General features: G+C 43.6%; 1 protein-coding gene across 1 annotated transcript; it reads left to right on the forward strand.

Annotated features, from left to right (window-relative positions):
* The first annotated feature begins 34,772 nt into the window (after positions 1–34,772).
* On the forward strand, positions 34,773–54,885 carry prickle2b (prickle homolog 2b). Its single transcript, XM_080424278.1, is given in 8 exon segments — positions 34,773–34,951; positions 43,467–43,580; positions 44,311–44,448; positions 47,442–47,645; positions 50,305–50,491; positions 52,497–53,447; positions 53,748–54,369; positions 54,371–54,885. Coding segments are annotated over 8 exon segments (2,787 nt in total). The 5' UTR covers positions 34,773–34,819; the 3' UTR covers positions 54,810–54,885.
* Positions 54,886–72,089: the final 17,204 nt, after the last annotated feature.

The following is a 72,089-nucleotide window of genomic DNA, read 5'->3' on the forward strand; positions in this document are numbered from 1 at the left end:
AGCAAAGATTTGAGTTACAAATGTTCGCTCTAAAAAATATATATATATATGTTCACACATTTTCACGATTTTTTCAAAGATAGCAGATCTACAAGCTCATAGCCCACGCTATGTGCTTGTATATTTGCTATTTTTGAATAGCCAAAAAAAAAATGACACAGATGCGTTCCCGGTCTTAATGGGTTAACTCATATCCATTTCCCCCAACGCAGGAGACATTGTTACACAGCCCATTGTTTCTCGCCGTCGTTTGTCTTCGTTCGTACATCCGTGAACCCTATTGGCACGCAAAGAATACATTCCCCGGGAATACGATTGATCGGATGTATTGATTGAATATTGTTTGGGGGGGGGGGGGAATTGAAAACCTAGGGTCACTCCAGATGAAATGCTCCGATTCTTGATTGTCTTTGCCTGTCTGTAATCAATACAGGTCACTGCTCAATGAAGCAGTATTGTGATCTGCTGAGCTACGTGGTCTTTAGGGGGAAACCGGGTTCAAGTCACTCACAGTAACACAATGCTAAATAGCCTCTCTGTGATGGATTGACATGCCAGGCCTGGGATCCTCGGTTTCTCCGTTGAAGGCTCAACTTAAAGCCCACAGGAGGCCGTATTGACATGAGGGTGGGTGATTTGATGACGGCTATGCAGTGGTGGAAAGTAACCAAGTACATGTTCTCAAGTACTGTACTTAAGTAAACGATTTGAGTACTTCTTCCACTACTGCGGCTACGCGCACCCAAAACAGGTCCCCAGGCGGTGATAGGCACCGCGGCTGCATCCACAAGCTCGAGCTTGTGGATGCAGCCAAATAAACGAAAAAAGGCAAATAGTTAGAATGTGGAGATAAGAGGTTTCTGCCCTGACAGCGACGACATAAGATGGATCGGACCAACGGGGAATTTCCAGGAACCTCCTAATTCCGTCGATATCGACTGGTAACCTTGTACGTATGTCCAAAACCTGTGTTCTCCAAATGGATCCAATTAAGTTTATGTTTAGTTTATCCAATGATGTCGTAACAAGCTCTTGTTAATACTTTTAATGCACAATCTATGCAAAGCGCTTTGGATAAAAGCGCTATATAAATGCACCATTTACCATTTACTTTTCGTTGGTTAAATGTTTACACGCAATATCGTTGCTGTAGGGCAGAAACCTCTTATCTCCATATATTATTTTTTTGTGTATTTTTCGTAAATCAACGCCCTACTTGATCATACCACAGCGTCACACAAAAGCATCAAAAGTAGCAGAACTGCAAGCTCGAAAGCGACGCGCTTTCGAATTAGAATCCTAATTTTTGAATTAGAATCCTGAAAAGTTACAGTTTTGGCCATATGAGGTTTCCACCGGCCAGAGACGATGTGGTATTGGCTGGCCAGCTTCCAAAGGGTTGAGGCAGCAATGGTATAAATCCATAAGGTCAGTCAGGTGATCGGCAGGGATGCATGAGAGCATATTGGGCATGTAGCGTGGCTGCAGACGGAATGAGGTGTGCTGATGCTGATGCTGCGATGTGCGCTTTTCTCTCGTCTGTCGTTTTGTCCATTCCTGCCTTTTGCCGTCTCTCGTCTCCCATGATTCCAATCGGCTCTCTCAGCTTTCTCACTCTCTTTTTTATCTTTTACTCCCCTCCCTCGTTCCTTGTATTTATGATCTAGTTTGACGATCTCTTTCTACAGTTAGTGGAATGTAACTATGTACATTTACTCAAGCACTGTACTTAAGTACAATTTTTCTACTTTAGCGGAGTGTTTCCGATTTTCTTTTCCACTACATCCCAGAGACAAATATTGTACTTTTACTCCACTACAATTATTTGAAAACTTTAGTTGCTTTGTAGATTTTGATTATTATTACAAAAGCCGATCTACAAGCTCACAACGCGTCGCATCGAGCTTGTAGATTGGCTATTTTCAAAAGATTTGTTTACCTATTGAACTTGTGAAATGGGACATTCTGCGCAAGTACTTATACTTTTGGTACTTTAAGTATATTTTTGATGTCAATACTTTAGTTCTTTTGTACATTTTAAATACCAAACTTTTACTTGTAACTGAGTGTTTCTAGATACTTTTACTTAAGTAAGAAATATCAGTACTTTTTCCACCACCGATGATCTCTGTCTATGATCCCCCCTCCCCCCATCTCTCTCTCTCTCTCTCTCTCTCTCTCTCTCTCTCTCTCTCTCTCTCTCTCTCTCTCTCTCTGTCTGTGTCCACTAATCCGCCTGTGCGCCACAGATGACCTCTCGGTGTACCACAGGGCCCACATGGCAGAGTGAGAGTGATTCATCCCGACACCCGCGCCAGTCTGGCACCGGTCCTCCTCCTGACGCACACACACACAACACACACACACACACACACACACACGCTCTGCCTACTCTCTGCCCTGCTGGTACACTGCCCTAGATAGCAGAGAGACACCGAAAACACGTTTCAGCTGCGCCTCAGTGCTGCTATGATGTGATTAGACACGGAGGGTATGGACTGAGCCTGTTCAGATTACAATGTCATTCTTAGTCGTGCTAGACGTGACCTGTGGTGGTGGTGGTGGTCCGTGTCGCCAGATTCTGTGAGAGAAACAAGCAACCAGGTCTAGGAAAACCAGCCCAAAAGAAGCGACTATATGGGCCCCGTGTGCACTTTAACATATATGTCAGCTATTTGAAATCTACAAGCTATTTGAAATCTACCGATCTACAAGCTCACAACGCGTCGCATCGCGACGCGTTGTGAGCTTGTAGATCGGCTATTTTCAAATAAAATCGTGCGGGGAAATTATAATAAGCAGATCTGGCAACACAGGTGGTGGTGGTGGTGGTGGTGATGGTGGTAGGCCGTGGTGGAAGAAGTACTCGGATATTTTACTTGAGTAAAAGTAGCAATACCGCAATATAAAAATGCTCTGTTACAGGTAAAAGGCCTGTGTTCAAAATGTTACTTGAGTAAAAGTACAAAAGCATTGGCATCAACAAATGCTAGCTCTACAAATACTAGCTCTACAAGCTCACAACGCGCCGCGATGCGACGCATTGTGAACTTGTAGATCGGCTATTTTCAAATAGCCTATAGGTATAAAATAGGGCTAAAGTGGTTAATAATGAATGTTTTCAAATAATTGTAGTGGAGTAAAAAGTACAATGTGTGCCTCTGAGATGTAGTGGAGAGTAGAAGTAAAAGTATTGCAAATTGGAAATACTCCAGTAAAGTAAAAAGTAACTCAAAATTGTACTTAAGTGCAGTTACTTTCCACCACTGGTGTCAGGGCAGAGCGGTAGAGGTTTTTGCTCATGTTGCATCACACAATGTGCCCATGGATGCGACTCTGTGAGCTTGTAGATCTGCGATGGAGCGTAAATTAATACAATAATAATTGGGGTGGTTGTATTTAGTCTCCCTGCTCTTCAATAGACCATATTCACACGGCGGCCATTTTGGAATTTAACATTGAACGTGCCACCCCGTTGCCGTGGCAACCGGGGTGGCACTTCATTGACTTAATAGCAACATGGCCGCCGTGTGAATATGGTCAATTGAGACATTTAGATTGTGTCAAAGGTCATGTCTTGTCTAGACACGGGATCTGACACGAATTTTGTCCCTGATGGTCAAGATTCTATTTATCCCCTGAGCAAGCAGGCATGGGCTCTATATTAACTCAATGGTAAAAATGTCAAGCACTTGAGCAAGAAACCGGGTTCAAATCCGGGGTAGAAGAGGAGACATAGTGCTGCTTTTAGTGTGTTTGTAGAGGATTGTGTTTAAGCACGCGTGCACAGCACATGACTTGCATGTGTCTATATTCTCTCCCCCCCTCCATTTATTTATTTCCCCTCTGTGTGTTCATATGCATGTGTGAAGTAGCTGTTACCACTGGTCTGGACACATGTCGAGCATCGTGGCAACAGAAGCGAGAACAACCATTTTCAGCTTCCACTTTACTGTCTGATCACAAGGTTCTCCCGGGTCTAAAGGAGAGCAGTGGTGGGAGAAGTATACTCACATGTTTTACTTAAGTAAAAGTATCAATACTGCAAAATAAAAAATACTCTGTTACAAGTAAAACGTCCGGAATTCAAAAGGTACTTGAGGAAAAGTACCAAAGTATTGGCATCAAAATGTACCAAAAGTAAAAGTACTCATTACGTAGAATGTCCCGTTTCACAAGTTTTCAAAATGTATAATATTTTTTTTGAAAATAGACAATCTACAAGCTCACAACGCGTTGCTTTCAAACAGCCAAAGTATAAAATAGTGAAGGTGAAGTGAAATAGTGAAAAATCCGTGGATAATAATCTAACTCTATAAAGTAGGCTAAGTAACTAAAGTACAATATTTACCTCTGAGATGTAGTGGAAATACGCAAGTAAAGTAACTCAAAATTGTACTCAAGTACACTACTTGAGTACATGTACTTAGTTACAGTACTACACCTCTGACCGTCCATTTCCTAAAGTGGCCACTCTACCTACTGAGCCACTCTTCCATGCACTTACAGTATATACACTGGCCTGTCCCTTATGTATATCTGACTGTAGATACATTCCCATACATTTGATGTATATTTGGTATCCGTTATTTTGGTAAGAGACTACAGAACACTGTCACACACTTCTATGTCACACTTATTTTACTCTTTCCCTCTCATTTTTCACTCTTTTAATACTTTATACTTTCACTTGTAACAGAGTATTTCTACATTGCGGTATTGATACTTGTACTTTGAGTACTTTTTTACACCACTGCGGACGGCTCCCGGTTCCCCTCTGAGTTAAGTGTCGAAGTGTCCTTGAGCAAGACACAGGCTCTTTCAAGGTGTTAAAGTCTTGAGCAGGGTATTTCAGAAGGGCTTTCGCTGACGTCGCCTTAATTTGTTTCATTGTTTGTCATCATTTCAGACAGACTTTTTACTGCTGTTTCCTATATCTGTTTCCTGTTAAGCGTCCTCCTCGCTGGCTGTCACACTGGATCCTAACAGGGGACGAGACGTCATGCGATGGCGTTTATTGTGGCCCGCTCTTTCGATCGTACGGGCGAATGGCATGTTTATGGCCGCTGACGCCTGTGTTGCTATTTCCGAGCCCCTTCCCACACACGCACGTGTGCACACACACACACACACGCACACGCACACGCACACGCACACGCACACATGGAGGGAGAGAAGGCGCTGAAATAGCAACAGTTAGCACGTCAATATCGAGCCCACCACCAGTCCTTCAGAAATGCCAGGCTGGGTAAATGGACGCTATCCCAGTACATTCACCATTAGATAACACCAGCTCTCTGAGCGTGTGCATGATGCATGTTTGTGTATATGAGTGTCGCGTGTCTCTGCATGAATGTGTGCATGTGTGCGTGCACCAGTGGTGGAAAAAGTGCTCAAATGTTTAGTAAAAGTATCAATATTGCATGGTAGAAATACTCTGTTACAAGTAAAAGTCCGGAATTCAAAATGTACTCGAGTAAAAGTATAAAAGTATTGGCATCAAAATGTACTTAAAGTACCAAAAGTAAAAGTACTCATTATGCAGAATGTCCCATTTCAAGTTTTCAAATGTATAAAAATCTTTTGAAAATAGCCGATCTACAAGCTGACAATGCGTCGCATCGCGACGCATTGTCAGCTTGTAGATCGGCTATTTTCAAATGGCCGAAATGTTTTTAGGGCTGAAGTGGTTAATGTATGTTTTGTAATAATAGTCCAAAATCTACAAAGTAACTAGTAACTAAAGTTTTCAAATAATTGTAAAAGTACAATATTTGCCTCTGAGATGTAGTGGAGTAGAAGTAAAAGTATTGAAAATTGGAAATACTCCACCAAAGTAAAAGTACCTCAACATTGTACTTAAGTACATTACTTGAGTAAATGTACTTAGTTACTTTCCACCACTGGCGTGCACGTGCGTGCGTGTGCGTGCTGGTGTCTCCACTGTGTGTGACCTTGTTCTGCAGTCTGAATACTTGGCGTTCTTTCACTCTCCTGGCCGTTTTTTCCAGCCCGCCCCCCCCACACCCCCGTCTGAGCCTTTTTTTTAAACAGTAGCTTCATTGATGCTCGGGCCCTTCTTGTCCTTTTCTTTAACGTTCCCTCCGGGCGTACATCTATCTCAACATAGACGCTGCTTTGAATAACCACCATACACACACACACAACCTCATGCAGCTCATATACACAGTCAGCATTATAATTGTTTACTGCGTGTGTGTGTGTGTGTGTGTGTGTGTGTGTGTGTGTGTGTGTGTGTGTGTGTGTGTGTGTGTGTGTGTGTGTGTGTGTGTGTGTGTGTGTGTGTGTGTGTGTGTGTGTGTGTGTGTGTGTGTGTGTGTGTGTGTGTGTGTGTGTGTGTGTGTGTGTGTGTGTGTGTGTGTGTGTGTGCGTGTGTGAGAGAGAGAGAGAGACAGTTCAGCTGCTGATGCTAATGTCTTTTAGCCACTTGAACCCTATTTCTGCGCGTGTCATGGTAGGCCGAACGTTCGGCCGCTGATTATGAACATATATCTTTTCAATGTTTGATAATCTGCTATTATCAAACATGTAAGTACTTTTACTTTTGGTACTTTCAGTATATTTTGATGCCAATACTTTTACTCGAGTAACATTTTGAACACAGGCCTTTCACTTTTTTCTACATTGCAGTATTGATATACTGAAGTAAAACACGCAAGTACTTTTTCCATCACTGCATCTTTTAGCCTACATAATGGCTAAAAAAGAAAATGTGGTTGAGTGTGGGTGTGGGTGTGTGCGTGTGCGTGTGTGTTTGTGTGTGTGTGTGTGTGTGTGTGTGGGGGAACCCAGACTCTGATGTCATGTGTGGGTCAGAGGGCCAACATGGTGTCTGGAGAGCCCCTAGCAGCAGGCATGGTAAAGGCTCGGGGTCTGGCTTTGGCCTCCCGGTTGCCCCAGACATCCACGCGTATAGCAGCTCCGGCAGAGGCTAAGACAGAGGCCCGTCTGTGCTATAGCACAGAACCAGAGGAGCGCCAGGAGCCCGCGGAGCAGATAAACGTGCTGTGAAAAAAAGGGCGTTTAAGAGGGGTGTGAAAGGGGGCCGGGAGGGCGACACACTGGGTTTTGTGTGCAGGGGGAACCGGCCCTCTCCTCCACCCCCCCCCCACCCCCCCCAGTTACACATGGTCTCACACACACACACACACACACACACACACACACACACACACACACACACACACACACACACACACACACACACACACACACACACACACACACACACACCCTTTCCCTTTGTCGCACACAGACACACGCCTCACACGGAGCCGTTCACAGTTCAAATAAACACAGGGCGGCCGGCTAGCTAGTGGCAGGCTAGTCCTGCTGTAAACAGCAGTGGGGGCCTGGGTCATTTGGTTTCTCTGGTGGTTTGTGTTTGCTGCCTTTCTCTCACTGCCTCTCCTAATGGGCCATGCTCTGAAGACGCTGAAAAGGACTCAGGAACTTGCCGGCTTGTGAGGCTGCAGCATGCGCATGTACGACCTGTGAAGGGGTCTGGGATTCCATTAAATCGAAAAGGAAGAGGACTATAGGCTACAGAGAAGTGGCAACAAGTACTGTTAAGACATTAAGACCGGTATCGTATCTCTGTCGTTTTTTAGATTTCTTTGGCTATTCAAAAATAAGCAGATATACAAGCTGCTATGAGCTTGTAGATCTGCTGTTTTTTGGGGTGGAAATCGTGAAAATGTGTGCAAATCTTAGAAGCAAAGATTTGAGTTAAATGTTTATATCAAAAATAGCAGATCTACGAAGAAATCTAAAATGACACAGATGCATTCCCGGTCTTAATGGGTTAAAGACATTGTGGAGAGTAAACTCTGTAAGTCTTCAGTGTGTGTGTGTGTGTGTGTGTGTGTGTGTGTGTGTGTGTGTGTGTGTGTGTGTGTGTGTGTGTGTGTGTGTGTGTGCGTGTGCGTGCGCGTGCGCTGTTCATCATCGATCTTCCGTTGTTTTCCACAACATAGCACGATTAAATGAAGAGAAGAAACATAAAATCCAGTCTAAACCCGCCGTGGGAGAGAGTATTTTTTTTAATACAAGTGCAGCATTGTGAAACTGTGGGCCCACCGACATTGTGATGGAACGTTTCCGGTAACGTTACTTTGCAAAGAAGTGCCATTTGATCAAGTGCGATCGACACTATAACGCACAGCACATGTGAAGCGACCTTTGACCATCACTGCTGTAGAACCTGTCTCATTCAAATCATCCATCATTTTTGGAAAGCAAAGTACATTTACTTAAGTACAATGTTGAGGTCTTTGTGCTTTACTTGAGTATTTCCTATTTCCAATGCTTTTACTTCTACTCCACTACATCTCAGAGGCAAATATTGTACTTTTACTCCTCTACAATTATTTGAAATTTTTAGTTACTTTGTTACTTATGAAACATACATTAACCACTTTAGCCCTATTTTATACCTAGGCTATTTGAAAATAGCCGATCTACAAGCTCACAACGCGTCGCATCGCGACGCATTGTGAGCTTCTAGATCTGCTATTTTCAAATAGCCTTACTTTTGGTACTTTAAGTACATTTTGATGCCAATACTTTTGTACTTTTACTCAAGTAAATTTTTAATTCTGGACTTTTACTTGTAACAGAGTACTTCTACATTGCAGTATCGATGCTTTTACTTAAGTAAAACATTTGAGTACTTTTTCCACGACTGACGTCCGTCCGTGGTGCGACCGCGGTGCGCGCCAATCATCCCGCGTGAGTGAAGCTGCCTGGAGTCTCAGCCCTCTTGTCGATGATGTGATCAATACAGCCTGCGGCTCACCATCCTCATGATCAAACACGCCGTGAGCTGGTCACGTCCTGGAAATGCCATCGTCTCCTATCCATTCCATTACCTCTGCAAGTCCCTCAAAGACCCTATATGGAGAGAGTGCTCCGGTGGTGTTGTGTGTGTGTGTGTGTGTGTGTGTGTGTGTGTGTGTGTGTGTGTGTGTGTGTGTGTGTGTGTGTGTGTGTGTGTGTGTGTGTGTGTGTGTGTGTGTGTGTGTGTGTGTGTGTGTGTGTGTGTGTGTGTGTGTGTGTGTGTGTGTGTGTGTGTGTGTGTGTGTTTGCATCATCTACCTTCCACAGTGGTGGATAAAGTACTACTTAAGTAAAAGTATCAATACTGCAATGTAGAAACATCTCTGTTAGTAAGAGTAAATGTCCGGTAATCAAAATGTACTTGAGTAAAAGTACAAAGGTATTGGCATCAAAATATACTTAAAGTACCAAAAGTAAAAGTGCTCATTATGAAGAATGTCCCGTTTCACAAGTTGGCATACGTCTAAAATGTTTACAAATCTTTTGGAAAATAGCCAAAGTTTGTCTATGGCTGAAGTTGTTTATGTATGTTTTGTAATAATAATAAAAATCTACAAAGTAACTAGTAACTAAAGTTTTCAAATAATTGTAGTGGAGTAAAAGTACAATTTTTGTCTCTGAGATATAGTGGAGAGTAGAAGTATAACGTATTGGAAATAAGGAACCTAAAAGTACCTAAGTACCTGAAATTTGTACTTAAGTACAGTACTTGAGTACATCTACTTTCCACCACTGATCTTCCGTTGTTTTCCCCAACTGTAACGAGATTAAATGAAGAGAAGAAAACAAAATCCAGTCTAAACCCACCGTGAGTATTTTTTGGAGTCCGTGAATTTGGAGAGCAGCCTCATCGAGTTATTCGTCTTAGGTTATTGGTTGACATGAAACAAAGCCAACGGGATTAACCTCTTAGTTGTGTTTACACTGAATAATCACGTTTCCTTCACAAACTCTGTTCCCCTTCACAAACTAAAGCGATTATCCTTATCTTTTCTTCTTTTCTGCACAACTCTATAGTGCTGAATCAACTGCCCACCCACCTTGGCCTCCGCTCAACAGTAGCCTGTACAAAAACACAATTACCCCGGGAGATACACATCGTAATGCACTGCTCTGTCGGGGGAATATTGGGGTGAGTGTGTGGGGGGGCCGTTTCCAATGAAAGTGCAGTTCCCATTGCTGCATTTTCACTTGTGATAGCTTTGAAATTGAGTTGCCTTTAGGTGTTCCCCTCTGCACATGAAAATGAAGCAGCTCTACAGGTAACTTACGGGTCAGTTTCACCACTCGGGTATTTCCCGCGCAGCTTGTTGTAATTCGGTACTGTAGTCAAATTGAATTGAATTAAGTGGTTAAATGAAATCAAGTTGTGGAATTCAATGTGAAATTTCATTTTTCCCCCTTAATGGACTGCAGAACATTATAAGCCAAAGGGTTATGTTTCTCCTTCAAAACATCTGTGTGAATTTCTTCCTGTTTCTCTCTCTCTCTCTCTCTCTCTCTCTCTCTCTCTCTCTCTCTCTCTCTCTCTCTCTCTCTCTCTCTCTCTCCCCTGCTTTGCCCTCTCCTTTCTCTCACACTCTGTCATATCGATGCTGTCAGGCAGAAACCTCATATCTCCATATTTCAACTTTGAATGTTTCTTTTCGTTAGTTAATGCCCTACAGTACTTCATCATACAGGAGTGTCACACACTAGTCGTTAAAATAGCAGATCTACAAGCTCACAGTGCGTTCCGATGCGACGCGTTGTGAGCTAGTAGAGCTGTTTTCAGTATTTCAAATCTGTTTTTAAATAATAATTTAAAAAAATGAAACAGTTATGGACTTACAAGGTTTTCACCTGACGGCAACAATATGTAACAGGAAACTACAGTAGTTCATCTTGGCCCCGCAGGTCCACACCCTCCCAGATCCCTTGTGCAGATTCTTTTTACAGACTCTGTGTGTGTGTGTGTGTGTGTGTGTGTGTGTGTGTGTGTGTGTGTGTGTGTGTGTGTGTGTGTGTGTGTGTGTGTGTGTGTGTGTGTGTGTGTGTGTGTGTGTGTGTGTGTGTGTGTGTGTGTGTGTGAGTGAGTGAGTGAGTGAGTGAATTTTTATTTCCGTGTCTTGTCAAAAAAGACCCATCCCTTACGGGATTATTAGACACCAAAACATAAATAAACAATATCAAATTGTCTTCATAGAAGACTGCACAAAGGAAAACGTTTGGAAAACACCCAAAACAAAACAAAAATAAATAAAATAAATTACACTTCACATGTATGTTCTTTTTGCCCGTCTGTCCCAGGCCCCTTCCAGATACTCCGCAAGTGCAAATATCCTATGCTCAAAAATCCATGTAAGTCTCTGTGCGTCATCCAACCAAATCAAATCCGGGTTTCTACACCTCTTAAATAATTTTTGACGCAGGTCATGATACAAAGGGCAATAAAAAACAAAATGGAACTCACTCTCAATATCCGCAATATCACAATAAATACAAACCCTCTCCTCTTTCACTACTCCTCTATACCTACCAGTCTCAAGGTGCAGGGGCAGGATTCCAGGATGTGTGTGGGGGCAGGATGTGTGTGTGTGTGTGTGTGTGTGCGCGGCTGCGCGCGCGTGTGTGCACTTGCGCGCGTGTGTGCACTTGCGCGCGTGGGTGCACCATTATGGACAAACAAAAAGGTTACTGATTATATTGTAGCCCAGATACAGCCTATATTGGAGATACCGTATCATTGTTGTCGGGCAGAAGCCTCTAATCTCCATATATATATTCTAACTTTCTGTGTTTTTTTGTAAATTAACGCCCATCATACTACAGCGTCGCATAAAATTATCAAAAGTAGTAGATCTACAAGCTCGAAACGCGGCGCGAAGCGTCGCGTTTCGAGCTTGTAGATCTACTACTTTTGCTACTTTTGAATTTTAATCCTGACTAGTAACAGTTTTGGATATATGAGGTTTCCACCCGACAGAGACGGTATGTAAGATTAATGATCAGTTCTATATATTGCAAAGTTTATAGGTTCTGTGGAAATGGCTCAAATGAAAACACGACAGCCTGTAGAAGGCACATTAGACTAGTGTCTAAATATTTTGGTCTCATTCATATTTCTTGGTTGAACGCCACACACACACACACACACACACACACACACACACACACACACACACACACACACACACACACACACACACACACACACACACACACACACACACACAAGCGCACACACCCAAACATTTAGCCAGCTGTATAGGTCATGTGAGGGAGAAGTCAAACGTCGAACATTCACGCGCCGAAAGAAGAAATGTTCTGCCACTGGACTCAATTGTGTTGTTAACAAATTGCAAAGCTAAACCCGAGGGCTGGAGGTTGACATGGAGGTTGACATAAGCGGAGCGCTGTGTTCTCGACCCGAGATTCTACGCCATTCCAGAATGGATGGCTGGCCCTCAGGCCAGGCTCTGTCTGGCAGACCCATTCTCTCTCGCTCGCTCTCGCTCTCGCTTTCGCTCTCTCTCCAAGTGGTGTAAAGTAACTGTAAAGTACATGGACTCAAGCACTTTACTTAAGTACAATGATGAGGTATTTTTATACTTTTACTATATATACTTTTACTTCTACTCCACTACACCTCAGAGGCAAATATTGTACTTTTACTCCACTACAATTGTATGAAAACTTTAGTTGCTAGTTTCTTTGTAGATTTTGAAGTATTATTACAAAACATACATTAACCACCTCATCCCTATCTAAACTTTGGCTATTTGTTAATAGCCGATCTACAATCTCAGAGCGTGGCGGTGCGACGCATTGTGAGCTTGTGGATCTGCTATTTTCAAAAGATTGTATTAGATTAGATTTTATACATGATACATTCTGCATAATGAGTAGTTTTACTTTTGGTACTTTAAGTATATTTTGATGCCGATACTTATGTACTTTTACTCAAGCAAATTTTTATTACCAGACTTTTACTTGTAACACAGTGTTATGCATTGCAGTATTGATATGTTTACTTAAGAAAAGCATTTGAGTACTTTTTCCATCACTGCTGTTTGGCAGACCGATTCTCTCTCTCTCTCTCTCTCTCTCTCTCTCTCTCTCTCTCTCTCTCTCTCTCTCTCTCTCTCTCTCTCTCCCCCTCTCCCTCTCCCTCCACCACCGGCCCTCTCAAACTAAATATTTAAACATGGCAGAGTCGAGTGTTGAGGGTTTATTTAAGTCAAAGTTTGGGCTTAAAACCATTATAGGAGAACACTCTGGAGAAACTGCAGCCCAAAACCACCGCCTTGGCATCTAGGGCTTAATGCTATAAAACCCTGACTGTTTAGATCGTCAGTTGTCTTTATTTTTCATCTCATCTCGTGTCTGAAGTTATAGTACCTGACTTCAAACTGTGTCGTATACGACTGTGTCGCTGTATGGTAGAGTACTTAACAGATTTTCCACTTTATTGCTCATTCCCTGGTGCTGCTATCTTGTTTTTTATAATTTGTTATCTTATTGCATACAGTGCTGTACCAATCTTAGTATTCTTACCGTGTGTATTGTATTGATAATGTTGCACAAAATGTTTCACCCACGATTTTATAACCCATTTTTTTCACCCAGTGCCAATTGCCTATGTAATCCTGGGCGCTACCCTCCCTCTGCCAGCCTGGGAAGAGCCCAGAACTGAGCTCATGCTTCCTTCGATGCATGAGGAGTGAGCAGGCCGCTTCTTATCACCTGGGGAGTTTCCCCGGTAGGACGTAGCGTGTGGAAGGAACACGTTATTCCAACCAGTTCCTTTTCCCCTCCATCAGGCGCCCCGGCTGACCAAAGGGAGGCAGTAGAGACCAGGATTACTGCATGTTTTTTTGTGAGGGTACCTACCCTAGGGGACACGGGGAGAACATGCAAACTCCACACAGAAAGGTCCTTTCGCCAACCCCACCTAGGGTATGAGTCCCCGGCGGGAATCGAACCCAGGACCCTCTAGCTGTGAATGTTGCACATTCTTGCGGACCAACATTTTACAGCTTTTTCCTGGACGCATGACCTCTTGATTCTTTACCCTTTCCATCCTCCTCACTTTTGTCTCTTAAATTATTTGTCTTTGTCTTACTTTGAAATGTCCAGTATTCCGGATCTTTGCTTTAACACTAAATTCACTCTTATCACTCTATCGAGCAAGCCTCTTCGGACGCTTAATCGACAACGTTTTTCCACATTCAACACGCGCTGCTCAAATAGCATTTTCTCACCTCACGTCCTCATAGATATGTTTGACTCACCTTTGCTTCTGCCATTGTACTTTTAATGTGCCGAGGAAAAAGGCTATCAATGGCTATTGTGTTGGCTTAGCTTCATGTGGCCCCTCCCTCGCACAAAACAACAAGACTGGGGTAAGCTCACGTTTCAACACGCCGTGGCGGCTGCCACCGCATTGCGACCGTGGTCCGACTTAATGAGGATGCTAATATCCATTATTAATGGAACATCTGGTCACTCCGCATGGCGAGTAGCAGCCGCTCGGACGAGGGCAGCATGGTGATTTGTTACCGAGGGCTAGAAATAGAATTCAGCCAAGCCTTGTGGTTAATGACAGAAGAGCAGCGGTGGAAAAAGTAGGCTACTAAATGTTTTACTTAAGTAAAAGTATCAATACTGCAATGTAGAAAGGCTCTGTTACAAGTAAAAGTCCGGAATTCTAAATATATGTAAAAGTACAAAAGTATTGGTATAAAGATTTACTTAAAGTACCAAAAGTAGAAAGTACTCATTATGCAGAAGGTCCCATTTCACACAGTTTTCTAATGTATAAAATGCATAAAAGTCTTTTGCAAATAGTCGATCTACACGCTCACAATGTGAGCTTGTCCGATCGGCTATTTTCAAATGGACGAAATGTAGCCTATATATAGGGCTGAAAATCTATAAAGTAATTGTAATAATTAATTACTATTACTTTGTAGTGGAGTAAAAGTACAATATTTGCCTCAGAGATGTAGTGGAGTAGAAGTGAAAGTACTGAAAATTGGAAATACCTCAAAATATTACTTAAGTACAGTACTTGAGTACATGTGCTTAGTTACTTTACACCACTGCAGAAGAGCCAGCACTGTGGTTAGAGGGACACTTCGCCGAGTTTCAACCGTATCTTCATATAACTGGTCCTCATTATAGGATTGCCCAACTTCAACTCTGTGTGTCATCGGTGGGGCTGGGGACAGTTCAGAAACATGCCAATGACATTATCGACAGGGATTCCAAGCTAATGGAAACTTCGGCCTTTCTCTTCCTGGAAAGTTAGTATGCTGAAATAAAAGCCATTGATCTTGCATTAATAATGATGATGTCACTGGCAGCTATCAACTGTCCACAGCCCTCCCCTGAGACGCAGAGTGAGTAGACACTATAATTGGTTGACATCTTATAATGAGCATTAGTGACGTCCAAATGGGTGAAGTGGTCCTTTAACCCAGTGGTTCTCAACCAGTGGTCCGGGGACCATCAGTGGTCCTTGAAGGGATTCCAGGTGGTCCCCAGCTAAATGATAGATAGATCCTTATGGGTCTGTAACTCTGAGAGTGTACAAATGGAACCAAATGGACCCTGTTCCATTTGTACACTCTCAGAGTTAAATTAACATTGATTTTACAATACAAATTGGGGGCCCAGCGATAGAAATGTTATTAAATGGGGGTCCGTAGCCCTAATGCATGTCAAACTGGGGGTCCTTGAAATCAAAATGGTTGAGAATCACTGCTAGAGCCGTACAAATCTTCTCTTATGAGGGGGTCCTTGGCATATCTTTTCAAATGGGGGTCCGCGGGCTACTAAGTGTCAATTTGGGGGTCCTTGACATGAAAAGGGTTGAAACCCACTGCTTTAGCCCATTAAAAAAAGCATCTGTGCCAATTTAGATTTGAGCTATATATATATATATATAGCAACATAGGTTTTTCAGAAAACTCTTGGGATTTAGAACAATAATAGCAGGTATACAAGCTCACAGAGGGAGAGAGAGAGAGAAGCGTTGGGAGAGAGAGACTGAAGCGTTGGCTATAACTCCCACGACTCTCATCTGGGCCTCATAATCACTAGGTGAGGGAGATGAACAACATCAGTGGAGGCTGAATGAGCGCTGAGTCAGAGACGTGGCTGTAGGCCGGTGGGCGCGAGATGTGGGAGGACGTTATATGAGCATCAGTTTGACTCTGGCTGTGTAAAAATGGAGCCGCAAGGGTTCATTACGGGTCACTTTTCACACTCCCATATACCCTTATGGGGCTCCATTTTTAGACACCCATTTTCTGCTGTGCAGTAAGTAGGCGGTTTCATTCAGATATTTCTGTGTCATGGGAAAGGGAAATGAGATTCTATATTATGCTTATATGAGAGGTTTCTTTTCTTGCGCAAAACGGGAGAGCTGCAATTATCTGTTCTTTACAGAGGTCTCTTACATTCTTTAGATAGATCTTTTCCATGTCAAGGACCCCCCAAGTTCATATGTATTTGGCTGCGGACCCCCCCATCAGAAAATAGTCTGTGCCAAGGACCCGCATGCAAGATTTGTGTTGTTAAAATGTTTCAAAACATATATAAAGATTTTTCGAGATTTCTTTGAAAACGGCCGATCCACAACCCAAAAAAGAAAGCGATCTGTCTCATTTTAGATTTTAGCGTTGGCTATTCAAAAATAGCAGATATACTAGCTATATTATCATACTTGGCTGGGGGGATCCCCTGGAACCTACTCAAGGACCTCTGGGGGGGGGGGTGCCCGGACCCCACTTTGACAACCACTGCCTAAAGATGTGAACATGGGGGAGCAATATAAATGTCAAACTCATTTTTCATTGTCTCTCGCTCGGCCATTCCTCGTGTCCCCGTGCCTCCTCTACATAAAGTCCTCACACACCCTATGACCCTATGGTGGAAAGTAACTAAGTAACATTTACTTAAGTACAATTTTGAGGTATTTGTACTTTACTTGAGTATTTCCAATTTCCAATAGTTTTACTTCGACTCCACTACATCTCAGAGGCAAATATTTTACTTTTACTCCACTACAATTATTTGAAAACTTTAGTTACTAGTTACTTTGCAGATACAAATCATTACATTATAAAACATACACTAACCACTTTAGCCCTATTTTATACCTAGGCTATTTTCAACGATTTTTGTACTTTTACTTTTGGTACTTTAAGTACATTTTGTTACCAATACTTTTGTACTTTTACTCAAGTCAATTTTGAATTCCGGACTTTTACTTGTAACGGAGTACTTCTATATTGCAGTATTGATACTTTTACTTAAAGGTAGGGTAAGTGATATTTTTGGGTTAAAACAAAAAGTATTTTTTTTAAAGGTTTAAGCACTATATTCTGATAGTAATCATTGCTAGCGAGTGTTTGTTCAGTAACAAGAGTCTCCCCGTCTCTCCAGCTCTTTAATAAACAGAAAATACATTTTCTGGTAGGTGTCAAAATCTCAGCCAATCAGGAGAAAGTACCAATTTTTAAGCTTTATTTTTATAGTGTTCCAGTTCTAATTTTGCCTGCTCATTTCTTAGTGTCATCACTTCCAATTTCACTTGTTTAATCTATATCCTGATTGAGTTCTCTATCCTGATTGGATAAAATTGGAAATGAAACTGAAACTGAAACGAAAATGCATTTTCTGTTTTATAAAGAGCTGGAGAGACATGGAGACTCCTTATATGGACAGGACACTCTATAGTAACGAGCACTATCAGAACATAGACCCATTTTGCAATTATTTGAATGATTGCAAATCACTTACCCTACCTTTAAGTAAAACGATTGAGTACTTTTTCCCACCACCGCCTGTTCCTCACTACTCTTCAAAGAACATGCAACGTTGACCCAGTTGTGCTTCACAAATCAGAATCCACACCCCAGGGGAAACACTGTGTATGTGCGGCAGAAACCTGGAAAACGGAACCTTGTACTGTAGGCCCACGGAGGCCCGCTGTTAGCTGCATGTCTACCGGTGGAGATGGATAGCCTGATGGACAGACGGATGGATGGAGGGAATGGGAGTGCGTTTCTCCCCTCTGTGCTGTGGTGGAGAGAGAGCCCTATGGTGGAAGTGGGCCAGGAGGAGCCAAAATAGCCCCGGTCCCCCTTGAGGAGTCACTCCACAAGGTCACCCGCGTGCCCTCGGCCAGCCCCTCCAATGTCCAAGCACTCGCTCTTTATTTTCCTCTGCCTCTCTCTCTCTCCCCTCCTTCTCTCTGTAGCTTAATGGCATACCCAGACCTGTGTGTGTGTGTGCGTGTGTGTGTGTGTGTGTGTGTGTGTGTGTGTGTGTGTGTGTGTGTGTGTGTGTGTGTGTGTGTGTGTGTGTGTGTGTGTGTGTGTGTGTGTGTGTGTGTGTGTGTGTGTGTGTGTGTGTGTGTGTGTGTGTGTGTGCACTCTGCAAGGCCACGTAGAAGGACAGGGGGGGAAGTCGCACAGAGGGGGAAAACAGAGTTTGTGTGCTAACGAACGAACCCCCCCGAGCTAATTAGAATTTCAGCCAAGCTGGCTACTCTGCTCATTTCCCCGGTTTCCTCCCTTCGGACAAATACAATTTCACCCTTCAGCCGGAGTAGAATTAATCCAGTTAATGTTCAACACGAAGTGAATAATGGCCACTTATCTGCCGGGACGGCTGTGACAGAGGGGCTCTTGAGTTAAGAAACCATGACCCCCCCCCCCCTAAGGTTGTGTCACGCTAAATCCGCTTTATGGAGAGGTTAGTCGGGCTATACTGACGCTATACAGCCCGGTGTAGAGGCCGGTAGAACTGTGATGGCAAAAAAAGAGTTCTGGAATGACACCAACAAGCCCAAACGATGCCTTGCTCAAGTGGAATACCAGAACATACTTGCTTCCCGCATAACTGGTCCTGCTGAACGATTGATCTTCAAACCTTGCCCCTGTCACGTTCTCACTCCAACATAAAAATGTGGTTGGTTCTCTAATTCCACAGAGGCAGCTACACCAGAAAGAGTGTAGTCGCTCTCTCTCGCTTTCTCTCTCTTTCTATCTCTCTCTCTCTCTCTCTCTCTCTCTCTCTCTCTCTCTCTCTCTCTCTCTCTCTCTCTCTCTCCTTCCCTCCCTCTCCCTCCCACCATGTCTTGGCTATCAGCTGTTGGGTAGAAGTCCCAGCTGCCTTGGTGTTGACTCTAGAATGATAGCTATCAGCATTTGCTACATGAAAGGGGAGAAGAGGTTTGGGTTCTCAAAAAAGTTGATTTAGGGGGGGAAAAGCGTAGGGAGGGTCATTTTGGGCCGGCGCTGGACACATTTGATATCTCGATTATGGAATTCGTTTTAGCAGGAGTGTTTTTGTTTTATTTCACATCCTATGGGGGGGGGGGGGGGGAGTACATAAATCAGTTCCTTCTCCTGGTATGACTTGAATAATGTTCTGGCATGATAAGATCCTTGTGAGACCCTGCGACTTTTCCAAATTATTAAGATTGGTTCGCGGCCTCAGGGGCAGCAAGTATACACAATATCGCTCATCCTGTGCTTTGATATAGCCACAAAAGCCCTGATATGCTTATGCATGCTTCGGAAGGGAGTAAACCTGTTTGGCTCGCCGTCTAAAATTACCAAGCAGAGGCTCTCTGCGCATGCCAAGAGCCAAGTCAATGCTATCTGTGGCATGTCCCCCAAAGCTGGCCTCGATTGCGTTTTTATTCGGGCCCTCGGCATGACATTTTCAACGACTCGCCGCAGCCCTGAGACCGGTTTATTGGGGGAAAGGGCACCGCTTATTGGAGAGAACGGCAGGCCCCAAACCAGTTGACCCGTTCCGTGGTTGTAGGACGCTGTCACTTAGGGATCCTCATAAAAACCTGTGGAGAGAGGCCCTAAGTACAGGCCAGACTGTAATTGATACTCTTGTGTTTGTAAGGGGGCCAGGATTCTATGTTCCTCTGTGTGAGACTTAAGAAGTATAGCAAGAGCCGTCCCGCCACGTGTGTGAGGGGGGAATCCGGGCCAGAGAGAGAGAGACGGCTTTCACTATAAAGCAAAGCGAGCCTTCAGGCTAACTCTAGGGAAGTCACTCAGAAGAGACCGCGCTGGTGTCCTCACAATGTCCTCATTTGGAGCTGTAAGAGTTACTTTAACTCTGCGAGTGTACACATGTAACCAAATGGCTCACTCTCAGGGTTACAAATGGATATCAGGTTTACAAATGGATTTTTTCCCGTGCATCGGCTATTTTCAGCAGTCTTAGAATATTCTTCCTCGCGTATAGTTTGTCCCCCGGCAGATTCTTTCAAAGACGGCTTTTCCCCCTTATTTTTCTTTACTTCCTCCTTTTCTCCTGTATTTTTTCCACGCATTCACCAGAGGGGGATTCTAAGATGAGAAAAAAAAACTGAAAAACTAGCACAAATCTTGATTTAATTAGTCCCTAACCCACTTCCATTCCATCCATCCTCCAACTTGCCTTTTTGAAATCGTCCATAAATCTGTTCGGTGTTGCTTGCCAGCAAGCTCTTATTTGGGGGGGATTTTAGACTTTTCCCACCCTTCTCTTGACACATTTCTGCAAAAGACAAATAAGCAAATAATCAACAGCAGCAGGATATTGTTAAACGCTCTCCTATTGTGAGAACAAGCTCAGATAGCGTTGCGTGGCATTACAGGCATTTGAGTGTGCGGGAGATTAAGTGGGCGACCAAAATAGACCAAGATGGTGGTAATCTGTCAGAGAACAATTGGGGTGTTCACGCCAGTAGTCGGGTTTTCCTCACTGCACACATGCATATCGATATCGACTGTTAATTTGGAAAAAAAAGCTCACCCCTGGGTGGCATTTTAATGTAGCCTAATAATTGCACCAGTATGTGATTAGATGTTCTCTGTCATAAATTATTATGAGCGTCCATAAACTTTATAAAGTTTATGGACACACTCATAATAATTCCCACAGAACACATGTTGCCTGTTTGACATTAAAATGCCAACCAGTGATCCAAATGGGTAGCCTCACCACCACCAAATATGACAGCGCAGCAGTGGAAACATGCTTGTATTCTGTGTGATTGAGTGGCAGTGGTTCAGGAGGTACAAAAGGGCCGTCTGGGAGCCTGAAGGTTCCTGGTTCGATTCCCAGGCTCCTCCTGACCTGGCGAGTCCTTGAGAAAGACACTGAACAACTAAAGTGTTCCGTGGTGAGGAGGGTTGCCAGTGCCTTGCATGGTTTCTTCTGCTGTTGGCATGTGGATATGTAGGCCTACCGCGTGTAACACAATGTGTAACAGTGTTCCGTCGTCGTGGTGTGTGTGTGAACTGACAGTACATTGTAAAGCACATTTGAGCGGTCAGATCACTACAAATAGCGCTAGAATAGATGAATGCAGTCCGTTTACCATTTCTCAGCTCTTGATAGAAGAACTACCACACAACAGACAGTATACATTATGTTTTACCCATTAAGACCTGAGGCCGAAATGCCTTGTAAATCAGTAGTTCTCTTCACTTTCAAGATTTTTCAAAAATGTTCAAAAATAGCAGATGTACAAGCTCGCTGTGAGCTTGTACATCTGCTATTTTTGAATAGCCAACGCGAAAATCTAAAATGATACAGATGCTTTCCCGGTTTTAATGGGTTCAACTGAATTTGCTTTATTTTGGTATCATAATAATGTCTATGTTGGGCAGCCAGAAACCATACTGTATCTGCATATTTCAACATTTGTGGTTAATTAATACCCTACTTTATCGTACAAGACTGTCACGCAAGAGTAGCAAATATAGCCAATTTTGCGATGTGCGTGTTGTGAGCTTGTGATGTTTTAAACAAATACAGAAAGATAGCATATAGTCACAATAAGATGTTATCATCACGATATCAATATCGAGGTAGGCTATTTGTTCAAAACTATTGTTATATATAATAGGCCCATTTGATTTTGTCCATAAGTGCCTGTTTAATGTTGGATATCTGTGCCAGGCTTATAGGCGCATACAGAACTCATAATGTTAGACAAAGTTAAAGCAGTCAGTGAATAGACTCACTACTTTTGTTAGATGCTATTTAGCTCTTTAAAATGCTCTTTGATACTGTGAGTGACCTTTTCAATGCACTACAACACAGTCTTTAGGAACTTTAACTGGTTCTGTTTGTAAGTCATGGTGTCCTTTCTCCTGCTAATGTCCATGTGTTATGTTAAACACCGCCGTTTTGTTTACAGCAGCTCATTCATGGCTCCTTTTCCTTTCAAAACGCAGCGTCCTGCGGGGGGCTCTCTTTTTTTTGCCATTCGGGCCGATATAGCTCCGGGGCAAAGCAAAAACTCACTGGTTTTTGGGGGCGGGGGGGTGTGGGTTTACTTTAACATGTAAATGACGCCGAAAAAACACCAGTCATTCACAACGCTAATTATAGCAATGTTAGGACGGTGACTTGGTGACGTCACACTAGTTATTAGCATACAGGGAGGGGGAGGGGGAGCCAGAGAGGAGGAACCTTCTCCTCCGCTCGTCCAGTCAGCGTTGCCAGGTCTGCTTATTATAAGCGACTTTGAACTTGTTTTTCTGTAGCTTGTAAATATTGTTTAGTTGCGGGTTGCGTTTTTTCGGGGGCTTGTTTCCTAATGTTGTTTAAACCAGTGGTTCTCAAACATGTTCATATTAAGGTTAATACCAGATTAATTATGCAATTGTCCGCATATCCCATATAGGCCTATCCCCATCTGAAAATATGTTTTGCCATGGGGACAAGTTTTGTGTTGTTAAAATGTTCACAGTTTCTTCAAGATTCTTTTAAAAATATCAGATCCACAGGGTACCAACAAGCACACAGACCTACAAGCACACTCGACCCTGTACATAGTGTTTTATATTTGTGATGATATTTGTTTTTTAGGTGTTATTTTCATGCTATGTTGATGAACACAGGACCTCAATGCAAACAAGTCCGCAGGACTTCTTTTCTGTGTAAATCCTTTTAGGCCAAGTGCATGGCTGTACTCTTGCTGTTTGCATTTCTGTCTGATAAAAATATTCAATCAATCAGATCGGCTATTTTCAAATAGTCGATGTTGGTTTAAAGGTCTCATGTAGGCAGCCTAGTCGCTTCTTTTGGGCTTGTTTTCCTGGTCACCAGAGATTTCGACCCAGGACAACTCGCCCAACCGCGAATTCGAGTCAGTTCGACCCAAATTTACCGGGTCGAATTATCTTTATTATTATCGAATTATTAACCCCTAGAGGGTAGTAGAGTACAAGGTGACGGTGGTGAGGTCCTGGAGGTACAAGGTGCGTGCATTCAGACCCAGTTCTTCATCTCATAAGCTAGCTGTCCTGACTTAAATCTTACTCTGCATGTACGTACTTCATCACTTTAACTGACACAACAAACTTTATATACAGGGGGCTGGCGGGCTATGTTAGTGCAGTGAGTGGCAGTTGGGGCAAACCATAGCGGGGCAAACGCAGTCCCCACAACATCATTTACGATTCTGTGCCTATCGGTACATAACTCGGACGGCACTTAGTCGACTAGGAGACCATCGGCCGGTCGTCGCGGGCACTCGCGCCTGGAGGCGCTCGGGCGCGACTCCTCGGCCTCAAGGTCTCCTGAGTCGGCGTGCCTCCGTCATGGTCCAAAACTATACTTTATCGGCGAAAAGAATTGTTGTTTGAAAAAGTAATGTCCCGAGCGGGAGTCAAACCCAGACTCCCAGCAATGTACATATTATTATTATTATGTCTCTGTCTCTCTCTCTCTCTGTCTCTCTCTGTCTCTCTCTCTCTCTCGTGGTCCGGGTCGAAATGTCAGGTCCAAGCGGGTCGAGAGCGGGTCGAATGGTCCGGGTCGAATCGTCCTGGGTCGAAATCTCTGGTGACCGTTTTCCTAGACCCGGGCTGCTTACTTCTCTCACACAATCTGGCAACACTGTCTTCACTCCAGTCCCCTCTCCGTGCAGCCAGCCAGCCAGTCAGTCACTGCGCTCCCTGCGCACTGGAACAAACTATACATCTACTATCTACCCAAATGGATCTGATCTGCACTACTTACTAGTGTTTAGCCTACACCACAAGAAGAAGATATTTCCACGTTTCTTTCGGCTTGGATTGCATTATATGAACTGGATTTGGTCGTTTTTGGGACCTAGGACTTCTTCTTTTGCAGCTATTAGTGGGGGATTTGTGCGTAAAAACACGTATTTGGGCTTTTTCTTTCGAGACCACCGCGATCGCACATCAGATCACCACCTCCTCACTTCCAAGGAGAAGAATCCCGGCGCTTTGGTGGATGTGTTTGCGGAGAGAGGGGGGCTAACACTAACAAACGGGGCGTTTTGGAGGGGGGGGGGGTCGTGGTGGGACAGACAGATCAGCTTTGCGTCGTATTAGGCACAGATCTACCAGGCAGAGAGAGACACGATCAGATCGGGGATTTAACTGCTGTGGCCAAAGGAATGGTGTGATCAGATCCTGCAATGAGCAAGACACGGGTTCAAACTATATACCGATGATGGGGACATGATGATGATGATGAAGGGCTCCGATCGCTTCTAGTTTGTAAAGAAGGTAAGAAGAATCGGTCCGTTAGTGCGTGTTGTTGCTGAAGAGCTGACTGACCTGGTGCCTGGTTTGTCCCAAGACCCCCCGACCCCCGCACACAACCATCTAGTCCGGGGCTTTAAACTAGAGTCACAGTGAAGAGCGGCTGCTACGCTTAAAATAACGGTCACATGTCATGAATTGCTAATGTTTTATTCCGTATCACATGCCTAATTGTGAGTGAAAATAATAAACAGAGGTAACTTTTGGGCTGTTTCACACTTTATGTTTGACATACTAGCCGTGGATCATAGATAGTATTTGATCGAGTCTGACTTTTACTGTCATATATATCTAGATTATGCAAATGTCAGAATCGATTGAATACATCTATGATAGTCTTCTTGATCCAAGGCTATGTGTGATCAGTGACATTTCTACTGCCTACTGTTTTCCTCTCCATTTGAAGAGAGCTGTGTGTGTGTGTGTGTGTGTGTGTGTGTGTGTGTGGCTAGACCTCAAACCATTACAAACTTACCCTACTTTTTTCCTTTTAAAAAATGAGAGGTGGGCACAGCAGTTAAAACGGTCGCACCCGAATCTCCCCTCACCCTGTTTACACCCCCCCCCCCCCACACACACACACACACACACACACACATACACATATTTTGTCTGCGGACCCCCATCTGAAAACATTTTATGCCAGGAGGAGGACCCCCCATACAAGATTTGTGTTGTCAAAATGTTACAAAAATATTCCACATTTTTCTTCTAGATTTTCTTTTTTTGTTGTTGGAAATAGCAGATCGTGTGAGCTTGTAGATCGGCTATTTTTAAATAGGTTTAAAGGGCTCGTGTAGCTTATTTTTTTGGGCTTGTTTTCATAGACCTGTGGTTGCTTGTTTCTCTCTGGCACACACACACACACACACACACACACACACACACACACACACACACACACACACACACACACACACACACACACACACACACACAGTCGCACCTCTCCCTCCACACCCATCCATCTATTGCTGTGTGGAGCATTGGTCAAGCTGACTGACCACTGACCAGTGCTTTCCGTCCGGACTAGTTGCCTTCTCTCTAGCTGCAGGTCTTTGTTGCTGGGCAGCTCTCCTGTGGTCATTATGGATTGATTGGGTTAGTGGGCCTACGGGTGACGGGTCACTATGGATTAGCATAAGAACAGGGGCCAAGCAAGGCGGGATAATGAATAATGTCTGCATGGGCTTCATGCAGCTGACTGACTGCAGAGTCAGCGGTGGAAAAAGTACTCAAATTCTTTACTTAAGTAAAAGTACCAATACTGCAATATAAAAAATACTCTGTTACAAGCAAAAGTCCAGAATTCCAAATTTACTTGAGTAAAAGTACAAAAGTATTGGCATCAAAATGTACTTAAAGTACCAAAAGTAAAAGTACTAAAATCTTTGAAATTAGCAGATCTACAAGCTCGCAATGCGTCGCGATGCTGACACGTTGTGCAGCTTGTAGATCTGCTATTTTCAAATAGCCTAGTTATAAAGTAGGGCTGAAGTGGTTGATGTATGTTTCATAATGTAATAATTTATATCTGAAAAGTAACTAGTAACTAAAGTTTTCAAATAATTGTAGTGGAGTAAAAGCACAATATTTGCCTCTGAGATGTAGTGGAGTAGAAGTAAAAGTATTGGAAATTGGAAATACTCAAGTAAAGTACAAATACCTAAAAATTTTACTTAAGTACAGTACTTAAGTAAATGTACTTAGTTACTTTCCACCACTGCTGCAGAGTGAGTGGGCAACGGCCATGGCAGCTCTAAAAAGGATAGCAAAGTATAGCCCAAATATCAAACAATGACAGGACTTTACATAGGCTACTGCTCATAATTGTTTGCCTTGGGAAATGGTATAAGTACATGGTAACAGTACTGCAGCCTATATAGGCAGTGATGGAAGAAGTACTCACATGTTTTACTTAAGTAAAAGTATCATACTGAAATGTAGATTTACTCTGTAAGTAAACGTCCTGTATTAAAAGCATACATGAGTCAAAGTACAAAAGTGTTGGTATCAAAATGTACTTAAAGTACCAAAGTAAAAGTACTCATTACGCAGAAATGTCCCATTTCAAGTTTTCAAAATGTACAAATGTTTTTAAAAATAGCAGATTTACAAGCTCACAATGTGTCACATCGCAATGCATTGTGAGATTGTAGATTGCTATTTTGAAATGGCCAGAGTATATATAGGCTGAAGTGGTTAAGGTCTATGTTTTGAAATAATAATCAAAAGCTACAAAGTAACTAGTACTAAAGTTTTCATATCATTGTAGTGGAGTAAAAGTACAATATTTGCCTCTGAGGTGTAGTGGAGTAGTAGAAGTATTATATATATTAATATATAACATTGTAACTACTCAAGTAAAAATACCTTTAACATTTTACTTAAGTGCAGTACTTGAGTAAAATGTACTTAGTTACTTTACACCGCAGTAAAGGTAATAGACTTTACTGGCCATCTTGGAAAACCTTTCCCTTCAGTGACTCCACTTCACTTCCAGTGTCACTTTATGAAGCAAGTCACTTAATGAATAAATAATGTGTTCTGCGTCTCAGACATAGAGGTCATTGCTGGAAAGCAGTTTGATGTTACAAAAAGATTTACCTCTCTCTCTTCCACATCCACCCACTTCCACCCACGTCCCACAAATGACCTGTACGTTTGATTTCAAAGAGAGAGAGAGAGAGAAAGGGAACATTTTCTATTTGACTGCAGCAGCGAGAAAGAAGACACTGTTTTTTCCAACTTGTGCTAATTTAACAAATTCTTGCATGTAGAATTGCATGCTGAGGTTGTGTACTTGTATAGTGTGTAGGCTACCATAGCATAGATTGTGTTGCATGTCCTTGTCTGCTTGTAAAAGGATAAAAGTGCATGTTTGGGTGGGTATATGAGTAAGTGTGTGTGTGTGTGTGTGTGTGTGTGTGTGTGTGTGTGTGTGTGTGTGTGTGTGTGTGTGTGTGTGCTCTCACAAATACACACTTATTAGTGGTACCACATTCATTAGCCACTACTTGATTATAATTTATTCCGGCAGTTGGACACCGTAATCTGTATCAGTGGGAAGATGGAGCCACACTAATTGGCTGCTAATGGCAAGCACCTTTTGTCAAGTTTGATTCTTGTCCAAAAGCACCTCCAGACGGTGATTAAATCCAACCGTACCTGCTTGAATCTGTGAACGCGTTAACACCTGGAAGTCTGGTCTATGGTACGTGTAGCGTTACACGGACCGCAAAAAGCGTGCAAATTTCAGCGTCGGCTTCAACAAGTCTTTTCGAAACAGTGAACGGAAATGTCTTGTTCTCGCCGAACAAAAGGCTGTTAAAAAGGAAAGTGTCCTCCTCTTTTTTTTTTCTCCCCGTCCTTCCAGGGAAAACAAAAGCAGGGGTGAGAGGGAGAGAGAGAGGGAGAGGGAGAAAAAAAGAGAGAAGACTTGGCTGCTGCCTGCTCCCAGCTGTTCAGCCGACCTCTCCTCCTCTCTCTCCATCCCGCCCTCCTCTTTTCTTGCAGAGCTGCCATTTAACCCATTAAGGCCTGAGGTTCCGATTCTACGAAATGTCTTGTAATCCTACGTTTTTTGAAAAAACGTATATGTTTCTATATCAGTGGTTCTCAAACTTTTTCATGTCAAGGACCCCCAAAATGATATGTAGTTGGCCGCCGACCCCATCTCAAAATATTTTGTTCCAGGGACCCCCAGAAGCAAAGATTTGAGTTAAAAAATGTTGCTTTAAAATAATATAAATATATTAATTTGCACACATTTTCTCAATTTTTCAAAAATAGCAGATCTACAAGCTCGTATATCTGCTATTTCTGAATAGCCAAAGTGTAAAATAATGCTTTTTTTTAGCTCAAATCTTAAAATGACACAGATGCGTTCCCGGTCTTAATGGGTTAATGATGGGATTTTAATCCCACTGTCCGGAGTGATGCCATGGAAAAGTTGCAGTTGCGGTTCTGGGAGTCACTTAGGAATGGGCGCGCGGAACGGGGCTTTTCTGGTGGATTCCGCTCCCAAAACCCACCAAGGCTGCGCTTCTGCAGCGCGGCTGTTTTTTGCATAGAGGGGTTGAATCAAGTCAGGGTTCTTTTTTGTTTTTGTTAGAGCGAGCTTGAGCGGAGTCTCGGGGCACATATTTGGCTTTCTCTGCCAACATCATTCGTGTGCAGTGGGGCCTGTGAAAGCTCAACTTTGTTTCAGAGTTCCCGCATTTTTTTTAAAGTGTCAAACTGTGCAAACTCACATCATATGCGTCAGGTGCACATTAACCCATTAAAACCGGGAAAGCCTCTGCGTCATTTTAGCTTTTTATGCGTCAAAAACAGTAGATATACAACCTCATCTACATCTACAATTTTTGGGGGACAACCACTGGTTTAGAGGGCATTTGTAGAACCGGCCTCAGGTCTTATAATGGGTTAAAACACTTTTGTGATGGATGTTTCCTGGGTTGTTGATCTAAAAGCCACTGAACCAATAGCCCAGCGTTGGTTCAGTGTGGTGTGTGGCTGTTAGAGTCCCTATCACACTCTGGTTATCTATTAAAACAGCCATCGCCTGGGTTACAGGGCTAATCCCGAGCAACAGTGCGACGATAATTAACCCGACCGTAGTGAATGATTGTCCGGCTGAAATCGCGGTTCGCAGAGATTACTGTCCGAACCACATAGCCCCATAGCCCTCGTTTGAAACGAACCTCATGTTCCATCGTGAACAGAGTGATAGAGCTGAATTTATGTCTCCCCGGAGAGGAAAGGCCAATCTTTAGAGAGGAAACAGTCCACTTTCTCTTCTCTCTTCCCTCACTTTAACTTGGGAGTCATTTATGAGGCGCGTGTGATGTACTTGACTTGGACTACCAACAAGCTTAATTGAAATCATGTAGATGACATGGAAAAACACAGGTTTCTATTTCACCGGGGGGGGGGGGGGGGGTCCCTCGACATGTGTGTGTGTGTGTGTGTGTGTGTGTGTGTGTGTGTGTGTGTGTGTTGGTGGGGGGGGGGGGGGGTTCCTCGGCATGTGCATGAAGTGTGCTGTAAATCACAAGGGATGGAGAGAGGGAATATACAACGAACGACAGGCCCCTGGAGGCAAATCTTTAACCAATCCTCATGTGGGGGAGATCAGATGCTTGTGAGGCGAAACACTCACACACAGTTGTGGAAAGTAACTAAATACATTTATTTAAGTACCAGTACTTGTACCAGCCATTTGAAAATAGCATCGCGATGCGACGCATTGTGAGCTTGTAGATCAGCTATTTTCAAAAGATTTATATACATTTGAAAACTTGATATGGGACATTCTGCATAATGAATACTTTTACTTTTCGTACTTAAAGTACATTTTGATGCCAATGCTTTTGTACTTTTAATCAAGTACATTTTGAATTCCAGACTTTTACCTGTAATGGAGTATTTCTGTATTGCAGTATTTATGAAGCAAGTCACTTAATGAATAAATAATGTGTTGTGCGTCCACTGCTCACACATGAAGGATGTTCATCATCAGAGAGAGAGAGAGAGAGAGAGAGAGAGAGAGAGAGAGAGAGAGAGAGAGAGAGAGAGAGAGAGAGAGAGAGAGAGAGAGAGAGAGAGAGAGAGAGAGAGAGAGAGGCTCTTGAGGGCCAAGCCGGCGCTCCTGAACCTCCATGGCCGTAGCACAGAGAAATGTGTGTTTGGACAGTCCGGTTGTGGTGTTGAGCAGGAATGCGGTGTGAAATGCTTTCCTTCAGGTCCACCTCTCCTCGTGCTCCTCCGGGCTATTTATATACCCCCTATCTCCAAGCGTGCCCCACCATTCTGAGGCAGAATCGACTGCAAGCCATCTGGCAGCGTGTCAAAAGAGTGGGAGATGTGCGCCCGCGTGCTTCATGTTTCACATTTTTTTCTTCTCTTTCCTTTCTTTTCCGTCCTCGTGTTTATCGGTGCCGTTTGCCATGTTGGCATGGCCAACCGTCAGCCGCGTTCCAGCACAGTTGGTGGTGGTGATGCACGTATGTGCGAGCGTGTGTGTGTGTGAGGGGGAGAGTCTCTAAGGAAACGGGAAAGCAATAGTTTATCCGTTCTGTTGAACGTGTGTACTTGAAGCTGTGAGTGGCCTCTTGAGTGTCATCCCAGCTAATCACCCATAAATAAATGATGATGCTGAAGGTGCAGCGTTGTAATGAGATGGGCCTCGAGATGCTTGCCCCCGGGCTACAGCGCTTGATGCCACTGGGACAGGGTTTTCGGCTGATCGCCCTTCCCCTGTCAGCCAGGACAGCTGCTTGATGACTTCAGTCCGCTTTAGCTGCTGCGCCGTATACCGCTAACCGGCCCACATCAATATTCATGGGAGTGATATCTGGGCATGTCACGTAGCTTGGCGTTAATATTAATGCCGGACGGTTTGCTGAAGCCTGTGGCTCCATCATGGTGATTGCCCTTCTACAAGGGCACGAGGGGAAGTTGCAGAGGCCTCTTAGCTTGACGCAGCGTGTAGAAAGCTGAAGATGGGCGGGTAATTGGCCGCGTGGCTTACGGCCCGATGGCGAGGAATCCCTCAGGTGACGATGGAGAATCCATCCAAGTTAAATCCCAAAATGCGTGTATGTTTATTCAAAGGATCGCTTCTCATACCACCAGTCCCGGCATGTCAGCGTAATGCTGTAATCACTGCACTGAGTTACATGGGGATGTTTAAAAAGGTGTTTCCCGTGTAGATTCCATCATCAGCATCCATTAAAAGCTAAGCCAAGTAGCCCTCGTTGTTATATACACTTATGGGTCTCGTAAGGGTAACCCTCAGAGTTAAATGAACAGATTTGACTGTGTATGTACATTTTTAACCAAGCTAATATTCAGACCCTGTCCACATACGTATTTCTTGTCTGTGTGTTTGGGCCTGTCATCCACAGGCAAACACGTTTTTGACCCCTGAAAACTATAACTTTTTGGAAAACTCCATGGTGAAGGCATTTAAAAATGCCATACTTGCATTGCCGTGTGGACCAGAGTTTGTTGTTGCTTGTGACATCATCTCCTTGCGCCGTTATGTCCTTCCTTTGTTTACATCACATTCACACACATTTTACATTTACACATAAACGTACCGTTACTATCCCATCATATTGAGGAACGGGTGTCTACTATACGATCCAGCCGTCGCTGGTTTTATTCTGGTACGATAGGTAGTGACTGTAACAAGGCTATGTAAAGGGGGAGAGGTCGGATATACGTTACGTTCTAGGCACCGATGGAATGCACCGACGTTAATGAGACAAGGGTATGAATAAATACTCTCTTTGAATGATCGCAACCGTTGTCAAGCAATCGTTTCGGGGAAGTAAAAGAGGACCTAACACACTGTTCTCTGATCTCTTGTTTTTCCATGTGCACGCTGTATTATTTTATAGAGGTATCCAAAGAGCACTGAGTAAGCTTCTGATTGGGCTGTATCATGGGCTGTCTTTGTGAGACTACAGGTGATGACAGGCAGTCAGAGGACAGTCTCGTGATGACGGCCACGTTTTTGCATAATGGATGGAGATATTTTTTCTATACGTATATGCGGTGGTGGAAAAAGTACTCAAATTCTTTACTTAAGTAAAAGTACCAATACTGCAATAAAGAAATACTCTGTTCAGAAGTCCAGAATTCAAATTGTACTTGAGTAAAAGTACAAAAGTATTGTCCTTAAAATGTGCTTTAAGTACCAAAAGTAAAAGTACTAAAATGTTTGAAAATAGCAGATCTACAAGCTCACGTTGCGGTGCGACGCGTTGTGAGCTTGTAGATCGTCTATTTTCAAATAGCCGATCTACATAAAATAGGGCTAAAGCGGTTAATGTATGTTTCATAATATCAAGTTTTCAAATAATTGTAGTGGAGTAAAAGTATTATTATTTGCCTCTGAGATGTAGTGGAGTAGAAGTAAAAGTACAGAAAATGGGAAATACTCCATTAAAGTAAAAATCCCTCAAAAGTGTACTTAAGTACAGTACTTGAGTAAATGTACTTAGATACTTTACACCACTGCGTATATGTAAAAAAAGAAAGAAAAAAGATTGGAGGAGGAAATACTCATATAAAAAAAAAATCACCACTTAGACAAGAAGAACCAAGGTGACATTTGACCAAATCTCTCTCTGTGCCTTAAGTGCTTTATGTACGCTAACAGAATCTCAGACAGACCTGTCAATCTGTCAGGCCGGAGCAGAGCACGCAGGCGGACAGGCGTCTGTCTGGGTGGGTAATGGGATTGCCTCCCGGGGTTGGCCCGCCTGAGGGCCAGGAGAGGTTAGTGGGGAAGTGACCTAGTGGCCACCCAGAGTTTTCCCCGTGTGTACTAGAGCTCGGTCGAGCTTGTCAAGGACACAGACAGGATTTGTATGCGTACAGTGTCTCCTGCCTTGACGTTATTGGAATACAAAACCAGAGCTGTGTGTGTAGGCCTGTATTTATCTATTTTGTAAGCAGAGCTGCAGTGTTACAATGTACCCGGACACATTTTGTCTTCATTGTGAAGACGAAAGCATATCGTTGCTGTCGGGCAGAAACCTCTTTATCTCCATATTCCAAGTTTTGTGTTTTTTGTAAATTAACTCCCTACTTCAGGGGTCTTCAACAGGGGGTCCGGGACCCCTAGGGGGTCCTCAGAGTTACTACAGGGGGTCCGCCAAATCTTGTGATTCATGTGCGATATGATTTTTTTTTTTACCGTAACCACTTGAACCCTTACATCCCTTTTCTGAGGAGAACTTCAGCCAAAAATAGCCGATCTACAAGCTCACAACGCCTCGGCGTTGTGAGCTTGTAGATCGGCTATTTTTGGCAAAGAGGTGTAGGTGTAGAGGGAAAAAAAAGAGCAGACCAAGTAAACAAAAAAAGTGTAATCTGAAACACAATTTTATACAATATAGAGGGGGGTCCCTGCTTCATCTCTCTCTCAGCTAGGGGGTCCTTGGCCTGAAAACGTTGAAGACCCCTGCCCTACTTGATCATACTACAGCGTCACACGAAAGCATCAAAAGTAGCAGATCTACAAGCTCGAAACGCGGCGCGAAGCGACACGTTTCGAGATTGTTGAACTGCTACTTTTGACGCTTTTGAGTTTTAATCCTGAAATTCTTTTTTTTCTTTTTACTTTTCCAAGATTCTCATTTACACCTGGGTTATATAGTTTTATCACCATGTTTACAGCAGTACTGTACTATAGGTGTGGCAGTCTAATGTAAATATGACGTGTGTCAGTTTATTGCTTTCTTAACATGTCTGCGAGATAAAAGAGCAGCTGGGTATAGATAAGTGTCAAATTGAAACACACCCAGCCTGCCTTTAACCTCCGAACACGGGATAGTTTCCATTTTATGGCTGGGTGGGTCTCCTGCTCAACTTGACGGATGAGAACGAGGAGCGCTATCCTGGCTAAGCGTCTGCTAGCATTTGAAGCAAAACCTTGCACAGCCAGCGTGTGCGTGTGTGCGTGTGTGTGTGTGTGTGCATTTATGTGTATTTACAGTACTGCTTTCCATCACTGTCAGTGGAAGTGTGCTGGTTATTTCCCTAGCCTGTTTGTCATTACATCGTTGCTCTTGGTGCCCCGGAGGATTGTGGGGGATATAGTATCTGTGGGGGGACCCGTTGGGTTTCACAGTGAAAAGGCGCCGCAGCAGGAAGCCTTGACTCGTGAACTCCGACCTTCGATCTGTGTGCAGTTTACGTTTCACGTCCTGCACGGATGAAGGCTCTGCAGATGAAGCCAGTGGCTGGTTATCTTTAGCCTCATCTCTAGGTTTCATTACACTTAACCAAGCCGGTTCGGCACAAATCTGGTGGTTGTTATTTTTCCCTCTCTTGGAAAAAACGTCATATCAATTTGATCAGGGGGTGACTAATTAAAGGCTTCAGAGACTCCCGTCAGTAACGGACCCTGTCGAAACTCTATCACCCCATTATTACTTGGTTTGCATTACGCCCTTTTCAACCAAAAACATTCCAGGAACCTGGGAACATAATTTATAATCCGAAAGATATTCTTGTTTAGATTTGTAAACTGTGTTTTTTTCTCCAGTATAAATAAACAATAAACAACATACCGGTACTTAAACTAGCCTTTTAGAGTTGGGTTAAGAAAATTCCAAAAAGCTTACTTTCCATCTACAGGCTGTTACTGTTCAAGTCTGGTCAAGTACATCATTTCCAGGTCATATCTCTAATAATCAACCGTATACCATTATTATTAATAGGTATAAAAGATGAACTTTCCCACATAACAACTCCCGCTGTATCTCTGAAACTGTTCCTGTTTGCTTGCTGTTTGTAGGAAGATCTGTGTTCACTGTAAGTGTCGTCGCGAGGAGCATGCAGTGACGGTCATGCCTGTGGAGATGGAGAAGACCGTGACCAAGCTCATGTACGACTTCCAGAGGAACTCCACCTCAGACGACGACTCGGGGTGTGCCCTGGAGGAGTACGCCTGGGTCCCGCCCGGGCTCAAACCCGAACAGGTAACACCGCACACAGCGCATTACCCATTCTCACACAAACACCCACACACATCACACTCACTCTAGAGGAGTGGTTCTCAAACCTTCTTGGCACCAGGTCACCTTCAAATAACCTTTTTCATCCACGGCACCCTTGAATTACATTGCTACTTACTTACTTATAGGACCCTCCATTTATGTCATATTACGGTACTTAAAAATGTATATATATCCGCCTAAGATACAGTATGTCACGAGAAAACTTGACAGAGTATCAATTTCCATTGGGGCAGGTTGAAAATAATTCTATACTTGACGTTTAACCACTCTGGGTGGAACATTCGTAAGAGATTTGGTGTAGGTCCAAAAGTGATATGGATCAATTCCAAATATTATCAAAACATTCTGAGGCACCCCTGGACTGGTGTCACGGCACCCTAGGGTGCCACGGCACCCACTTTGAGAAACCCTGCTCTAGAGGAGTGCTAGATTTTTCTTTTGATGACCATATGTAACACTCTGCACGAATGTAATCTCCCGCAGTTTTCCAATATTGTCTGGTAAGATTGGAGCATGTGGCTCTGCGGTGCTATATTTAGACTACTGTCTCTCCATCATGTCTAGGTGTAAATGTCTCCTATCTACCATATGTGCTGTCTGCTGTGTACAGCATACGGTTTGCTCCTTCTTATCAGGATTGCACATATATGGGGATATCATTCAATCCCTTGTTTGTGCTCTTAGGGGGGACTGCTAACCTAAGAAGTATGAAGGGTGTCAAAGTACTTTGTATTGTTGAGAAACACACAGCTGAGGTATTTCTGCTCGCAGGCTAGCTTCCTTAGTTATTGGTTAGATATTTCCACTTGTGTCTCGCTGTACATGAGATGTTGACACAGACCTCACCCAAACATGGATTATTCATCTCCATATTTAATCAACCCATTAAGACCGGGAACGCATCTGTGTGTAATTTTTAGATGTCTTTGGCTATTAAAAAAATAGCAGATCTACATGTTCATAGCGCCCCAGATGCAAAGATTTGAGTTACAAATATTTGCTTTAAAAAATATATATATATTCAAAGATTTGACAAATGTTCATGATTCCCCCCCCCCCCCCCCAAAATAGCCAAAAGAAATCTTAAAAAAGGACACACAGATGCGTTCCCACAGATGTCTTAAAAGGTTAATTAAGTAGGACAAACTAATATTGCCATGTCACTGTAATGCTCTGCTGGCCAGTTATTCTGAAATAAACAGCAAGGGGATAACAAGGATTATGTGGCTCCAGTGGTCATATGAATCTCCGATTTGTTCCGCTGGCAAAATGTTTACTGTGGTCTTCATTTCGACGGGCCTCAAGTCGACTCGGCTAAGCCTGCGTAATACGCAAACATATTATATGGCCCCATGCGCATACTAACCAAATCCCCGGGTTTACAAGGCTCAGTTGGACCATAGGTGTACACGTGTGGGGAGGGTCTCCTGCTTTTTATAGGACAATGAAAGCTTTTTATGGATGGCGGTTTCATTTCCTTGGATGCGCTGAGAGCAAGCCTTATTGCCTGAGCAATGGGGCTGGTCAATATGCTGTTAGTTCGGCCCCTGCTTTCGCCCTCGCAGCGCTGAGCGCAGCTATTTCTCATCCCTCCCCGCTGGGGTCATTCTTGTCTGACCCCTCCAAGTCAATTAGGTTCTCGTCTAGCAGGGGGACGTGGCCACTGGAACGGCCTCGCTGAAACGGTACCTCTGCTATACCGGGGTTTATAGCGCCAGAAGAAAGGAATGCCGCGGGGTACTAAAGAATAATGATGTTTGATTCATTAATTGCATTGGTTAGATACTCAAATAATTGTAGTAAAAGTACAATATTTGCCTCTGAAATGTAGTGGAGTATAAGTAAGAGTATTGGAAATGGGAAATACTCAAGTGAAGTACAAATACTTCAACATTGTACTTAAGTACAGTACTTGAGTAAATGTACTTAGTTACTTTACACCACTGCAATCAGTAGGAGCATAAAAAAAAGGACTGGCCCAGAAGCAACGTCTTTTATCGCCTCATGCTTTGTAAAGCTACAATCTGTACGTTTTTATGTCACTCCTGCAGATGACAGTATGGCGGGATCTAGTGTCCAATCTGCTGAAATCACCTCCTTCAACTAACTTTACTGACATTGTCAACCAGTCTGTGTCCTACCTGACACCACAGTCTAAATATCGCAATGGAAGAGTAGCAGTTATGTTGTATGAAGAACACACTCTGCCATACAGATTGGTTAAAATAAAGTTGTTTCCATTATTCACAGTCCCGGACTGTAGCTTTAACGCAACGGAGATAGGCCACCAACAATAGGCAGAGTGTTCCATAAATGGCACACATGACAATAGCGTCTATTGTGTTCCAAGTGGCATCCATAGCCAGAGCCGTTCCTAGTTCTCCAACACCAAGTACAAGTCATTCAAGCTGTGGAAACATGTTGTTGACCTCTCTCGCTTTGGAGCGGAAGAGCGTCTGCTGAGGGGCTTTTCAACGCCCTCCTGTAGCTGCAAGAAACAAGGACACGGAGAGAGCGAGAGAGGAGAAACTGTGAATATGAGCTAATCTCCAGGATCTGAATGCTAGGTTTAGGTTACCCCCACTGGGAGCAAAGCCTCCGCGCTCCGTGTAGAGTAGTCTGCTTTTCAGTCTCTGCTGGTATCAAATCGTGCCTCTGTAACAGGAGATTTAAGACCCCGAACTGCGGCATTCAATCAAATCCTGTCCGCTGGATTATGACGGATAACTCAAACATTGCTGCTTGGAGGCCAGGGAGTAATATTCATGTGCCCTCCAACTGTGTGCGCACGCGTTCCGATTCGCATCAAACAAAACAGCCGTTACTGAAAAGAAGGTATTGTTTTCCATTTAACCCATTAAGACCGTGAAAGAATCTGTGTCTTTTTTAGATTTCTTTGGCTATTCAAAAATAGCTGATCTACAAGCTCATAGTGCGAGTGCCGCGCTATGAGCTTGTAGATCTGCAATTTTTTTTAAAATCTTGGATCTTGAGCAAATCTTTGAATATATATATATTTTTAAAGATTTTTAACTCAAATATTTGTTTCTGGGGGATTCTACAAATGTCTTCTAAATTCTAACAGTTTTTTGAAAAAACATAATGCTGCTGTAATATCAGTGGTTCTGAAACTTTTTCATGTCAAGGACCACCCAAAATCATATGAATTTTGGCCGCGGCCCCCCATCTCAAAATATTTTGTTCCAAGGACCCCCAGAAGTTGTAACAGAGTAAAAAGTGTTCGCTATGGAAAAATAGATATTCAAAGATTTGCACACATTTTCACGATAAACATTTTTTTTTGAAGATCTACAAGCTCATAGCGCGGCAAGAGCTTGTAGATCTGCTATTTTTGAATAGCCAAAGAAATCTTAAAATGACAGATGCGTTCCCGGTCTTAAAGGGTTAATAAATCTTCACCTCCGATTGCGTTTCATAAGCCTATCCCTGTAACACAGAACTCAATGAAATAATTCCCCCCTGTGTGCATCCAGCACCGCATTCCACCCGTATCTCCTTAAAGATGGCCTTTATTGAGTCCGGTGGCGGAGTTATTGGGCCGCAGCCCGAGCCCCGAGCCTGTGCCAATAACGCCGTATTCTCTTTCCTCATCTGTCCTTTCCCCCCCTCCATCGCTGTCTAATAAAAAAACGCAGGAAGTTGCCAGGATACGGCTAGCGGAGGGCCAAGAATGTCACCGACGAGTGGGCCCTGTCGCTGATAGTCTATCTCTCTCTCTGCTGGGAGATAATACGAAGCTGTGGTTTGCTGTAGAGTCCATATATCGACTCGTTTCGAGATGTAGCATTAGAAAAGGAACATTGTGTTTGCGGGCACACAATCATGTAGAGACCAGGCCTTATCAGGTTGGTGGAGAAGAAGGAGAACTGATTGAACATTCTTATTGTTGATTTCACAATGGTAACATGGCTATTGAAAGTTATAGACTGGCGGAATTGAAAGGTTATTATATATCTCTGCTGTCAGGCAGGAACCAGCTATAACTCCAAAATGTTCATTTTTCAGGAAATGAAAAAAAAGTGGAGTTAGGAGGTTTTGTTCATCATTGATAAGAACAGCTGAATGGACCTCCAAGCTCACAATGAGGTCGGAGGTCAAAAGGGGGTGGAGCCTGGAGTCTGCTAAACCAGGTTTAGAAGAAAGTTTGAGGATCCAATGGAGTTAGCTGGTTTTGTCAGAAGCGCTTTTTAATGCTTTTCATTGGTTCAATTTTCTTTTTTTACCAACACACAGACGTAAAGGGTCCGCAAGCTCGTCCGCAAGATCCGCAAGCTCGAAACGTGTCGCTTCGCGCCGCGTTTTGAGCTTGCGGATCTGCTACTTTTGATGCTTTTCAATCCTGAAAAGTAGACATATGAGGTTTATGATCAAGTAGAGCGTTAATGTGCGAAAAAACACAAACAGTTAGAATATGAAGATAAGAGGTTTCTGCCCGACGGCAACGACATGAAGTTTTACATGGAAAAACATGACTAAAGTATTTGTTGACTTAGACCAAACCGACCAATTAAAATCGATTAATGGTCTATGAGTGGACATAGCTGCATAGAATAGAGCCTTACCTGCTGGGTCACTTGAGCTTACCCCTGACCTCACGCACCACGTCATCTCCTCTCGGTATTCCTCGAAATTGCTCGCTGCTCCACATGTTTTGCTGTTACTACTGGCTGGTTACTACTGGCTGGTTTCCCTCTCATAATATTACATCTAGTGTGACCAATATAAACGCTCCGAAGTGGCTCGTTGAGAGCGTCAGGACCGCTTGTGTCATCTCTCCTGTCTGTCTGCCTCTCTGCCTGTCTGCCTGTCTGTCTGTCTGTCTGTCTGTCTGGCCGGTGGAAGGCAATAGAAACCAGCTGTACGCGGAGCCTTCACCCCTGTCAGTCACCCTCGGCCCGCTCCGTGCTGTGAAGCCCTGCCATTTGCTTTAGCTTTTAAAAACACGCCTTTCTGTACAGTGGAGAGTTTTCGCTTCGTCTTCAGTTTCGTCTGCTTTCGATTACAGTTATTATCACAAGCTGCTTCTCCTGGCTCTCTCGCCAAGGCTGTGTGTGTGTGTGTGTGTGTGTGTGTGTGTGTGTGTGTGTGTGTGTGTGTGTGTGTGTGTGTGTGTGTGTGTGTGTGTGTGTGTGTGTGTGTGTGTGTGTGTGTGTGTGTGTGTGTGTGTGTGTGTGTGTGTGTGTGTGTGTGTGTGTATTTTCCTTTAGAACTTTGCTCAGGGCAGTGTGTCTTTCACCCCTAGAGTGTAAGCCTGTTATTGTTGGAAGTATGTTGCCTGATTTATCTTTGTGTGTGTGTGTGTATACAAGTCTTTTAACACTACATCTGTATGTGGTTGTACATGGCTGCAAGTGTGTGTGCGTGCGTGTGCGACTGCACGTGCGCACTTGTGAGAGAGAGACTGTTTCTTCACGTGCATAATATCAGAGCTCTGTGATTTATCGGTTCTTGACCATTGAGTTGTTTTTCGGGGGCTATCCAGAGACCCCCCCCCCCCGCTCCCCGGCCCCCACCCAGTGCCCCAAGCTATGCTGCTGGACACAGATCCGTCACCCCCCCGCCAACACCAGTGGAAGCCAACAAAAGCAGAGCATGAGGAATTGGGTTACACTGAGAACAAGAGGCCCCCGCAACCTGGACCGGCTATAAATTCACTCCCAACAACAAACATGTTGACATCGCGCAATTTTCATGAAAATGTAGACGGCCCGTTCATTGCCCCCGACGCCAAGCGTGATGCAAAAGCCCCGGGCGAGAGCACGGCTTTGAAATGTGAGGATTTGGGAAAAACGCAGCAATGGTTGTGAATGCGGTCCATCGCACAGTTGTTTTTCTGCTGTGTGTTCTTCCCTGTGTGCGTGTGTGTAGTTTTTTGCTATGTTCTGAACCGTATCGATTATTTGAGTAGTGTGTTTTTGCCTGTAGTGTGTGTGTGTAATGTGTATATATATAAATGTATATATGACTTTGAATGGTAGAGACGGCTTTGCCAAGGACAGATGTGATGAGTTTCCGTCAGTAGATCCATTCATTAGAAAGATAGGCCATTAAGATTGGCTTGGCTCTAACCCTAGTCGGCACCTATTGATCGTTTCTCTCTCTCCTTAACCGCTGCAAAGAATACGCTGTTTGAAAATGTTCGCCTTTAACTCCCTGCCCACAACAACAGCGTTGCATCCAATCTTTCCAAATTCCTCACCTTCGAACCCCCTGTCCACTCTATACCTCTCGTTCTTTGTTTCGCGTTACCTGTCACCTTCAATACATTTTGACGCTCTATTTTTATCCCTGTGTTCACCTTTCTCCTCATTCTCTCGCTCTCCCCTTCCCTCGACCTTTGTCTTCTTGCTCGGCGTGTAAATCCCATGACTGTCCCCCGACCTCAGTCTTTCTTATGTGACCCGCCGGCCCCCAATTATGCTGTAGCCCTCTGTTACAGTGTAATACAAGCGCTGCATTAAATAACAGGGAGAGGACATTAGTTGTCGGTCCCGTTGTAATGTAAAGAATGTCCAAAGTAATTGGGAACGCTGAGATTAGCATGAATCCCTCCTTGTCACACGTGCACGCCCCATATACATGTATGTTCGCCTGTGCATACATTTTAAATTGTGCGCGTGTGTGTGTGATGGGTCAATAGTGCATTCCTACGTCAATGTGCTGGGTGTGAGGCTAGATTCCATTAAGTCTCCGCAGGCTGACCATAAATCAAAGTGATTGTACGTGTGTGTGTGTGTGTGTGTGTGTGTGTGTGTGTGTGTGTGTGTGTGTGTGTGTGTGTGTGTGTGTGTGTGTGTGTGTGTGTGTGTGTGTGTGTGTGTCTGCCTTTTTACACGTGTGGCTCCACTCGAGCAGTGGTGGAAAAAGTACTCAAATGTTTTACTTAAGTAAAAGTATCAATACTGCCATGTAGAAATACGCCGTTACAAGTAAAAGTCCGGATTTCAAAATGTACTTGAGGAAAAGTGCAAACGTATTGGTATCAAAATGTACTTAAAGTTACAACGGTAGAAAGTACTCATTATGCAGAATGTCCCATTTCACAAAGTTTTCAAATGTTTAAAATGCATAAACACTTTTGAAAATAGTTTTCAAATAATTGTAGAGGAGTAAAAGTACAATATTTGCCTCTGAGATGTAGTGGAGTAGAAGTAAAAGTATTGGAAATTGTAGTCAAGTCAAGTACAAATACCTCAAAATTGTACTTAAGTACTTGAGTACTTAGTTACTTTCCACCACTGCACTCAAGGACTGCAGCTTCAGACCTTTTTTGTCTTGAGTCGTTACATTTGAAAACATGTTGCCAATGTGCATCCTAACTTGCTCTGTTCAGCTCTCATGATAAAGTGCAAGATCGGACTAAACGGCATTAATCCTACAGTCAACAAACTGGGTAAATGGTCAGGCAAATAGAGGGCTAAACAAAAACAAATGAGATGCTACAAAGTAACCAGGATACCAGGTAAACATGAAACCTAGCATCTGTCCAAACAACATAAAGGACATTCCTAGCATTTGTGGACAAGCAAGTAGTATACAGAATGTCTATCTCTTAACCGCCCGAGGCCTATTTTGTACTTTGAAACATGTTCAGAAATTCCCAAACTAGCCGATCTACAAGCTCTCAAAGAATCGCGTTGTGACGTGACGTGTTGTGGGCCGGTAGACATTCCTGTAACATTCCTAGCATTTGTGGACAAGCAAACAGTATTGTCTATCCCTTAAACCACTTATGACCTGTGTGTCTACCTCTTAACTACTTATACCCTATGTCTATCTCTTAACCACTTAAGCTCACAGCGCATCATGTCGTGACGCGTTGGGGAGCCTAGATCTGCCACTTTCTCTATTGTTTTAAGCCTTTTGAGATTTTTTTTTGCCTATAATCAGTGGTGGAAAAAGTACTCACATTGGTTACTAAAGTAAAAGTATCAATACTGCAGTGTAGAAATGCTCTGTTACAAGTAAAAGTCCAGAATTCAAAATGTACTTGAGTAAAAGTACAAAAGTTTTGGCATCAAAATACACCTAAAGTACTAAAAGTAAAAGTACCCAAATGTCCCCATTTCACAGGTTTCAAATGTATACAAATAGCATAACGTAGCGATGCGACACGTTGTGAGCTTGTAGATCGGCTATTTTCAAATGGCCGAAATGTATATAGAGCTGAAGTGGTCAATGTATGTTTTGTATTAATAATCAAAATCTACAAAGTAACTAGTAACTAAAGTGTTCTAATAATTGTAGTGGAGTAAAAGTAAAAGTACTGGAAATTGCAAATACTCCAGTAAAGCAAAAAAAGAAAAAAAACTCAATTGTATTTAAGTACAGTACTTGAGTAAATGTACTTAGTTACTCTCCACCACTGCCTATAAATGACATGCCCAAATTAGGGTCACCGGGTTGAAAGTGGTGAACTGACCGGCGTCTCCTTGTGTCTCTAACCCTCACCCAGGTTCATCAGTACTACAGCTCCCTGCCCGAGGACAAGGTGCCCTACGTCAACAGTCCAGGAGAGAAGCATCGCATCAAGCAGCTGCTCCACCAGCTTCCCCCCCACGACAATGAGGTGAGACACCATCAAAGACCCTCCTACTAGCCCTGACCCCCGACCAGCCACCACCACCGCCGCCAACTCCCTGCCCTCAGGCAAACTTTCTACTGGTGGTGCAACTTAGTGGTATTTTCACCCGATTCATCCATGGATTGTTTTTCTGGTTATTTTGGGCCATAAAAGTGCGTTAGCCCATTAAGACCGGATGTGTGTCATTTTAAGTTGTCTTTGGCTATTCACAAAATAGCAGATCTACAAGCTCATAGCGCGGCACCCTGCATTCTTTTCTTTTTTTAATCATGAATCTTATTATATATTTTTATACATTATGTACTTTATACATTTTCTGTTGATCAGTTATTCGATTAATCGCGTCACCCATTCTATAAAATCATGTGTACCTCTTCCCTCTCAGCCCGTAGCACTTGTCCTAGCCTTGACGACCTTGCAGGCTTATGCAAAGGCTAAAATGTCATTTAGATAGCATGTTATGTAGACAGATGCCAGGTTCATTTGTAGACCTGGCATCCTATAGTATGTATAGTTTCAAGTTACAGATTATAGATTTTTTAATATTATATTGTTTAGACAGATGATAGGTTCTTGGTTTACCTATGATCCTAGATTACTATTCCTAAGCATTTTAATGTATTGCCTCGTGTTTATCTTGCTTACTGTAAATCGCTCTGGATTACGAGCGTCTGCTAAATGCCTAAATTGTCAATTGTACGCGCACGTTGTCCAGGTGCGCTACTGCAACAGCCTCGACGACGAGGAGAAGCGAGAGCTCAAGCTCTTCAGCAACCAACGGAAGCGGGAGAACCTGGGCCGCGGCAACGTCCGCCCTTTCCCCGTGACGATGACGGGAGCCATCTGTGAACAGGTAACGATGACACAACGATGTGTTCAAGAGATTTCATTTTACACATCATCTCTCACCGTGAAAGGACGGGAATTAAATGACAAAAGCTCCGAAAAAGCGTCGCTTGGTTTCGAAATACCATTTCCGTGCGGCGTCCCGGTGAATCGAGCGTGACGGGATCAAAGCCGCGTCGTTCCGGCCGTGGCGGTGTGACAGGCATTCTGAATAGCGTTCTGCTGCCATTTCTGGCCTTTGTTGTGATATATTAGATGCGGGGGCTCTCTGGTCTCTGGTGACTTATAAAGGGCAACGATATGAACGCTCTCGGCCTCTACAATAGAGCAGTGTGACCTGGTCACTGTCCGCTGCTTCTGACTACCGTTTTGAGAGTCTTGGAAAAAATATATATGTTTGAGCATGCACATTGCTGCTAATATCAGCTGACTGCATTTGTGCTAAAACTTCACCATATATATTTGGTTAAAGCCCAACGTTTTTCGAAACATAGCAAAAATAGCAAATCTACAAGCTCAGCGCATTGCGATGCAGTGAGTTGTGAGCAATATCATAATTTATGATTGAGGGCAGGTAAAAAAAAACACAATTCCAGAAAGTTAGAAGAAAAAATTATTTTAAATCACAAGTTTATCGTGGAAATATCGCCGTATCATGGAAATATATATTATCGACAACGCATTGAGGTCAGCATTCTCTGGCCATTTGTTACAGAAAAGCATCCAGAACAGGCTTGAAGCAGAGTTACTGTAGAGTTCTAGATCAGTGGTTCTCAAAGTGGGATCTGGGGACCCCCAGGGGTCCTTGAGGCGGTTCCAGGAGGTCCCCAGCAAAATCGATCGATATAGGAACCAATTTGGACCTTTGCAGTTCTGTAACTCTGAGAGTGTACAAATGTAACCAAACGGACCCACGGGTCCATTTGGTTCCATTTGTACAGTCGCAGTATAAACCTTTTTACAACTTCAGCCCCATTCAGGTACACACACACACACACACACACACACACACACACACACACACACACACACACACACACACACACACACACACACACACACACACACACACACACACACACACACACACACACACACACACACACACACACACACCCCAGGGGCGAGGGAGCAGATTGTTGTGTATTGATTGCATTCCCCTCCCCCCATGACCTCCCCGCAGACGTATGCCGTGCACCAGTTAGGTAACCTGACTGTAACACTCTCTCTACCTCCCTCCCTCCATCCATTTCCCCACCTCTAAATCTCCCTCCTGACCTTTCTGTCTCTCTTTTTGCTCTTCCTTTCATTTATACCCCCCCTGTCTTTTCCTCTTGCCACCATCTTTCTTCCTTCTTGCCCTCTCATGCACGTCCCCATCTTCATGTTGGACCCCTTCTCCCCCATCATCATCGCCAGTGGTGTAAAGTAACTAAGTACATTTACTCAAGCTGTACTTAACTCATTGACTGCCAGAGTTAAAACCTCGTTCATAGCAGCCCTTGCCAGCGATTTTCGTGTTTTTTTGTTTCGTTATTTAATTCACATATAGAAAGTCTAGCTGGACAGTTGAATCGTTTTGATCGTTCCACCACTAGAGAGCAGCACATACCAGCTTGATCGCCTCTCGATCACACTCGCCCCCCCCCCACACCCACTCACACAGTCAAACACATGAACCGGAAGTGAAATGTCTCAGATTCTGTCATCGGCGAAAATTACGATGTGATACACAACGGGGATGACTGTTCGTCACCCAGACCATAGATTATAGGAGGGGAGGTCTCCGATCGTTTTATATAGCGTGTGAAAAAACGTTTGTTTCCCTATTATGGTCGAAAATGACTGGGGGGAAAAATGTAAAACCGGAAACGGAACCCAAGTCATGAAACCGGATGCAGTGGTGGTTGAAGTAAGTGGAACCTGAAACTTAGCCTGATTCATAACAGAATAGCGTGATCAGAGCATAAAGATCAATAAAGACCATAGATCGCATTAATGCGATCCTGGCGGCCAGGCGGCCAATGAGTTAAGTACACTTTTGAGCATTTTTTTTTTTTCTTTTAGTATTTCCCATTTTTGAATACTTTTACTTCTACTCCACTACATCTCAGAGACGAATATTGTACTTTTACTCCACTACAATTAATTGACAGCTTTAGTTACTAGTTACTTTGCAGATTTAGATTATTATCACGAAACATACATTAACCACTTCAGCCCTATATATATTTCGGCCATTTGAAAATAGCCGATCTAGAAGCTCACAATGCGTCGTGATGCGACGCATTGTGAGCTTGTAGATCTGCTATTTTCAAAAGATGTGTCTACATTACATTACAGTGAAATGGGACATTCTGCACAATTAGTACTTTTGCTTTTGGTACTTTAAGTATATTTTGATGCCAATACTTTTGTACTTTTACTCAAGTACATTTTGATTACCGGACTTTTACTTGTAACAAAGTATTTCTACACTGCAGTATTGATACTTTTTGCTTCAGTAAAAAATGCGAGTACTTTTTCTACTACTGATCATCGCCCCTGTCCATCTTCATATGAACAATTCTCTCCATCACTCTCTCACCCAATTCTCTCCATCCGTCCTCGATATCTCTCCTCGTTGCTCTCCTGACCTTCAGGTCTGTTGGTCAGGCAATGTGTGCAAATCTTTGAATATATATATTTTAAAGCAAACAAAACTGAAATCTTTGCTTCTGGGGGGGGTCCCTGAGACGAAACATTTTGAGATGGGGGTCCGCGGCCAAATACATATAATTTTGGGGGTCCTTGACATGAAAAGGTTTGAGCACCACTGATATAGCAACATACGTTTTTTTTTCAGAAAACCGTTTTAGATTTAGAAGACATTTGTAGAATCGGCCTCGGGTCTTAATTGGTTAACACATGATGATCGCATTAACGCTCTCTCTCTCTCTCTCTCTCTCTCTCTCTCTCTCTCTCTCTCTCTCTCTCTCTCTCTCTCTCTCACCCTTTCAGTGCGGAGGCCAGATAAACGGCGGGGACATCGCGGTGTTTGCGTCGCGGGCGGGCCACGGCGTGTGCTGGCACCCCGGCTGCTTCGTGTGCGGCATCTGCGACGAGCTGCTGGTGGACCTCATCTACTTCTACCAGGAGGGCAAGATCTACTGCGGCCGGCACCACGCCGAGAGGCTCAAACCACGCTGCACGGCCTGCGACGAGGTAACTCGTCTGTCTGCACACGTATAACACACTGCACCGTGGTGCATATCGCCGCTGTCGGGTTGAAACCTTGTACGTCCAAATCCCGTCAAATCCATTATTATAGCGTTGCTGTCGGGCAGAAAAATCTTATCTCCATATTCTAACTTTAGTTTTTTTCCGTAAATCAACGCCCTACTTGATCATACTACAGTGTCACTCAAAAGTAGCAGATCTACAAGCTCGAAACGCGTCGCTTCGCGCCGCGTTTCGAGCTTGTAGATCTGCTACTTAAGCTGTTTTTGAACCCTGAAAAGTAACAGTTTTGGACATATGAGGTTTCCACCCGCCAGAGACCTTAAGTAAAATAGTGAACATAGCCGATCTATAAGCTCACGACGCATCGCATCGCGACACGCTGTGAGGGTATAGATCTGCTATTTTCACTACTTTTGCGTGACGCCCTTGAATGATGAAGTTGGGAATTGATTTATGAAGAAAAACGTAAACGTTTGAAACATGGAGATCGGGAGATAAGGTTTCCTCCCGACCGCAACGACACACACACACACACGCACACGCACACGCACACGCACACGCACACGCACACGCACACACACACACACACACACACACACACACACATACTGTACATGCTGTACATAACATGCATACATACATACATACTGTACATACATACAGTATGCATGTAAGTATGCATGCATACACATAGTGTACATGCATAGATGCATATACATGTAACATACACACTATACATACATGCATGTATATATACATACTGTAAATAACTCTGAGAGTGTACAAATGGATAAATTAACTCTCAGGATTGTACTGTGTATGTATGTACCGTTTGTGTATAATATACATATACACTTTAGGGCTTTCACCAACTAGTCGACTAGTATTAACCACTAGTCGACCTTGTTGGTACTAGTCGAATAGTTGGTAGTTTTTTTCATTGTTTTAATGTCATAGTAATGTCCCATTACTATTATTATTATCCTCCTGCCTTTATTTTTTATCAAAAGGGGGTCAAAAGTATGGCCAATAATAGCCTATTATTGGTCAATAACCCCCTTTTGAGGATCCTTGGAGACGCTGCTGTGGTGCTGTGGTGCTGTGCTGCTGTGCCAGAAGCGCTTCCCTTAAAACGGCATAAAAATAAAGGCAGGAGGATAATAATAATAGTAATGGCATTAAAACAATGGAGAAAAAAATAAAAACATATTTTTACTTTATTTTAGACTAGTCGACTACCACTGCGTCAAATTAGTCGACCAGTAAAAATCTCTAGTAGTGAAAGCCCTAATACACATACTGTAACTATCCGTATTGTAAAAGTGGGGAAATGTGTTACTCTCTCTCACTCACACTGACACACATAGCCTACTTTGAGCCTAGCTTTAATGTGGGACAGTGGCACTGTCACAGCTATTTATAACAGGTGGACACACACACACACACACACACACACACACACACACACACACACACACACACACACACACACACACACACACACACACACACACACACACACACACTCTGTATGTCTGTGTGTCTCTCTCTCTCTCTCTTACTCCTTCATGGGGTCAGCTCTCAGTATCCTGATCTGGCCAGTATGACCCTCTTAAGAGGGTGACAGGGACATGGTGCTTCAGTGGACATGGCACTAAAAGACAAATCAGAGTTTTAATAGCGCCATCATTAAAAGTAAAGGCACCATTAGGGATTCTCCAGATCCCCCACTCCCCATTAGCCACCCCACTGCAGCCAATCGTTGCTGTCGTCGGGCAGAGACCTTGTATCTCCACTTTTCACACTTGTGTTGTTTCTTCGCGAATGAATGCCCTACTTCGCCCTTCAATAGTGTCGTACAGAAGTCGTGGAAATAGCCGATGTACAAGCTGATCGGCTTGAGTTTGATCTGCTTTTTTCACTATTTACATTTAATTATTAACCAATTAAGACCTGGAACGCATCTGTGTCACTTTTTGATTTGAGCTAAAAAAAGCATTATTTTACACTTTGGCTATTCAAAAATAGCAGATCTACAACGAGCTTGTAGATCTACTATTTTTGTAAATTTGTGAAAACTTGTGGAAACCTTTGAATATATACTTTTTAAAGCGAACATTTGTAACTCAAATCTTTGCTTCTGGGGGGTCCCTGGAACAACATATTTTGAGATGGGGGTCCGCGGCCAAATACATATCATTTTAGGGGCCCTTGACATTAAAAAGTTTGAAAACCACTGACATAGCAACATACGTTTTTTCAAAAAACTGTTAGGATTTAGAAGACATTTTGTAGAAACGGAACCTCAGGCCTTAATGGGTTAAAATAAAGACGGAAAAAGGAACGGTTTCATACGAGGTTTCCACCAAACAGCGACGCAGTGACAAAGGATGAGCTAATAACAGCATTGCAGAGCTGAGAAAGTGGGATGGGGGGCGGGTTGGGTGGGTGGATGGATGGATGGGGAAAACCCAAGAATCACCAGCACCCAGCAAAAGCCTTTGTCCTGTTATTCACTGGAATAAGCAGGAAGTGTTTCCCTCTGGGGATTTGTGATAAATGACAAACCCCCCCCACCCCCCCCCTCTCTCTTCTTCTGCTTCTTACCCCCCCGTCTCATCCTCCATGTTTCCTCTTCCAGATCATCTTTGCGGACGAGTGCACCGAGGCGGAGGGCCGCCACTGGCACATGAAGCACTTCTGCTGCTTCGAGTGTGAGACGGTGCTGGGCGGCCAGCGCTACATCATGAAGGAAGGCCGGCCGTACTGCTGCACCTGCTTCGAGTCCCTGTACGCCGAGTACTGCGACTCCTGCGGGGAACACATAGGTACAGCCTTTTACATTTAACCTACTTGAACCCAAGCATCACTATTCTGGGGGGAACATTGGCCTGAAAATGGCAAGCTTGTAGATTGGCTGTTTTCGGGGCGAAGAGGTTTGGTGTAGAGGGGGAAATAGAGCAGATCAAAGTACAGATTAAAAGGTCAAGTGTTATAAGTACAGATGGTTTAAGTGGTTAAATGTCTGAAACATAAACATGAATCCAACATATTAGTAGAAAATATGATTATGTGTAAACAAAAAAATAAGACGAGTGACCCAGTTTTTGGGGGGGAATTAAACAAGTTGGAGGAGACGGCATGTGGCCTATAGCTGATTTGTGGCTTTTTCTTTCCATTTGTTGTACTAATGAGTGATATGTCATCAAATGGCGGCCACCTGTGGTGGCCCACCCCACAGGCAAGGTCACACAGCTCTGGATGATTAGCTTACAGGTGTAGCACAGAAATGTAACATATCACTTAACACATTAAGACCGGGAACGCGTCTGCGTAGCCACTTTAGCCATTATTTTATGCTGTGGCTATTTTTGAAAACTCTTGAAAATGTGTGCAAATCTTTGAATATGTATATTTTTAAAGCAATTCTTTTACTCAAATTTTTGATTCTGGGGGTCCCCGGAACAAAATGTTTTCATATGAGGGTCCGCGGCCAAATACATTTAATTTCGGGGGTCCTTTGACATGAGAACGTTTGAGAACCACTGATATTATGTTAACTGTTAGGATTTAGAAGACATTTGTAGAATTGGTATCTCAGGTCTTAATGGGTTAAAATCTACATGATGTCAGATATCCTATTATTTATAATCTACATTGTAGATCATAGATAACCTCAGGGAAATAATTTACTAACCTAATATTTTCACGAGACAAATACTGTAGTATTGAGCAAACGACTTACAAAGTAGAACAGCCCTAGATATTTTGTTGGGGGGCGTGCTTGTACAGTATGTGTGTGTGTGCTGTGCACCGTGCACCTATAGCCCTCTTCAGGATGCCCAGCTGTGACTTGGCACGTCCCACTCGACAAATTTGCTCTGTAATTATTCGTCAGACAGGATACAGGAAAGTATTTGGCTCGAAAAAAATCCAACTGATTATAAATTGGAACCATCGGAAAACATACTGGAACCAGATGGCAGCCATTAGCAAATAGCTGCTTTTTCTCTCCCCTCCGACAACTCCAAACATACTTAAAATGCAATGTGTTTATACAGCGCTGGGCAAGCTTTGTAATGAGTTTGCCCCTAAACCCAGATAAGTGTTACTGCTGCAGGCTCCGCTTTCTCACCCCTCCCTCTCAGTCAAACACCGACTTGTAATATTGTACTCCGTTCCCATAAAAGTGCCTTTTTAATTAGGACATTTCTAACTCTAGCTCCAGTGTTTTATATGAAGCTCTTGGATAATGATATGGGCTCAGTCAGTATTCCATTCCCTGTGGACAAACGCGCACGCCTCTCTGCAGTGGTGTAAAGTAACTAAGTAGATTTACTCAACTTAAGTTTAATTTTGAGGTATTTGCACTTTACTTGAGTATTTCCAATTTCCAATACTTTTACTTATACTCCACCACATCTCAGAGGCAAATATTGTACTTTTACTCCACTACAATTATTTGAAAACTTTAGTTACTAGTTACTTTGCAGATAAAAAATATTATATTATAAAACATACATTAACCACTTTAGTCCTATTTTATACATAGGCTATTTGAAAATAGCCGATCTACAAGCTCACAACGTGTCGCATCGCAACGCGTTGTGAGCTTGTAGATCTGCTATTTTCAAACATTTTAGTACTTTTACTTTCGGTACTTTAAGTATATTTTGATGCCAATACTTTTGTACTTTTACTCAATTAACATTTTTAACACAGGCCTTTTACCTGAAATAGCGTATTTTTATAATGTGGTATTGCTAGTAATAAATAGTAAAAAATTTGAGAACTTACTTTTTCCACCACCGCCTCTCTTGTCTTTCCCGACAGGCATTGACCAAGGTCAGATGACATACGACGGCCAACACTGGCACGCCACGGAGGGCTGCTTCTGCTGCGCGCGGTGCAAGCGCTCTCTGCTGGGCCGCCCCTTCCTGCCCAAACAGGGCCAGATCTTCTGCTCGCGCTCCTGCAGCCTGGGGGAGGAGCCCAACGGCTCGGACTCCTCGGACTCCGCCTTCCAGAGCGCCCGCTCCACCAGAGAGTCGAGGCGCAGCAGCTCCAAGGCGGGAAAGAGCGGGGGTGGGGGAGGAACGGGCGGGCAGGCCGTGAGGTTCTCCGGCGAGGTGGACCCGCTGTCCTTGCAGATGGATCTCCTCAGCCTCTCCAGTCAGACGCCCAGCTTGAGCCGCGAGCCGCCCGCCTGGCAGAGCCAGGACCAAGGCGCCGCCGACTGCTACCCCTACGAGGTCCGTCGCTCCCAGTCCGATCCCGCCGCCGCGGGCGCCAACCCCACCCCTCTCCAGCTCCTCAGCCAGTGCAACGTCAGGACTGCCTATAATAATAATAATAACCCCGCCTCGTGCGGGCAGAACGGCCAACAGCAGCAGGACCCCAGGATCAAGGAGAACGGAGGCATGATAAAGAGGCCGCCCATCTCGGCCCTGAAGGGCCACTCGCTGAACGAGACCTGGTTCCACCACCAGCCGGGCGGACCGGAGGACTACTATCCGCCCAAGCTGAGGGGCCAGCAGAGCTTCGGCGACATGCCCGTACACCACGGCTCCCAGCATCACAACGGCTTCTCTCCCGACAGGCGCTCGGTCAGCCTGCACGGGTTCCAGAGGGACAGAGACGCGGGGGCTCTGCCGCTGCCGCCGGCGGCCCAGCAGGGGAGAAGCAGGAACCCCATCAACGCACTTAACTTCGCCGAGCAGCTCACGCCTCTGGAGCAGACCCCGAGAGGATCCGTGGAGTCTCTGGCCCTCTCCAACGCTACAGGTTGGTTACAGGAATCTGTCTGTCTGCATGGTCATGGGTTTAGATTTGTCAAGGAGAGATATGGGGAAGATGTTTGAGAATAGGTGTACCGTAGCTCTGGTCCATAGCGTTACAAGGAGTTCTCCCTAGGTGTACCGTGTGTTATGTATTGCTATTGTGATGAGGAAGTTCTGCTGGATTTCATGGTCTTCTCATACCAGCTTACTGTCATGTTGAATTTTGATTTCACTTTTATCCTTCCACTTGAGCAAAACATTAAAAAAATATATATACGATTAACGAAAACTCTTAATTTTCCAGGGAACTCGGCAGACAGGGGGGGCGGCAAGCGGCAGGAGCACCTCTCTCGTTTCTCCATGCCCGACCTGAGCAAAGACTCCGGGATGAACGTGTCGGAGAAGAGCAACATGGGCACCCTCAACTCCTCGGTGCAGTTCCGCAGCTCCGAGTCCCTCCGCAGCCTCACCGCCGGACAGCCCTACATGGAGATGGAGCCCCCCAACAACCCCTCCTCCCGCCAGCAGTACCCCGTGCAGTACTGCGACCCGCCCGGCATGGGCGGCGTGGCACACCTGCCCCCTGGCTTCACCTACCAGGAGGAGGACCGGGTCAGCTTGGTGAGCAGCGCCAACGCGGCCCGCCTGCCGCCCATCGCCGAACGCCGAGACGGCGTCGGAGTCGGAGTCGGAGGAGGCAGGGGAGGAGCAGGGATCCGCATCGAAGACCCCGGGGAGACCCCGCAGAGGCGCCGGCACCACCACCACCACCGCCCCCGGAGGTCCCGCCGCTCCCGCTCCGAGAACGCCCTGCACTTGGCGGCGGAGCGGCGCGAACGCCCCCCGGAGCGGCCGCAGCTGCGCGTCCGCGAGGACTACGACCGCTTCCCGCCGCCGAGAGGCGCCAACAAGGACCAGTTCGGGGGGGGGGTCGTCGGGGGGGGGGGTCGTCCGCGGGGACGGGCGCTACCAGCCGCAGCCCTTCAGGCAGTGCCCCCGGACCACCTCGGACCTGACCCTGCAGAACGCCGGCGCTCACCAACGCCGCGCGCACGGCCTGAGTCAGTACTCGTCCTGGGACGACTACGACGACGAGGACGACGACTGGTGCTCCACCTGCTCCTCGTCCTCCGAGTCGGAGGACGAGGGCTACTTCCTGGGCGAGCCCATCCCCAGGCCCGTCCAGCTGCGCTACCTCAGCAACCAGGAGCTCATGCACAAATACAACGCCAACGGTGGCGGCAATGGTGGCGGCAATGGTGGCGGCAATGGTGGCGGCAGCGGCGTGGGGGGCGGGCCCAGCAGCCGCGGCGGGCAGCTGCACACCCGCAAGCGGCGGAAAAGCAAGAACTGCATTATCTCCTAACATTCTCTCTCCGAACACACACACACACACACACACACACACACACACACACACACACACACACACACACACACACACACACACCGACGTCTGGGCTAAAGGAAATGTCCAGCCTGTGTGTGTGTGTGCGTGTGTGTGTGTGTGTGTGTGTGTGTGTGTGTGTGTGTGTGTGTGTGTGTGTGTGTGTGTGTGTGTGTGTGTGTGTGTACACTAGTATATTTCATCTGAAACTAAAAATGTTTAAAAAAAACAACTTCACTTCTTTTCAGTGTTGATGAGTGTTGAGTGTCGTGTGGTCGACAGTGGTATACTTACTGAAGTCGGGTAAACAGTGTAAAAGCACCAATGTTTGCATGTTTATCCATCTAATGCAGGGGTCTTCAACGGTGGGGTTCCGGGACCCCTAGGGGTTGCTCAGAGTTACTACAGGGGGGGACACCAAATCATTTTAACATTAACCACTTCAACTCCAGCATCCCTTTTCTGAGGAGAACATTAGCAAAGAAAAATAGCAGATCCGCAAGCTCACAACGCCTCGCGCTGCGAGGCGTTGTGAGCTTGTAGAACGGCTATTTTTGGCAAAGCGGTTTGGTGTGGAGGGAAAAAGGAGCAGACTAAGTACAGAGGGAAAGGTCAGGTTTACTAGGTATTGAGGGTTTAAGTGGTTAAATGCCTGAAAATACACATCAAACATGAATCCAACACTGATGACAGTGCTGTCAAAAAAGTCTATGAAGCTATCTATGAAGAAGTTTAATCTGCAACATTTTTATACAATATGTAGTGGGGGGGGAGGGGGGTCGCTGCTTAATCTCTCTCTCTCTCTGCTAAGGGGGTCCTTGGCCTGAAAAACGTTGAAGACCCCTGATCTAACGTGTCAGAAATACTCCTGAGTGTTTTGCGGCTAACAGTTCACGCGCAAATCCTATAGTCAAGGCAAAAATGCTTCTGAAAGCCAATGCAGTGCAGTTAATATACAATAACGTCCTTTCCATGCAGAAAGCCGTGTTTATAAGGTACAAGGCACATTAGTACAGTCCCGCTTTTTTTCATGCGTATAGTGTGGTTTTAGATGATAGGATATACTGTGCTATTGTATTCGGTTCATAGTGATGTACATAGGTAAATGAATGAATAAATTCACTTAAGTTAAGGAAGTCAATGTAAATATGATTGTACAGTAAAATGAGGCCCCACATATTTTTATATTTTGTATGGATAGAATCATTTATGTATTGAATATCTATAATGTAGAGGTAGAAGACCATGACAAACACAACGCATGCATTGCTTCATTTGGCTGACCTGATCCTGCAGTTGGAATAAAAAGAGTATTTCAGAGAGATCTTGAGAGTGACGTGTCGTGTTTGAGAGAGAGTGTGTGTGTGTGTGTGTGTGTGTGTGTGTGTGTGCGTGTGTGTGTGTGTGTGTGTGTGTGTGTGTGTGTGTGTGTGTGTGTGTGTGTGTGTGTGAGAGCACGAATAATGCATGTGGTGTGCACGAGAGTGTGTAAGAGACTGGTCTCCCTGCTATCTGTCATCTTCGCCATCTGTCTAATGCATAATGAATGAGAATGTCAACAGAGGTTGAAGGAGTCACTCTTCAATGGCCTACTAACCAGAATAGATACAATAGATAGATAGATAGATAGATAGATAGATAGATAGATAGATGATGGTGCGTTCAGTGACTTCAGAATTATCATCCTTAGGCGCTCGGGTGGTGCAGTGGTAAAGTCCCTGCCCTCCACCGAAGAGGTTGTGGGTTCGAAATCCACCGTGATGCATCCGGCTTTGTTCGGGCGTCTATGCGAACACAATTGGCCCGTGTTATGGGGAGGGAAGCCGGGCGGGGGGAGGGTGATATCGGTCATTGCTCGTATACTCCTACGGGCTGGGGGGGGCGGTACCTGTCAGCGGGGAGTGTTGGGCGGGAGGAGTGGGTCGAAAGCTCTACGACGTCCTCCCGGTGGGGGCTCCTCACTGGCAGGTGAGTCAGTAGGATATGCGACAGGTGGGACGACGCAGAAATGTGTGTGGGTCAACCGGCACGACGACTAAATTGGGGAGAAAAAAGGGGGTAAAAAAAAGCTACTCAAGGAAAAAGAATGATCGTCCTTGAAACTTCTCAAAGTCCACACGTTAACCCTTATCTATTGTATTAGTAGGCATGGCAGGTTGAGGTGGCGATTGTAAGGGGTTAAGGCGCTCGGCGCACCGCAAATTGGATTCCCTCTGACGTCCATGTGGTCGGGGGGGATTACTGTCGCCAATGTCTCCCACCCCAATAATCCACACGCACGCTTGGAGCCCAGGTATTCTAACCTCAGCCTCTTGATTAGAGGCGATGGGGCACTAATGCTGTTGACATGAACTGGCACATTAGTGGGTTTACTTCGCCCCTATAGCCTCGACTCCGCGCCATGTGTTCCAGTTTTCGTGTTTACTTTGGGATAATCAAATAACTCCCCGAAGGGGGGGGGAGGGCTGCTCATTTAGTTCAGCCTTGTTATGACAATAACAGCTGCATAAACATACGCGATACATCATGTCACTCCCGCCGATGGGGCGGTGTGGGCGTACGGGCCCCGCCCGACTCGGGAGTGAATCCTCAAAAACCTTTAACGAGTGCAGCTGAGACAGACATGGAATGTTTATCGCGGTGATCGTTTTTCTAAATTAATGAGATCACTCAAGAATGAGACAAACATACACCCAAGCAAAGCTGTATACTTTCAATCACAGTTCTGCTGGTTGCATCTGGGTCTCTAGATACAAAGGTTTGCCTTTTTCTCAAGTCACAAACCAGGCAGTTTGTATCAATGTATCCCACACACCTCTTCATGGTTTTTATCCACTTAACCTCAACGTGTGTGTGTGTGTGTGTGTGTGTGTGTGTGTGTGTGTGTGTGTGTGTGTGTGTGTGTGTGTGTGTGTGTGTATTTCAGTTGGGACAATGCAGTATATTATCGTGATAGTGACTGATATTGTCTGTCATGATATGAATGTTGTCTTTCCCTGGTTTAATGACTTCAGCCCTATTTTTAGATAAATAATTTTTAAAAAGATGTTCGGAAATAGCAGATCTACAAGCTCACAACACATCGATGCGTTGTGAGTCGGGAGATCTGCTATTTTCACTTTAAAGATTTTTTTTTAGGAAAAAAGATCATCGTCCCAATACGATGTTATGGCCCCCACAATATCAATATTCAGGTATTTGGTCAAAAGCATTGTGATCATTAGATTTTGTCCATATCGCCCGGAGCCCTAAATTCCAGTATGGTGCGTGAGAGAGTACAGTCTGTAAAGTGTAGAGTGTGTGTGTGTGTGTGTGTGTGTGTGTGTGTGTGTGTGTGTGTGTGTGTGTGTGTGTGTGTGTGCGCGCGCGTGCGTGCGCGCGCTGCGTGTGTGTTCCATGTGTTTAATTAAAAGCAAGTGGAGGACATACAGTGAAGCGGGGGTGCCACAGATTGCAGCCATATGCTTTGTGGGCCGTGCCATATTATCCAAGGTATCGGGGGGGGGGGGGGGGGTTAATCCCTGAGTCGTGTTGAAGCACCCAGTATAAGTGACAGTGTGCCGTTGTCCGGCTCAGGACTCCTCAGGGAAAATCTAATCCACGAGTGGTTATAGGAGGTTAAACCGGACACACGCAAAAGAGCGTTCATATACTGTATATCAGCGATGGGAAAAGTACTCACATTTGTTACTTAAGTAGAAGTACCAATACTGCAACGTAGGTATATACTCTGTTATAAGTCAAAGTCAGGAATTCAATATTTACTTGAGTAAAAGTACAAAAGTATTGGTATCAAAATGTACTAAAAGTACCAAAAATAGAAAGTACTCATTATGCGGACTCGCGATGCGACGCATTGTGAGCTTGTAGATCGGCTATTTTCAAATGGCCGAAATGTATATGAGGCTGAAGTGGGTAATGTATGTTATGTAATAATAATCCAAATCTACAAAGTAACTAGTAACTAAATACGTTTTCAAATAAATGTAGTGGAGTAAAAGTATGCTATTTGTCTCTGAGATGTAGTTGAGTGGAAGTAAAAGTATAGAGAATTGGAAATACTGGAAAAAAAAATACTTCCAAATTCCAAAGTACAGTACTTGAGTACATAGAGTATACCAACATAGAGTATAGTGTATGCAGGGTATCTGCACATTTCTAAAGTTCAAAATTTACGTAAGAAAGAGGCAAACATTGTGAAAATATCCGATCTACAAGCCCTTGCAGTAACTTTCCGCTTCTACCCCGGATTTGAACCCAGTTTCCTGTGCAAGTGCTGACATGTTTACCATTGAGCTAATAGAGCCTGGCTGCTTGCTCAGGGGATAAATTGAATCTTGACCATTAGGTAAAATTTTTTGTCAGATCCTGTGTCTAGGTGAGACATGACCTTTGACACAATCTAAATGTCTCAATAGAAGAGCAGGGAGACTAAATACAACCACCCCAATTGTATAAGTTATATTGTATTAACAAAATTACATTTTATTCAAAAAAAAATAAGTAATAGTATTAATACCAGAATGTCGAAATACTCCGTTACATGTTAAAGTCCTGTATTCAAAATGTATTGACATCAAAATATACAAAAGTAAAAGTACTCATTATAGAGAATGTGGCATTCACAAGTTTTCAAAACATATACTGGTAAATAATCTTTTGAAAATAGCAGATCTACAAGCTCACAACGCGGCGCAATGTGATGTATTGTGAGCTTGTTGATCGGCTATTTTCAAATAGACTAAATATATATAGGGCTGAAGTGGTTAGGGTAGGTGATATTTTTGTGTTAAAATAAGTATTATATATTATATTCCGACAGTACTCATTGTTTTAGAGTGTTTGTTCAGTAACAGGAGTCTCCAGATGTCTTTCCAGCTCTTGATTAAACAGAAAATGCATGTTTAGTCGCGATAGCAATTTTATCCAATCAGGATCAGGATGGAGAACTCAGTCAGGATACAGATTAAACAAGTGAAATTGGAAGTGATGACACAAAGAAATGAGCTGACAAAATTGGAACTGGAACACTCTAAAATAGTAGCTGATAAATGAGTACTCTCTCCTGATTGGCTGAAAGTTTGTCACCTACCCCAAAATGTATTTTCTGTTCCTTAAACTGAGCTGGAGAGACGGGGAGACTCCTGTTAATGAACAAACACTCTGTAGCAATGAGTACTATCACAATATAATGCTTTAACCTAAGAATATCACTTACCCTAATGTATGTTTTGTAGTAATAATCAAAATCTACAAAGTAACTTGTAACTAAAGTTTTCAAATAATTATAGGGGAGTAATAATTAGGTCTACATTCTCTGAGATGTAGTGGAGTAGAAGTATTGAAAAATGGAAATACTCCAGTAGGCCTACAGTAAAAAAAAAAAAAGGCCCACCTCAGAATTGTACTTAAGTACAGTACTTGACTAGATGTACTTTCCACCGCTGCTGTTACGATGGCCTTTGAAACGACAAATACTCCTGGGGTTTGATTTAACTCAGAGAGTGTACAAATGTAACCAAATGGAGCCCGTTACATTTGCACACTCTCTAGAGTTGCAAATGGATAAGTTAATGGATCTTTTTTTCATAAAGTGGTTTCTGCACAATGGAGAGATGGAGAGCTTAAACCCTGAGCTGTGAGATGCTGTGTATCTGCTTAATGGCATGTGACCCTCGCCACCCCCAGCAAGCTTGCAGCTTTTTAATTTAACATGTTAATTGCAGAATTAATCAGACCAATAACCTTGTCTGATGACAACTGAACATGTCTACCTAATAAGTCTGAAGCACATCGGCTCGGCGCTGTCGGGCAGAAACCTCTTATCTCCATATTCTTGCTTCAAAAGTAGCAAATCTATAAGCTACAAGCAAACATTACAGCCCATAATACTCTGATCAACACGTACAATACCTCCATCAAACCACCTCTTGAGAATGGTCTCTTTTTTTTTACAGCTGTTTTGAAGATCAAGGATTATTATTTTATCTCTGAATATGAAAGAATAACATTGGGATTATTGCCAAACAGTAAAAGGGATGGACACAGTGAAAAGGCTATTTGAAAATAGCTGATCTACAAGCTCACAATGCGTCACGATGCGAGGCATTGTTAGCTTTTAGATCTGCTATTTTCAAAACATTTTAGTTTTTTTTAGGAATATTTTTCAAACTTTGTATGTATTACAATACCAGGTATAGGACAAAGAACTTACAGGTAGCAGCTTTAAGCTTCAATATCTTCCTTGGTATTTCATTGTCATCTTGACTATCACGAAAGCATGCTGAGTTCCAAGGAAGAAAACTTGCATGATTCCCCCCCAAAAAAACTTGTTTTTTGCGCTATGAAGAATGTGCGTAACTTTTTTACACAGCATAAAGTCCCTCAGTGTCAATTTATCCACTTGTAACAAATGTTTACCAGATCCATTCAGTGGCATTTTTGTACAAGGCCGTTGGATTGGACTGTGTATATCTATCTTTAACATTCCTCTGGCTCGGCTGTGCACAGACAGAAATCGTTTCATGTGACCACCAAGTATAGCATGCAGTCACGATGCAAAACGCAACTGAGAGTCTGAGAAATAGCTGCAGTTTAGTTTGCTTATTCACGGTTGACGGCGATGTCAGTGAAAGGAGAACAGATCACGCTCTCTCTGCAGTTAACTCTGAGGTATGTGTGCTGGATGAGCGGCGTGCGCGCCAACGTGCACACACCAGCTGATCCAGCCTGTGTAAATGGACACACACTGGGCCTCTCTTTGGGATTGCAGTCAAACTTCTGCACAAAGCCTGTTTTCTGGCTTTTGAGATTGTTAAAATTCCATGCAACACAGGAGAGGAATGCTTTCCAGTCCCTTGCACACACAAAGGCGTGGTTCTCAGCAGTGGTGGAGTTATTAGGGTCAAAGTATAGACACTCCTAGCCAAATATTACTCAACTACAAGTGAAAGTCTATTTTGTACTTGAATTAAAGTACTGGAGTGCTTGCTTTAAAAATGTATTCAAAAGTACAGCTTCTGAGCTTGTAGATCGGCTATTTTCACTACTAGAGGTTCGGACATCTACTGTATAGTTCGGGCTGCTAAAAGGCCCTGCTAAAAGGTCTAGGGTTCAAAACGGTTAAGGAACATTTACAGATTTAAAGATAGAGAGAGAGAGAAAAGAAAACTCAAAATTCAAATGCGTCTCAATAAAAAAGAAACAGCCATATGAACATATTATGTCAAACAACAGATAAGCCTCAACAAAAACTCAAATGCCTCAATAAAAAACAATAGGATATACAATAGGATATTGAAAATGCTTCAGTAAAGATAATTATCACTTTGTTTAATACGTACATTTCTTAAGCTCCTCCCTCTGGAGGTGGGCTCCCTCCAAGCCCCTCCCTCTCCAAACGGAGCCCCCGCCTTACAAAGAGATAAAGATTTACCAGGACCAAGATTTCAAACCCCCAACCTTCAGCTAGCGAAGCCTCTCCCTTTCTCCTGCGCCTCCAGGCTTTTCACACTAATGAGAATTCTGAGGTTATATTTGAGGTTGAAGGGGTAGGTGGCAGGTCAAAAGATGAAAGTCCACAGCAAACACCTCTCCCCCTGACAGAATGACTGAAAACTACTAGATATAGCCTACTGATTATCAGGGTTCTTTACAACACAACTGACATTTAGGTTACTGTCTAAAACATATTTTAGAACATTCTACTCTTCACCCACATTTACTTTGTCATTAGAGAAGATTAGTTTTAGCCTTAGTAATGTCATTAAAATTCATACCCGTTATTGGCATAATATATTAGTCATTTCAGGCTGTTATTGTCAATTTGGATCGCTAGATTTAAATGATTTTGGGTTATAAAGTTTTCAACAAGTTGGTATTACAGTATGACCAATACTTAGTTGGTCATAATACAACTAAGTGTTGTGTTATATACAACTAAGTGTTATAATACAACTAAGTGTTGTATTATGACCACAGTTCTTCTTTGATTGGCTGAATTAAGTTTGAAAATACCATACACTCATGGCATGCAGCATATCAAATCAATAGTCAATTATAGCCAGAGCCCCATACTTGGAAATTGCATTGATTTGTTTTGTGCTATTCTAGTGACGACAGAGTACTTCTACATTGCAGTATTGATACTTTTACTTTAGTAAAACATTTGAGAACTTTTTCCACCACTGTTACACACACAAGAAAAGATCTCCTTGACTGGGCATCTCCTTGACTCCTTGACTGGGCATCTCCTTAACTCCTTGACTGGGCATCTCCTTGACTCCTTGACTGGGCGTACCTCTGTGCTGGAGGCTGACGACAGGGGAACAGCTGGTTCTCTGAGAGATGAGTGAATGACATGGTGGAAGGAGTCTCTTATTTACTAAAGCAGTTAAACCGTGCAGCTAACGACCACCACGTGATCAGACATTATCCCCATTGATATGAATTATGTGTTATTCCCAAACGGTATTATCCATCGATGGCGAATAAATACAGTGAAACAAGCACAGTAAAAAGGAAAGCTCCTGGTTGTAAAGCGCTGCAGGCTTACAGCATGTAGCGCATGCTTGAGCACAGAGTTAGAAGGTATTGTACAGATCCATTTCTACAAGCAGTTGGACATTGGTTGTGAACATGTCACCACCCTCTAAGCCAGTGGTTCCCAAACTTTACAGCATTTCCCAAAAGAGAAATGTGATGTCTCCCCGGGACCCAAACTAGTGAAAATAGATAATCTACAAGATCTAGAAGATTGTAGATATGCTATTTTCACTACTTCTTAAAAAAAAAGAAATCCCACTAATTAATGTTTTTTTTTGTATGGAATTCTTTTGAAAAAACGTTTGAATATCTTTTTCACTTTTTAAATTTAGATTAAACAAGATACTGTATGACACAGTCATATTATACCAGGTTGCGGCATGGCTATTTTCCGACGGTTGAAAGTGCTCATGTGGCATATAGTTGCTTCTTTTGGGCTTGTTTTCCTAGACCTGGTTGCTTATTTCTCTCACTAAACATGGCAACGTTGAAAGGCCAAATGAGGAACAGCGCCACAGTTCATAGAGATACATACAGTGGCCGAACACAGTATTGCGGGTTGTCTTTAGATCCCATATTCTGAGAGAACATTGAGCCCTCATTGGCTAAATGACCAGCCAATGAGGAAAAAGTCACGCAAAAGGGCCAGCCAATGAGGAAAAGGTCACTACCAGAGCCTTCTATGGCACTGTTCACTACTAGCTGGAGTGTAGATAGAGACCAGGTTTGGCAACCTGGTAAAAAGTATTAAATAATATAATTAAAAACAAAATGTAACAAATTACTCGTGACCCAACAAATGGGTCCCAAGTTCCCATGGGTCCCAAGTTCCAACCCGCTGCTCTAAGCAGTGCACGCCCAGCCTACGCCATGGCTCACCTAAATGTTTGACCCCTCCGGCCTGGAGCACGCAATCCTTCACCTCCTCACTCAACCTTTCAGCCAACTTCACCTTAAGACACCTGGGATGAATGCTTGGATGGCGTCTACCTTCAGAGAGCTTCAGCCCACCAGCTCAATTTAGTTAAAACCAGTGGTGGAAAGTAACAATTTCGAGGTATTTGTACTTTACTTGAGTATTTCCGATTTCCAATACTTTTACTTCTACTCCTCATCTCGGATCCAAATATTGTACTTTTACTCCACTACAAATATTTTAAAACTGTAGTTACTAGTTACTTTGTAGATTTAGATTATTATTACAAAACATACATTAACAACTTCAACCCTATATACATTTCGGCCATTCGAAAATAGCTGATCTACAAGCTCACAATGCGTCATAAAACATTTGAGTACTTGTTCCACCACTGGTTAAAACATTGATGTATGATATCAACAACACTAGAAAATGTGCTCCTCGGAGCACAGGTCTCCGCCAGTACTGTTCCTGATTAATCCTGTCTTACCTATTTATATTACATATTGTCACGTGTCACTTGACCAATGTTAGCTTGGCTGATGGAAGCTCACTTCAAAAAATATAGATGATTTTTTGAAGTGACACACCTATTTATAGGTTTCTATGTCATCATGCGTCTCGCTAGCCAATCAGAGCATTGGTGACAACAATATTGTCACGTGTCACGCGAAGCTTGACCAATGTTAGCTTGGCTGAGACGGGGGGACACACGGAAGGACAAGAACGAAAACATACTCTCCACCTCTGGCAGAGACAATTATTATGATACATGCTAAATGCACCTCACCCAGCTAAAGTGAAACATGTAGGTCTACTGCCAGTGGAGACCAGAGTAAAACAAATGAAACGTAATCATTATGTGCACTGTGCAGTATGTGTATGACGTCACATTATCCACTAAAATGCACCAGAGTACAAGAGTTTTTAAATAGATATGGTTAAGAACACTCATAATTGTACTACAAGAGCAAGTATTATGTCAGGGTTAGTTCCTGCAATGCGGAGTAAAATGTCTAGAAATTCCTTTTTGGGGATTTCCTTATAAAGGGATTTCCTTATAAAACTATCTACATTTAAGCACCAAACAAAGCCAATCGAAGGACAGGTTTATGGGCAGAACTAATGATGAACTTGTAGACTGTTTAAATGAGTGCTTGTTTTATTGCTTTAGTTCTATTGGTGTTATTTTAAGTGATACTAGAGTTGTTGTTTTGTTTATAGAGTATAGAGTTGTTTGCTTTGTTTACATAGTATTCATTTATTTCCATGTGTTTGTAATTTGTCTATTTTACACAGAGGACCACTTTGGAAATAAGTGTTTCAAAGGGATATTTCACTTTCAAACAAGTTTGGGGTCATTTTAACGTATACTTAGGCTTGTGTGAGCACCACAGACAGTTTTTAAGTTGCTTGATTCAGTATTTAGATATTTGATATTCATTTTATCAGACACGCCCCCTTCCTATACACACCCATTGTAACTTCAAACTCCATTTTAACCATGATTCATTGAAAACACCCGTCCTTGGTTCTGGTGACTGATACTGTCCTTCTGATGCGTGAGGAGACCGTGTTTTTTCAATTACTTTTTACATATAGATTTTTTTCCCCCCATTATTATTATTTTTTTTCCCAAAAAAATATAAAAGAGACATGAAAAAAGTAATTGAAAAAACATGGCCCCCTCGCATATTAGAGGGACAATATCTGTCACCAGAACCAAGGATTTTGTCTGTTTGAATCCTAATAAAATCAATCAATCAATCAAATCAAATCAAATCAAATCAAATCAAATCAATCAGTCAGTCAGTCTGTGACAAGACCTGAGCACCTCCACTGCAACAGCTTTGGTAGGATCCTGAAGCATACTATCCAAAACACCACAACACTATTAAACGTCCTATCCTTCAACTATAAATGTCCATATCATTGCAGTTCTCAGGTAGCATCCATACTTACTCAAAAACTTGTTGAAATCTCTCGCGTACTCTCTTCTCCTCCAGGCTAGCGTGTTAGTTGGCCAGCCACAGCCCATCTTGTAATTATTGTCAGCTGGTTATGGTAGAAATAGTGAGTGAAAACCCAACTTCTGACACGCTAACCTTCTTGTTTTTAACAGGGTTACACACTGATATATCCAGTGGTGGAAAGATACTCACATTTTGCACTTAAGCAAAAGTACCAATACCAAAATGTATAAATACTCTGTTACAAATAAAAGTCTGATATTAAAAACGTATTTGAGTAAAAGTATAAAAGTATTCACATTAAAATATACTTAAGTACTGAAAGTTAAATATCCCATTTCACAAGTTTCCAAATGTATAAAAATGCTTTGAAAATAGCAGACGCGTTGTGAGCTTGTAGATCGGCTATTTCCAAATAGCCTATACATCGGGCTGAATTGGTTAATGTATGTTTTGTAATAATAATCAAAATGTACAAAGTAACTAGTAACTAAAGTACCCTTAGGGGTACCTGTACCCCATTTGAGAAACACTGCAGTTATTAATTCATAATGTCTTATTGTATAATTTGGTCTTGAGCTGAAAGGTTTGGGAACCACTGCATTAAGTTGTGTTCCAAAATGCATACAGTATATCGCTCACAGCTGATACTCATAATTTCTAGAATGCATCCAGGATTCAGCCCAACTCGCATAAATATTATTTCCCAACCAAGGGCCTATGATATACTGTATATCTAATCATAATTTGACAAATAAACTAATTTCTCTCCCCCAGACGGTTTTACGTCCATGAACTAAGGCATATTTCCAGCCAGCAGCCAGATGTACAGTAAGACACATATCAAATACAACAAACAGCTCCATAGCAGAACATTCCATAATTGATATTAACTGGGAAAATGGCCCAGATTGTATATCCTAGACCGGCACGGGTCCACTCTGGAATGATGCAAACTGGGAATGCATGCCCCACCAGGTTATGCAATACCCATTGTACCCGTTGTCAGAGTACCCGGTGTACCCACCCGCCCACCCGTCCGTCCGTCCGTCCGTCCGTCCGTCCGTCCGTTTGTCAGTCTGTGTCCCTTTTGTGCCCATATACTGTATGGAGATCTCTGTATATGTCTGTCCTTGTCCCTTTTATGCTCATATAAGGACATCCCTGATGTCCTCAGTATATGGGCATATCGGCGGCTCTGAACAACCAGATCTCCATATATGTCTATGTATGCCTATATATGAGCATATCGGTTGGATCGGCGGCTCTACAACAACCAGATCTCCATATATGTCTATATATGCCTATAAGCATTAGCCTCGCGTGGCCAGACAATATCACACGACACACTGCGTGGATATTAGTCTGGTCCCTATCAACGATAGATTTTTTTCCAAGGGGCGGTTACAAAAAGATCCAAACGGACTCTATTGGTTAGACCTAAACCAATCAGAGCAGTGCTTCCTTGTTCACGAACCAATCAGAGCAGTGCTTCCTTGTACGTCATTGCTCCAAATAAGGTGATAAGCCCGCCCACATTTGGATACTGGGCCCTGGTTGGTTCCGCACAACTGCGGAGGGAGAGAAATGGAATCTCTATGGAGGGGGGCCAGACCTAATCTGCCGAGGGCTAAAGTGCGATGCAATTTTGCAAAGGCAGATTCGTCTGGAACCAGGCTATATAAGCATATCATTCGGATCGGCGGTTCTGGACAACCGTCTATCCAAACGACTCGACGGCGGGCACCGCACTCCCTCAAGTCCTTGCTGATGAACGCGTCAAGTTTGAAGTCGGTCGGTCCCACACAGTATATGCGCATGACCATATATGGGCAACGCGGTCGGATCTGTGGTTAAGCACAAGCAGATCTCCATTATATGTCTATATAAAAAGAGAATGTGGTGTCACACTATTGAAAGTGAAAGCTGAAAACCTTCCAAGATGGCGCCACCTGTCCATTGAACTCAATGGACGGGGTCGGGGCGGTCGCTCGTTGTAAATATATGCGCGTTTCAGTCAGATCGGAAGTTCTGGACAACCGCCTGTCCGACTGACTCGACGCCAGGGTTCTCAACTCTCTCGGGTCATCGGCGACGCACGCAGCGAGTTTGAAGTCAGTCGGCCGGACAGTTCTCGAGATATGTGAACGTACAGAGATACCGTGCATTTATTTATTTCTAATTTACAGTGATCAGTGACACAAATCGTATCAAATGGGGGTCCGTCCGTGGCCTAACACATATTAAACTTGGGGTCCGAGTTTTGAAAAAAAAGTTTTGAGAATGACTTTGGGTTAGTGTACCGTGTGCCCGGACGGAGCCCCAGATGCACAGCTGTCATGAGTTGAGGCTGGGTGAGTTGTTTTGGAAGACTCTAAAAGCCATAATTACCGGTCCTTTAAGAGTAGAACGGCTGCAAATTACAGCTGCACTCTTGAGCACACTAAAATAGCCTGATTCAATTATTTACAATTGGAGGAATGTGGGTGGTGTGTTATCTCCAAACCCCCCCCCCCCCCCCCGCACACGCGCACGCACGCACGCACGCACGCACGCACGCACGCACGCACGCACGCACGCACGCCTAAAATTACTTTAGACACCCAACTCAAGTCAAATTACTGTTACATGAATTAAATATGACTCAAATATGATCATTACTCGAGTAGAAAGTACAAAAGTTGCTCCGGCGCAGAGGACTAACTGTGAGTAACTGCTATGCTTAATTTATCCACAAACATCGAAAGAAAGGTCCACTGTGGCATCCCATTCACTCTCCAAAATGGAGACCATCTTTTCTTCTTTTCCAAAGATTGTAAGTATTGAGGGAAAAGAGGTTCAAAGAAAATCCCTGTGTCATATAACAAAGTGGTTCCCCAGTGGTGGAGAGTAACAAAGTACATTTACTCCGCCCCCTCAGCCAAAAGTATACACCTTGCGTAGTCACTGATCACATGACCTCAATCAATTATCCAGTTCTAGGCAACATAGGGGGGGGGGGTTTCTTATTTTTTAAGGTGTATTAAAGATGTTCAATGTTGAAAATGAGTGGTATTCCCCTTTAGGTAAAACAAATTGAGTACTTTTTCCACCACTGCTTTCCTGCTTTCCACCCCTGCGCACACGCACGCGCGCGCGCACACACACACACACGCACACGCACACACAGAGAGAAGACCATGCAGGCGAGGGGAATGAGAGACTCATGACAGGAATCTCAGAGCTCTTTCCTCCTCCTCTCCTCTCGTCTGTCCCTGTCATCATCATGTGTGTCCAATTGCCCTGATAAGGCCTCATTTATGCTTCGTCTCATGACCGTGTGACACACCAAAAATAGCCGACCTACAAGCTCTCAACGCGTTGCATCCGCGACGCGTTGAGAGCTTGTAGGTCAGCTATTATTTTGACATGTGACACCGATGGTCATGCGACGAAGCATGAATTAAGTCAATCAGGATTCAGTGGTGGAAAGTAACTAAGTACTTTTACTCAAGTACTGTGCTTGAGTACAATTTTGAGGTATTTGTACTTTACTTGAGTATTTCCAATTTCTAATACTTTTACTTCTACTCCACTACATCTCAGATCCAAACTTTTACTCCACTACATTTATTTGAAAACTTTAGATACTAGTTACTTTGTAGATTTTGATTATTATTACAAAACATACATTACCCACTTCAGCCATATAAATCTTGGCCATTTGAAAATAGCCGATGTACATGCAACGCATTGTGAGCTTGTAGATCTGCTATTTTCAAAAGATTTTTATACATTAGAAAACTTTAAATGGGACATCCTGCATAATGAGTACTTTCTACTTTTGGTACCTTAAGTACATTTTGATACCAATACTTTTGTACTTTTACTCAAGTAAATTTAGAATTCCGGACTTTTACTTGTAACAGAGTATTTCTACATTGCAGTATTGATACTTTTACTTAAGTAAAACCTTTGAGTACTTTTCCCATCACTATCAGGATTTATACTTTGTCGTACGACTGTATCGCTCGGAGAAAGTAATAGATTTTCTTCGCCACTGAATAGGGACACTAAGGTTCATATAGTGAAACATTTTGCAAGAACAGTGGTTCTCAAAGCGGGGTCCAGGGACCCTCAGGGTTCCTTGAGGGCGTTTCAAAAGGACCCTTGCAGGTCTGCAGCTCCGGGAGTGCAAAAATGGACACCACATGGACCCGTAATGTCCATTTGTACCTCTCAGGGAGGGTTATGAGGGGTCCTTGAAATTTAAAAAAGTTTGATAACCACTGAATGTCTATTCCTTACAGCCAACCTAACCCCCCCCACCCCACACCCCGACTGTGAGTCCCCATATTCCATGGCTGCATCCGGATATGTGTGTGGGATAATTGGTCTAGTATATGGCCTATAATCCACCTACTGAGGAACAGGGGTGGCAGTGGGGGATTCCTATCCCCCCGTTCACGCCCTCACAGAAGCCCCTGTGTTAAGTAACGGGAGCTGCTAAGTAACCAATCCCTTTGCCTTGAGAGGTTCTGGTTCTTTTTTAAAGCCTACCCGTCGTTCTCCTGAGGTGGATGTGTGTTAATGCCCCGAGACAATCAAATCCCCTGTGCCTCTCCTCCTCTCTTCTCCTCCCCTAGCCCATGGTTTAGCAATGTCAATCCTCATTGCCTTAAAAAGCTGCGATCCGTATCCAGAAGCGTTTCAGAAAGAGAGAAATAGTGGGTGGCAAGTAAAGTTGGCACTTAGGCCCCATTTTTGAAATAAACGAAAATAGTGGATCAAGCCACGGTTCACGTTTATTTTCAATTTGTCTCTGGGGAGAAATTTGTCTTGGAGACAAGGACCAGCTGCACACGATAAAATACAATACAATAGAGAACACCATAATATATCACCCCAGCCTATATACAATTGTACCTAGTGAACAAGATCACCACCTTAGCCTAGATAGCACCACCTCAAAATCTTCTACCCCTCTGTCTACCCTCAGGAAGGGGTCCATTGAGTGATTGACAGAGGGACAAATGAGCGTTTGAACCTATTATATATAGCTCCACGCAGGGACCCCATATCAACAAACCACTATATTTTCACAGTTTAAGGGGTGGGGGCTGGGGAGGTTGAAAGTGGTTAAATAACTGTATGGTTGCAGACAAGAAAACACATATCCATAACATTATGTCAGATGTCACGTGTAGATTGACGGCCATGGACTGAGATGCAGCTCAGCTGTGATCTGAAATCAGATTTGTCAGAGTTGGCAAAAATATGCATAAAAGAACAGACTTTGATGTTGAAATGTGAACAATTGCCATCCTCCCCTGAGACCCCAAATGACACAATTATACTCCTTTCTGATTACCTGAACCGTTAACCATGACACTTGCCCTCGACCCTGACTTGGTCCTCGACCGGTGACCATTCTCAACTTCACTTCTCCAGCTAATCCCGTGTTTTAATCTGCATCCTCCCAACAGCTTCAATATAGACCTCAAGTTTCAGTCCGACTGGAAGAGGTGGTGGAAAAAGTACTCAATTTTTTAAGTAAAAGTAAAAGTATCAATACTGCAGTGTAGAAATACTCTATACTTCAAGTAAAAGTCCGGTAATCAAAATGTACTTGAGTAAAAGTACAAAAGTATTGGCATCAAAATATACATAAAGTACTAACAGTAAAGTACTCATCATGCAGAATGTCCCATTTCACAAGTTCAACATGTATACAAATATTTTGAAAATAGCAGATCTACAAGCTCACAATGCGTCGCGATGCGACGCATTGTGAGCTTGCAAATCGGCTATTTTCAAATAGCTGAAATGTATAGGGCTGAAGTGGGT

Source organism: Gymnoscopelus braueri (genome assembly GCF_963280865.1).
Source record: "Gymnoscopelus braueri genome assembly, chromosome: 3".
NCBI classification, from domain to species: Eukaryota; Metazoa; Chordata; class Actinopteri; order Myctophiformes; family Myctophidae; genus Gymnoscopelus; species Gymnoscopelus braueri.